Here is a 72,089-nt window from a genome sequence, read left to right on the forward strand (position 1 = left end):
TATTCTCATCTTCGTCCTTGACGTTATGCTTACAACCACGCATACGATTCGATGTTCTGTCCGTAGGTAAGGGCGCACCTTCTCGCTAGTCTTACCTGTACCTAGTAAGGTAGATATTATTTCTTGCGCAGCTCCCGATAAGTGATAAGAATCTTCTCGCAATGGTGGTGCCTTCGAAACGCGCAACATTATTTCTTCATCAGCTTCCATCAACTGGTTGCCTTTGACATGGAATTCGTCCTAATACCTAAGTTAAATCGTAGCCTCTCTTACACAAATTCTCACGAAATCAACCGCATTTCCTTCAAAACCACATGAAAAATAGGGTAACATACCCAGTCTCCGTCGATCCGTCGATTCCTTATTATTGTATGATCTAAGAACTCAATATACCTATAATGTTGTGATATTCGCCTTACATTTCTCAACGATCCTATCTTAGCAACTCCATCCCGGATCTACTATCCCTAATTCGCGCTCAACTCAATTAATCCTGAATATGCCTAGGATCTTTCCTATCTTGTACGACCTATTATTCTTATCTTACTCTCACCTATTCTTATTTCAGTGACCAATAACCTGCAGCTCTGATGCCAACTTGTAACAACCCAAATCCGGGGTCAAGATTTGGTGTCACTAAACAATCATTACATAAAATAAAGAAATAAATAAATAACCCCTTGAATCCGGATCGTATACAGGTTATGGTATGAAACAAGAATCTAACCTTCTACAACTCATCACAACTAGAATACAAGTGTAAATACCTTTAAACTAATGCTCTTGTCACATTCTTCTAACACCTTCAACCTCTCGCAGCGGAAGTTTCTCTAACTTCTGCTGTCTATCAAAGCTATTCACTTTTATCCTTATCTGTTTCTGGCAGAAATAAGAATTCACAAAGCAAGAGTGAGCCAAAATGCCCAGCAAGTATATAATTTGAGTTCAAATATTACTAGCAAATGAAAAACTTCCGGACAAAATCTTAAAACAATTTTAAACAATTCTATTTATTTTGAGTGAGTGAGCGAATAAACGTTGGCTGTCACCAGCCTTTAACTTAAATCCAAAAATGACAAGCGATTCCCCGATTCATCTCCTAAATCAGGGTTTTGTCCGGTTTTGGAATCATAAAACCATTCGAGAGAGAATGCCGTTAATGGCGATCAACAATAAATTAGAATGGACACTAGTTCGCATATATATCCTGCTGATCAGTCAGGATACAATGCAGATCTATACCTACCTGTATAGATCCAGTCGGGTCCCCAGGCACTACGGCCCATCTCAAGGCACCGGTTATGTTTCGGTCCTTAAGATTAAGTAAAACTTAATCCCCAAAATATCATTATCCAGCCCGTGGAGTATTTTGATATCAAATCTTTTTGAATTCAAAACATCCCAATTCAGGGTTCGCAAATAACCCGAAAGAATGGGTATTTGCTCAAGAGAGCAATCAAATTATAGGAACAAGAATAAAAGGAACATGCATACTATGAGTAATTGCAGCGAAATGTAAAACATTTAACTATTCTGAACTTAGAATATGAATGAATAAATATTTGCAGTAATTTAAAAGAAAATCAGAAACGCTTGCAATGTTTAAGAGAAAATCAAGAATACTTGCAGTATTTAATAGAAAGATCCAGAATACTTGCCTCAATAAGCTTTAACCGCTATTGACTTTGGTTCGACTTTGATCGTTCGGCTTTATCGTCAAACTACTATCCTATTCTGGCTACGATCCCAACATTCAGACCCTTCAGTTGAAACTTCGTTGATCTCGACGTCTAACCACTAGATCGTTCCTAGTCCGATGTCAAATCTCGGGTCTTCCGTCTAAAACCTATAGGGTTGAAATACCCTAATTCAGATAACTGCTTAAGCCTAACATCAAATCGTTATCCTATTCTACCCATACGATTTCATAACCGAATTCATATTTATATGTATTATCGAAATACACATAGCAATTATGGTTCACATCTTCGAAACTCGGTTCGGTATTTAATTTCGGAAAATACGTATATTTGTTGTTTTGAAAAAAATAGGGTAATCGATTATTCACAAAATATCTTGTCACGTCACGTAAAAAGGTTTCATAAAGTTCAATTATATCCTCGTTCGACGTTTTCGACAATTACAGGTTATGTTTCCGTATTTTCGGAATTAATGTTCCCGAAAATCGGGCAGTGTCTCCTTTGTTTATCGGCTTACCCGTTGAATCATTTTGACGTCAATCACAACAACAAACAACAACCAATCCAATTTCAAATTCGAAAGTCCCAACCACCGATACATTTTTATTATTTAAAATTATTTATTATTCATTTTTCGTTTCGAAATTTATTTCACAAACTAATTTTAATTTTTATTTATTTATAATTTAGGACTCAGAATTAATCATCATTGTCCATCTTCGGCTCGCCGAGGCTCATCGCCGACGGTGATAAAATTCACGGGTTTTCGATTATATCGAACATCCTTCGTGAATTCCATCGATTAAATATTATAATTCTCGTACAAAATTTATTTACATCACGTAACATTAATCAATTATTAATCTGAAAAGTTCAAGAATCTAAAATTAGATTATGCACAACAGTCCGGAAGAAAAACCGGAAAACAAGGCACAACCAACACCACCATACCCAGACAGGGCACACACACACCACGATCAACACACACACGCACACAATCGCATACACGCACACAATCGCACACACGCACACTGTATATTACACAAAACATACACACATATAATACTCAATCGAAACCCCACACTCACGCGCCACCATACCCGCCGGAAAGCAGGGCAGGCGGCGACGGAATACAGGGGCAGCGGCCGGAAAAACATGGCGGAAACGGGGAAACTTACCGAGACAGGGTAACGAAGGTGGGGGAAAACGAAATAGAAGAGAAGAGTGTGGGAATTGAGAGACTTCAGGGAGGAATTGAAAGGGATTCGAGAGAGAGTAAAAAAATCAGGGATACCCACGAAGAAGAAGAAGAAGAAGAAACGGGTCTGGCTGTCGGGTTTTAACAGGAATGGAGGCAGGGGCATTATCGTCCTTTTGCCTCCTCTGGATATTCTCTCCGAAATTTTTAATAATACCGCAATTACATTTATAAACTATACAATAATTAGAAAATATGGAATTTAACTACGAAATAATTTTTAAAATAAAGTTCATAAAAATATATATCTCCCGATGTTTTTAAAATAATTTTTGAGTATATGGTTTATTTTCTGCGAATTTTATGAGATAGCACACAAAATGGAAATAATTCTTGTTAAAGTCATTTTAAAATACTTAGACATCTCAATAAATCCATCTACTATTTTTACCAAGTCCTTAGAGCTATTGTAGAGATAATAAAATAATTTTCAAAACTTTAACATGCTCTAGTGGCTTTATAAAATTATATAAAATTTAAATAACCCTTATTTATTACTTAATAAATAATTTAAAGAAGAATAATTGATAAAATATTGATTTCTAATTTTTATAAACTCCTAAAAATAATAAATAACATTATAAAGCAACAAAAATAATTTTAGAAACAAATTTAGCATTTATGAAAATAAATAGTCAACAAAACCATTTTAAAAATAAAATAAATTTATACAGCTCGATAATTAATTATAAAATTAATCTTCGCGTCCCACAAATCACAAACAATTTATGATACAGCAACATAAGGCTGACGGAACCATCACATATCTTATTTATTTAATAATTTGATAATTACATTTACAAATCAGATCCGAAAATAAGTTACTTAGCCGCTAAGTAACTGAAAAGACGATACGATTTTAATATCAAATTTGAATAATTATCAAAACAGAGACTCTTATAAAATACTTTATACGAAAATGAAGTAATACTATCTCGCCTTTTGAGAATAGGGACTTTTATCGGTATATAAAATGATTTGCGTATTGAAAATTTCACACCGGGACTCGTACAGGTCAAACCGTACCCCGGATCGAAAAAGTCAAAACATGAAAAGTGTTCAGGATTATTAGATTAGGTTAGAAAGGAGTTTTCGGAAGAGTTTCGGGTTGTAAAAATGCAAAAACGATTGAAGTGGAATGATTTCTTTTTCTAAAAATTAATTTTATAATTATGTAAGAATAATCATTATTAATTCTATAAATTCTTATAAAATCATATAATAATCCAAAAATTACCAGGAAAAATACCCAAAATTATCTATATTTAATTCTGGATAATTAAAAATTAAAATATCTAAATTTTTATCATAATAAACATCCAAATATTATTATCCATCATCCAATAATTCACCAAAATTCACATAAAAATCACATAATAATTATTTATTGATAAAAATAATTACATATTATTTCCCAGACGTTACATAAACAAGAATATTGATCTCACTATCACTATACTCTAATTTTATGATAGGAGTTTGAACTAAATTACAGTCTGAAGATTTAATTACGTACGTACAAGATTGAATGTGAATGTTAGCATATTATATAAAATTAGATGCAATGTGGTAATTTGTGAGACTTAACTTTCGGAAGCAGCAAAAGACTTGGTAAAGTTTTACCCTAAAAAATGTGAGCTTCTTGTCGCGTACACCACACAAAGTTTGCTACAAGTTTCCCTATATCATGTAAAATATTGTAATAATAATCAATAGAATAAAAAATTAGCTAAACAAAGAAGATTCGAATGCGCATACTTCATCCACTTGGCACCTTTTTGAATATAAACAACTGTTGTACTAACTAACTAGTAATGAATTTTTAACTAGACAAAATGATGATCCATAAATGTCAACGGGGGTTGGTTGTTTGCCATCTTTGGAGGAGGTGATCATGATTGATTGTTAAGTGCCGATGGCTAGGTGCTATTTGTAAAGAGCTTTATCAAAATCAAATTTACTTGGACATTTGTCCATTATTTGACAATACGCGACACTCACTTTTTGTTAAAACTACACGGATCAGAAATCTAAACAAGGCTAGTTTAATTAGTTAGCAATCCTAAAATATCTAATGAAGCAATTACTGTAACTGTAACCAATAACTAGCTAGGACGACTTAATGTGCTCCATCTCTTTGCCAGCCATGCTGAAGAGGCCGCATATATATTACTCTCCTCAGCCCCCCTCAATTTTTTACATTTTTTATTTTTGGACGTCCTTCTAATTCTTTACATTTCCTAAAATATTTATTTTAATAATATAAAATTCACCTATTTTTTACTTTACTTTTAATATTGTATGATTGTAACTTTACTAACAATGTACAAGACTAATTAATCCAAAATTATGTACCTTATTAATCTCTCTCTTTCCTACTTTATTTCTGTCTTTAATTTTATGTAACCCATTTCCATAACTTTCCAACTCATCCCATCTTCTAGCTTCCACCCCTGTTCTTCTCTAACCCTAAATTTATGCCCCTTTTCTTTCTTCAGTTAAAACAAATCGAGTCATCAATGGAAATCAATTATGAAGCTCTAAATCGTGTCTCTCCTTCCTCCCCGAAATCAAATATTAATTCAACAAATATTATGCACTTTCTCTCTCATCAACTCCCTTATATAGATCTGATTATTTCCGAAGATTATGGTAATAATTCAGAAATTGTTGAATAAACCCCTCAAAAGCCGTATTTAAAGAGGGAATACACGAAGAAATCAAGTATTTTTCGATCCAAAAGGCGTAAGAAAGCAGCGTTGAAAGCAAAAAAAAATGGAATTCGAAGATCCAACCGACCTCCTTCGAATTTTTATCCCTCAAGCATTTCGTTAAATGTGGTAATGTTATTTTTCACTTCTCTGTGATTAAAGGGTATATTCATTTGATAAAATTTCTCCTTTTTCTATGATTGATTTTCTCGGTTGTGTTTTTTAAATCAAGTACCCAAATTTAAATGCATACATATAGATAAAATTAAAACTTGCATACATATTAAAATACTTGTTCAATGCATACAAATACACATACAAAAATACTTCTCTAATGCATACAAAAATATTGTTGGTTCTTCCTTCAAGTTCTTTTTCAGTTTAGTATTTCCACATTTCTTGTTCCATATAGTGCTTGTTAAACTAGATGAAGAGGGGATGTGATTTGAATTAGCAGTTGACCTAATCGTTCAAGCATTCTTTTCCTCATACGTGGCAGCTTGTATTTGTTGTTCCCATCTTGTTGTAGTATCTCGTTCGTACAATTCATTAGGGACAACCATACATAATTTAACATTGTATGAGTGACTTCTTCGTAAGCTTTAGTCACTGCATCTACAAGTTGACAAATTATTTTGGGGGCTTTCTCATGTTGTAAACCTTGAATGATTCTAAAAAAACCCCAAGTCATTGATGTTAAGGCCAGGACTATTAGGTGGTTGATTAGCCAAACTAATATGAAATCCATCGGATTGGGCAGTATTGATAAATTCCATGTCATTGTGGTTTGGCATTATCTTGTTAAATGACAATGTGTTTAGTACAATTACTTAGCCATTTAGCTGTAATAGCAGGGATTATTTTATCAACTAAACATTTCTTGATCACAAGCTTGTTTATGGTCTCTATAGGTTTAACTTACATGATCCCCTTAGCCCGAATCTTACTTGCCCTTTTAGCTGGTTCTATAATGGTAAAGGGAAAAATACCTATTTTCCCATCAAAAGTGCATATACCATATTCATTATATCTTGGCCTAACAACCGCGCTCATGAACATGATTTTTGTAATAAATCTTTTCGATATACATGTCCTTTGTGGTTCGGTCTCACCCGGAGTTAGGTAATATTTATGTGTATATCTTGTCATGTAGAACCATTTTTTTATCATTATATACCACTAAAAATATGCCTTGATATGTTGGATTTATATGTAAAGTTGAATTTTCAATGTGACTCAATACAAACCTGATCCTAGGTTCCATGTTTGGTGCGGTTAAAAAAGGTTTTATAGCATTAAAATGAGACCTTATTTTGCTTTTTTGAACAAGTCTATGCACAGTTGACTTGGAAGCACCTAATTGACAAGCATGAGTTCTGATATTACATCTGAGATGTAAGGGTATTGATTCTACCTGTTCTAAACCCAATGCGTACCTCTTGTGTTGACAATTGGTTAAGTCGAATATCAGGATCTATGTCACAATCATGATATGATCAACTGCTGTAATATGATTATCCATTGAAAGCTTCGATATCATCCGTTGATGATTGTTAGTCATCCGCTGATATACATAAATGATTATCCGTTAAAACTAAAGCATTTATCCGTTGATCAAAGCTATCCATTAAAGAATGACTTGGATGATAAGTCATGACTGCGAGAGAAATCAGGAGATGCTGATTTATAGGATCGTAGTTGATTTAGATATGTAAAGTATTAGAGTTATACTGTAACATATCTTGTAATTGATAGAGGGCTGATTTGTAGTTGTGTAGTATATAAACATAGAATATGTTATCACAATGTAAAATGCACAACTCGAGTATTCGTATAACCTAGAAGCTCTTAAGAATATTGTTTTTGAGAGAGTTTTGTAACAGTTTATTAAAGATTAATATAAAATGTTATTTGATCCATCTGTTCTTACTTTACTTTCATAATACATCGATTTGTTTAGTAATTATATCCAACCCCCTTAAATAATTACTTTATTGGGCAACAAGTGGTATCAGAGCGGTTAAATTAACCGTTAATTTGCAAAGGTCAAGATGTCTGGAAGTAAGTATGAAAGCATGAAAATTTCTATCCTGAAGAAGCTGATTACTCTACATGGAGAGTAATGTTGATGTTCCTTGAAGCCATTGATGATGCATATGTTGATATCGTCAAAACAGGACCTTCTTATCCTATGGAAACTGTGGCTATGTCTGCAGATGCTGCTGAACACTATGCCATAAAGGAAAAATCAAAGTGGTTAGATCCTGAAAAAGTTGAGATGCTTAAAGATGCTAAAGTCAGGAATATTCTGCATAATAGTTTGGACAATGTGATGTCAAACAGAGTTATTGCCTGCAAGACTGTAAAGGAGATATATGATGCCTTGGAGACACAGTGTCAAGGTACGATGGCGATAAAGAAGAACAGAAGAGTTGTTCTTGTGCAAGAACATGAGCAATTTGATGCCAAGGCTGATGAGTTAATTACTGACATATATGATAGATTTCTGACACTACTGAATGATCTATCATTCGATGGAAAAGAATATGAAAGGGAAGACTCAAACACCAAGTTTCTGAGAGCCCTTCCAGAAGATTGGGATATACAGGCCTCAATAATCAGGAATCAATATGATCTTGATTTTCTGACTCTGGATGAAGTTCAGAAGATGAAAGTTGTGGCTCTTAATGATGAGACTCACAAAGGCAAAGAAAAGATAAATGAGAGGTCAAGGAGAAGAAACATTGTGGAAAAATCAGATACTGATGATGTATCAGATCCTAACACAAATTATGACGAGGATTCTGAGATTGATATGTATGATCCTCAAGTGGTTAAATTGGCTGCAATGCTTGTGAAATATTTCAGAAAGATGAGGTTTGGAAGATCGCAGAGAAAAGGTAGTTTCAACAGAAGGTTCTCTGGTCAAGGCAAAGATAGGTTCAGAAAGAGTGATGGTCTGTACAACAAAGAAAGAAAGTTTGACAAGATCAATGTGACATGTTACAACTGTAATGAAATGGGACATCTGGCTAATGAGTGCCCCAAAATAAATGGAAAATCATTGGTCACAACAAACTCCAACAGAGACTGGATGGATTCATCATGAATTGACAATGATTATGAATGTTATGCACTCATGGAAGCTCATAGAGAGAATGCCACAGGAACTGATAAGGTACCTTCAGTTGTATTTTCTATTGATAATTTGTCTGAACTGAAAACTTTCTTATACTCTTTGCATGTTACTTTTAAAATTAAGACTATTGAATGTGATTGTTTGATTGATGGTAATAAGAGGCTTAAAAAAAGAAATGACTTATTCCAAGCTGAGCTAATTTTGCATGAATGAACATGAAAAAGCATGTAAGAAAGCACAACATAATAAAACTCAGATAAACATCAGGTATGCTAGATTAGAGAAAGTTCTAGAACAGGAAAAAGAAGTGTTTAAAACTTGGATGACCTCAGGAAAGAAAGTTCATGATTTCATCAGTGATAAGAACTTGAAAGAATGTATAGGTTATAACAAATTTGCTGATAGGAATATCAATAAATCCATTAATGACACTATTCCAGTAAAGTTTGTCGGAACTGTTAAAAAAGGAGTTGAGTCAGTCTATGAAGTTGGTTCTACCTCTAAGAACAATGATGAAGAAATAACTGAACCTAGAGTCCCTGCTAAGAAGAAAGAAGATCCTAAAATGCAAGGCAAGAAAGGTAAAAACATAGGACTTCTCTCTAAGAGTCAGTTAGACAAGAAAATTTGTGAGGTAACTTCTAAGGCTCCCAAACCTAGGTCTAAGAGAGGTAGAAATGAAAAACAAGGAATAAACAAGGCAAACAACTATAAGTACATTCCTAATGCACCTAGGAAAGCTTGTTTTAACTGTGGTAATACTAATCATATTACGATTGATTGTAGGAGGCCTAAAAAGAAAGTCTCTAAAATTCCCGAATCTGACATTAATGGTTGATCAGTATTATACAAACCACCAAATCCTTGTTCTCACTGTTGAAACAGTTGGCATTCTACTTACACTTGTAAAGATTATCATAGTTTGTATCACAACAATTATGATCATTTGCCAAAATTCAATAAAATTGATATTTTAAATAGAACTGCTAAACTGAATGTGCATACATCTTATAGAATCAAAAATGTCAAGACAAATCCTGATGGAGTAAATACTGATGGACCGGATCCTGACAAAAGGTCTTCTAATGTAAAAATGCATAAGATGTCAAAAAGAACCCAACAAGTGTGGGTTCTCAAAAATTCTGACTGATTTCCATATTTCTGATTACAGGGAAACAAGAAGAATGTGCTTGTCTTGGATAGTGGCTGTTCAGCACATACGACTGGAAATAAATCCCTGTTGTCAGAATATGAGGAGAAGGATGGCCCAATGGTTTCCTATGGAGATGGCAATGTAGGAAAAATACTGGGATATGGCAATATTATCATTGAAAATGTCATCATCTCAAACGTAGCTCTGGTAGATGGACTAAAGCATAATTTATTGAGTATTAGTCAAATCACTGACACAAGTTTCTATGTCATGTTTCATGATACGTAATGTGAAGTAGTTCATAAGATCACAAGAAAAACTGTTTTCAAAGCTTACAGACATGGAAACATTTACGAAGCCAAATTTTATGCAAAGACTGACGGTCTAGAGACTTGTCTGGTAATCAAGGCATCAGTAGATGGAAGTTGGAATTAGCACAAGAAACTTTCTCATCTCTACTTCAATAATCTCAATGAACTGGTGAAGAAAGATTTGGTAAGAAGTCTACATGTGGACAAAAGTCTCAAATCAGGAAAGCAGGCAATTCCTGGTGAAAATGCACATATTGAGGGGGATAAATGTAAAACTATCAGGAACTGACAACACAGTTACAAGGGGAGTTTTGCATGGAACTAATCCTGTAATTTTTATTGCTAATTATTTGTCAATTTTTGATAGCGTGGTCAGTGGAGATGATATTTTTTGACTTTGCTAATAAATCCAACAATGCAAATGGTGAGGGGGAGAAATCATGCTTAAATTTATGATTTTGGATTACAAATTTTATCTCAACAAGTGATGGACAAGACATGACTTTTCTTGAAAAGGACGGTAACATTATTTCTTTCGTAATTTTTAAGTGTTACAAATTTGTTTTATTCAATTTTGAATAATCATGCTACACTAGTCATCATTTTTTGTTTTATATTAGGAATTGGTGCATGAAAAGAGACTTTGTGTTATTTGCCTAGATACGCGTAAAATTGTGCATGCAATAGTTATTATTATACTGTTAATCAAAGTGTCTCTTTAGATTCCCAGTAGGTTTTGGTTATAAAATCACGTCTTTTACTTCCCATAAATCTCAATCACTCTCAATTGTCTCTCTCACAACATCAAAGCTCTAAATCTAAATTTTTTTAAAACTTCACTCTCATTTTCACAATGGCTCACTTCTACACTCGAAAATATGGCGTATACTTGCCTGTTTTTAATCCTGTAGAAGGAAGACTCTACTTTGACCCTTTCGGATCGAGAGTCCTCATCAATGGTCAAAATTTTCATCCTGCTAAAATTCCACAGACGATCCTTGATCTTTTGTGCTGGGATGATTAGCTTGAAGTGCATTTTTTTTAATCAAGAGGTTCGCTTCGAAGAGGTTCGACAAGCTGAGGAGGCAGAGGAACGTCGAATCGAACTCTTGTCACTTCAAGAGAATATTATTTCTCTTACGTATACCGAAGGCGGGAGATGAAGAAAAAAGACAACAAGAAGACTAAGGAAGAGTAGCTATATTTCTTAGGAAATAGGATTAAAAATATTGTGTGGTCTGTCTTTTAATGAATTTTAATATCATTAATGAAAGTTCTCTTCTTGTTTACTCTTTGGCTCATAACTTATGACTATTCATTATCTTTATATTTGTATGCGCGATTTTGACTTCATATATTTCAAAATTAATATTTTGCATTTGCATAACTAATCGTTCTCGAGATATCTTCAGATTAATGATATTAGAACATATCAAGAAACATATCTTTGAGCACGAATCAGATAATTTTACAAAGTGTATTCTGATAAAGAAAAATGTTATTGCATACACAATGTTTAATTTTCACTTGATCACAAATTATGTTTTCTCAGGAATTCTGGGTGTTTTTGTCTAATAAAATTCCTGACAAATATAATTTTTCAAATACTGACGCTGTGGGACAGGCACAACCAACCATGTTCCTGAATAAAGTGTCCATTTTTCTTCACTTAAATCGAAATACAGTATCACCACTGATTCTTCTAAAAAAGAATCAATTGCAAAATCAAAGACAGTAGCTAAGTCTGATTTATCTCAGAGAAAATCAGGTCTAAAGGATGTTTCCTCTCACCTATATTTTTGAAGCAACAAGGTGGGGTAAGGAAGAAAAATATTTCATCAATAACACACATCAAGGAAATTGAAGAAAGACAGAAAAGGAAAATTTGAGTTGATATGAAGCTGGTTGATGAATCATCAAACACTGAAAGTGTAACAGCCCGCACTTCCGGACTATTAATTTTAAATCGAAACTAAAACAAAAGACAATTATTAATCCAAAATTCAATTATAAGGTATGACTATTACAAAAGCGCAGCTAACAGAAGTCCAAAATCAATCTACTCCAATACTAAATCCTCGAACTTGAATGCTATCCAACTCGAACTCTTAGACGAAACCTGAAAATTATAAGAGGATGAGCTACAAAGCCCAGGCAAGTACAAATTAACTAACTATTTAATCGGATAACAATGGGTGTTTTAATAAAATATTTTTTCCTCAAAATAATAATAATTTTGTAAAACAATTTTTAAAGTAGATCCAACCCAAAGTTTTATAGTTCAAAATTCAGAATTTAAAACAGAACAGAGCATATTTTATAACAGATCAGAACATAATAAAACCATATGAAATGATAATTCTTATAAATACAACAATCTTGATCTACGGCCACAGTTTGCCAGTTGTCGGTATCTATTATTTATTTTTATTCTTTATACCACACTTTTCCAGTGATTGGCATCTAAAGTTCAATAATTATGCACCCTTGATAGGTACCTAAAGTTGCACACTCGTGCGCCTACTAAGGGTATCTAAGGCTAGTTCTGAAACTATAGCGTAAATTACGAACAGGTTCGAAAACGTAGAGACTGGGTTTCTTGAAAAGGACGATAACATTATTTCTTTCATAATTTGTAAGTGTTACAAATTTGTTTTATTCAATTTTGAATAATCATGCTACACTTGTCATCATTTTTTGTTTTATATTGGGAATTGGTGCATGAAAAGAGACTTTGTGTTATTTGCCTAGATACGCGTAAAATTATGCATGTAATATTTATTATTATACTGTTAATCAAAGTGTCTCTTTAGATTCCCAGTAGGTTTTGGTTATAAAATCACGTCTTTTACTTCCCATAAACCTCAATCACTCTCAATCGTCTCTCTCACAACATCAAAGCTCTAAATCTAAAAATTTTCAAAACTTCACTCTCATTCTCACAATGGCTCACTTCTACACTCGAAAATATGGTGTATACTTGCCTGCTTTTAATCCTGTAGAAGGAAGACTCTACTTTGACCCTTTCGGACCGAGAGTCCTCATCAATGGTCAAAATTTTCATCCTGCTAAAATTCCACAGACGATCCTTGATCTTCTGTGCTGGGATGATTAGCTTGAAGTGCATTTTTTTTAATCAAGAGGTTCGCTTTGAAGAGGTTCGACAAGCTGAGGAAGCAGAGGAACGTCGAATCGAACTCTTGTCACTTCAAGAGAATATTATTTCTCTTACGTATACCGAAGGCGGGAGATGAAGAAAAAAGACAACAAGAAGACTAAGGAAGAGTAGCTATATTTCTTAGGAAATAGGATTAAAAATATTGTGTGGTCTGTCTTTTAATGAATTTTAATATTATTAATGAAAGTTCTCTTCTTGTTTACTCTTTGGCTCATAACTTATGACTGTTCATTATCTTGATATTTGTATGCGTGATTTTGACTTCATATATTTCAAAATTAATATTTTGCATTTGCATAACTAATCGTTCTCGAGATATCTTCAGATTAGTGATATTAGAACATATCAAGAAACATATCTTTGAGCACGAATCAGATAATTTTACAAAGTGTATTCTGATAAAGAAAAATGTTATTGCATACACAATGTTTAATTTTCACTTGATCACAAATTATGTTTTCTCAGGAATTCTGGGTGTTTTTGTCTAATAAAATGCCTGACAAATATAATTTTTCAAATCCTGACGCTGTGGGACAGGTACAACCAACCATGTTCCTGAATTAAGTGTCCATTTTTCTTCACTTAAATCGAAACACAGTATCACCACTGATTCTTCTAAAAAAGAATCAATTGCAAAATCAAAGACAGTAGCTAAGTCTGATTTATCTCAGAGAAAATCAGGTCTAAAGGATGTTTCACTCTCACCTATATTTTTGAAGCAACAAGGTGGGGTAAGGAAGAAAAATATTTCATCAATAACACACATCAAGGAAATTGAAGAAAGACAGAAAAGGAAAATTTGAGTTGATATGAAGCTGGTTGATGAATCATCAAACACTGAAAGTGTAACAGCCCGCACTTCCGGACTATTAATTTTAAATCGAAACTAAAACAAAAGACAATTATTAATCCAAAATTCAATTATAAGGTATGACTATTACAAAAGCGTAGCTAACAGAAGTCCAAAATCAATCTACTCCAATACTAAATCCTCGAACTTGAATGCTATCCAACTCGAACTCTTAGATGAAACCTGAAAATTATAAGAGGATGAGCTACAAAGCCCAGGCAAGTACAAATTAACTAACTATATAATCGGATAACAATGGGTGTTTTAATAAAATATTTTTTCCTCAAAACAATAATAATTTTGTAAAACAATTTTTAAAGTAGATCCAACCCAAAGTTTTATAGTTCAAAATTCAGAATTTAAAACAGAACAGAGCATATTTTATAACAGATCAGAACATAATAAAACCATATGAAATGATAATTCTTATAAATACAACAATCTTGATCTACGGCCAGAGTTTGCCAGTTGTCGGTATCTATTATTTATTTTTATTCTTTATACCACACTTTTCCAGTGATTGGCATCTAAAGTTCAACAATTATGCACCCTTAATAGGTACCTAAAGTTGCACACTCGTGCGCCTACTAAGGGTATCTAAGGCTAGTTCTGAAACTATAGCGTAAATTACGAACAGGTTCGAAAACGTAGAGACTGGATTTCTTGAAAAGGACGATAACATTATTTCTTTCATAATTTTTAAGTGTTACAAATTTGTTTTATTCAATTTTGAATAATCATGCTACACTTGTCATCATTTTTTATTTTATATTGGGAATTGGTGCATGAAAAGAGACTTTGTGTTATTTGCCTAGATACGCGTAAAATTGTGCATGTAATATTTATTATTATACTGTTAATCAAAGTGTCTCTTTAGATTCCCAGTAGGTTTTGGTTATAAAATCACGTCTTTTACTTCCCATAAACCTCAATCACTCTCAATCGTCTCTCTCACAACATCAAAGCTCTAAATCTAAAAATTTTCAAAACTTCACTCTCATTCTCATAATGGCTCACTTCTACACTCGAAAATATGGTGTATACTTGCCTGCTTTTAATCCTGTAGAAGGAAGACTCTACTTTGACCCTTTCGGACCGAGAGTCCTCATCAATGGTCAAAATTTTCATCCAGCTAAAATTCCACAGACGATCCTTGATCTTCTGTGCTGGGATGATTAGCTTTAAGTGCATTTTTTTTAATCAAGAGGTTCGCTTTGAAGAGGTTCGATAAGCTGAGGAGGCAGAGGAACATCGAATCGAACTCTTGTCACTTCAAGAGAATATTATTTCTCTTACGTATACCGAAGGCGGGAGATGAAGAAAAAAGACAACAAGAAGACTAAGGAAGAGTAGCTATATTTCTTAGGAAATAGGATTAAAAATATTGTGTGGTCTGTCTTTTAATGAATTTTAATATTATTAATGAAAGTTCTCTTCTTGTTTACTCTTTGGCTCATAACTTATGACTGTTCATTATCTTGATATTTGTAAGCGTGATTTGACTTCATATATTTCAAAATTAATATTTTGCATTTGCATAACTAATCGTTCTCGAGATATCTTCAGATTAATGATATTAGAACATATCAAGAAACATATCTTTGAGCACGAATCAGATAATTTTACAAAGTGTATTCTCATAAAGAAAAATGTTATTGCATACACAATGTTTAATTTTCACTTGATCACAAATTATGTTTTCTCAGGAATTCTGGGTGTTTTTGTCTAATAAAATGCCTGACAAATATAATTTTTCAAATCCTGACGCTGTGGGACAGGTACAACCAACCATGTTCCTGAATTAAGTGTCCATTTTTCTTCACTTAAATCGAAACACAGTATCACCACTGATTCTTCTAAAAAAGAATCAATTGCAAAATCAAAGACAGTAGCTAAGTCTGATTTATCTCAGAGAAAATCAGGTCTAAAGGATGTTTCACTCTCACCTATATTTTTGAAGCAACAAGGTGGGGTAAGGAAGAAAAATATTTCATCAATAACACACATCAAGGAAATTGAAGAAAGACAGAAAAGGAAAATTTGAGTTGATATGAAGCTGGTTGATGAATCATCAAACACTGAAAGTGTAACAGCCCGCACTTCCGGACTATTAATTTTAAATCGAAACTAAAACAAAAGACAATTATTAATCCAAAATTCAATTATAAGGTATGACTATTACAAAAGCGTAGCTAACAGAAGTCCAAAATCAATCTACTCCAATACTAAATCCTCGAACTTGAATGCTATCCAACTCGAACTCTTAGATGAAACCTGAAAATTATAAGAGGATGAGCTACAAAGCCCAGGCAAGTACAAATTAACTAACTATATAATCGGATAACAATGGGTGTTTTAATAAAATATTTTTTCCTCAAAACAATAATAATTTTGTAAAACAATTTTTAAAGTAGATCCAACCCAAAGTTTTATAGTTCAAAATTCAGAATTTAAAACAGAACAGAGCATATTTTATAACAGATCAGAACATAATAAAACCATATGAAATGATAATTCTTATAAATACAACAATCTTGATCTACGGCCACAGTTTGCCAGTTGCCGGTATCTATTATTTATTTTTATTCTTTATACCACACTTTTCCAGTGATTGGCATCTAAAGTTCAATAATTATGCACCCTTAATAGGTACCTAAAGTTGCACACTCGTGCGCCTACTAAGGGTATCTAAGGCTAGTTCTGAAACTATAGCGTAAATTACGAACAGGTTCAAAAACATAGAAACTGGGTTTCTTGAAAAGGACGATAACATTATTTCTTTCATAATTTTTAAGTGTTACAAATTTGTTTTATTCAATTTTGAATAATCATACTACACTTGTCATCATTTTTTGTTTTATATTGGGAATTGGTGCATGAAAAGAGACTTTGTGTTATTTGCCTAGATACGCGTAAAATTGTGCATGTAATATTTATTATTATACTGTTAATCAAAGTGTCTCTTTAGATTCCCAGTAGGTTTTGGTTATAAAATCACGTCTTTTACTTCCTATAAACCTCAATCACTCTCAATCGTCTCTCTCACAACATCAAAGCTCTAAATCTAAAAATTTTCAAAACTTCACTCTCATTCTCACAATGGCTCACTTCTACACTCGAAAATATGGTGTATACTTGCCTGCTTTTAATCCTGTAGAAGGAAGACTCTACTTTGACCCTTTCGGACCGAGAGTCCTCATCAATGGTCAAAATTTTCATCCAGCTAAAATTCCACAGACGATCCTTGATCTTCTGTGCTGGGATGATTAGCTTGAAGTGCATTTTTTTTAATCAAGAGGTTCGCTTTGAAGAGGTTCGACAAGCTGAGGAGGCAGAGGAACATCGAATCGAACTCTTGTCACTTCAAGAGAATATTATTTCTCTTACGTATACCGAAGGCGGGAGATGAAGAACAAAGACAACAAGAAGACTAAGGAACAGTAGCTATATTTCTTAGGAAATAAGATTAAAAATATTGTGTGGTTTGTCTTTTAATGAATTTTAATATTATTAATGAAAGTTCTCATCTTGTTTACTCTTTGGCTCATAACTTATGGCTGTTCATTATCTTTATATTTGTATGCGTGATTTTGACTTCATATATTTCGAAATTAATATTTTGCATTTGCATAACTAATCGTTCTCGAGATATCTTCAGATTAATGATATTAGAACATATCAAGAAACATATCTTTGAGCACGAATCAGATAATTTTACAAAGTGTATTCTGATAAAGAAAAATGTTATTGCATACACAATGTTTAATTTTCACTTGATCACAAATTATGTTTTCTCAGGAATTGTGGGTGTTTTTGTCTAATAAAATGCCTGACAAATATAATTTTTCAAATCCTGACACTGTGCGACAGGCACAACCAACCATGTTCCTCACTAAAGTGTCCATTTTTTTCACTTAAATCGAAACACAGTATCACCACTGATTCTTCTAAAAAAGAATCAATTGCAAAATCAAAGACAGTAGCTAAGTCTGATTTATCTCAGAGAAAATCAGGTCTAAAGACTGTTTCACTCTCACCTATATTTTTGAAGCAACAAGGTGGGGTAAGGAAGAAAAGTATTTCATCAATAACACACATCAAGGAAATTGAAGAAAGACGAAAAGGAAAATTTGAGTTGATATAAAGCTGGTTGATGAATCATCAAACACTGAAAGTGTAACAGCCCGCACTTCCGGACTATTAATTCTAAATCGAAACTAAAACAAAAGACAATTATTAATCCAAAATTCAATTATAAAGTGTGACTATTACAAAAGCGCAGCTAACAGAAGTCCAAAATCAATCTACTCCAATACTAAATCCTCGAACTTGAATGCTATCCAACTTGAACTCTTAGATGAAACCTGAAAATTATAAGAGGATGAGCTACAAAGCCCAGGCAAGTACAAATTAACTAACTATTTAATCGGATAACAATGGGTGTTTTAATAAAAATATTTTTTCCTCAAAACAATAATAATTTTGTAAAAGAATTTTTAAAGTAGATCCAACCCAAAGTTTTATAGTTCAAAATTCAGAATTTAAAACAGAACAGAGCATATTTTATAACAGATCAGAACAGAATAAAACCATATGAAACGATAATTCTTATAAATACAACAATCTTGATCTACGGCCACAGTTTGCCAGTCGCCGGTATCTAATTCTTATTTTTATTCTTTAAACCACACTTTTCTAGTGATTGGCATCTAAAGTTCAATAATTACGCACCCTTAATAGGTACCTAAAGTTGCACACTCGTTCGCCTACTAAGGGTATCTAAGGCTAGTTCTGGAACTATAGCGTAAATTACGAACATGTTCGAAAACGTAGTGACTGGGTTTCAAAAGATTCTCGTATCTTATTTCTTATATAGTTCGAAACAGAATTTTTATATCTTATACGAAATTCAAAAATCAGAGTATCAAAACTTTTCCGAAAATAAAAGCAAGTCAATAAGTACTTACCTCAAAGCCTGATCAGATCTGAATATAGCCTTTTTGACCATCTAAACGATGTTTTCTTGAAAAATACGAAACACAAAAGTTGTAGAGAATGAAAAGTCCTCTCCGAAAAGTCCAGAATCAATGAATTCTGACTTACGATGAATTTTCTACAAATTTTAAAAAACTGCTTATTTTGAGAGAAAAAAGCCTACAAATTTTAATAATAAGGATGAGGGAGGTGAATACGATGTATTTATAACGATACAAAACCCTATTTATTAACCACCAAGTTATCCGTATTAGAATCTCATCGAAATTTTAGGCCCATTACTCTAATTCAATTTTAAATCCTAGTCATTATCTAATTTTATTCCTTTTTATTCAATTATTTTATTATTAATCAAATTCTAAAAATTACGGGATATTACATACTAACCTCCTTAAAAGGAATTTGGTCCCCAAATTTACAACAAACCTATACATCTACGTCCCCTAATATTTTATAAGTAAAACTTAAACTAGGGTCCACAAGAATGCATTATAGGGAATGTACTAGTCCCATACCTAATACCCTCCGAAGGTCAGCCTGCTCTGATACCAACTGTAACAGCCCGCACTTCCGGACTATTAATTCTAAACTGAAACTAAAATAAAAGACAATTATTAATCCAAAATTCAATCACAAAGTGTGACTATTACAAAAGCGCAGCTAACAGAAATCCAAAATCAATCTACTCCAATACTAAGTACTCAAACTTGAATGCCATCCAACTCGAACTCTTAGATGAAACCTGAAAATTGTAAGAGGATGAGCTACAAAGCCCAGCAAGTACAAATTAACTAACTATTTAACCGGAAAACAATGGGTGTTTTAATAAAATATTTTTTCCTCAAAACAATAATAATTTTGTAAATTTTTTTTTAAAGTAGATCCAACCCTAAGTTTTATAGTTCAAAATTCAGAATTTAAAACAGAATAGAGCATATTTTATAACAGATCATAGCATAATAAAACATAATGAAATGATAATTCTTATAAATACCACAATCTTGATCTACGACAACACTTTGCCAGTAGCCGACATCTAATTCTTATTCTTATTCTTTATACCACACTTTGTCATTGGTCAGCATCTAAAGTTCAATATTTACGCACCATTAATAGGTATCTAAAGTTGCACACTCGTGCGCCTACTAAGGGTATCTAAGGCTAGTTCCGGAACTATAGCGTAAATTACGAACGGGTTCGAAAACGTAGAGACTAGGTTTAAAAATTTCTCGTATCTTATTTCTTATACAGTTTGAAACAGAATTCTTATATCTTATACGAAATTCGAAAATCAGAGTATCAAAACTTTTCCAAAAATAAAAGTAAGTCAAAAAGTACTTACCTCAAACCCTAATCAAATCTGAATATAGCCTTTTTGACCATCTAAATGATGTTTTTTGAAAAATAAGAAACACAAAACTTGTAGAGAACGAAAAGTCCTCTCCGAAAAGTCCAGATGCAATGAATTCTGACTTACGATGAATTTTCTACGAATTTTATAAAACTGCTGATTTTGAGAGAAAAAGGCCTACGAATTTTAATAATAAGGATGAGGGAGATGAATAAGATGTATTTATAACGATACAAAACCCTATTTATTAACCACCAAGTTATCCGTATTAGAATCTCATCGAAATTTTAGGCCCATTACTCTAATTCAATTTTAAATCCTAGTCCTTATCTAATTTTATTCCTTTTTATTCCATTATTCTATTATTAATCGAATTTTAAAAATTACGGGATATTACAGAAAGTGACAGTGATGGTCCAATTTTGTTCAAGAAACCTGCTAGACTAGTGGATGTTACTGGTTACAGTGCAGGAGAAGACCAAAATTTAATTGTAGCTGCTAAACCTAAGAAAAGAAGATTAATGAAGTTAGCAGAAAAGGTTCATAAGAAATCAGATGGTCTTAAAGAGTTGGCTGATATTGCTCTGGATCAGGAATCTACAAATCCTGATAAATCATTGTCAAATCCTGACAGGTTTCAAGCAATTCCTGACAAGATTGTGATCATTCCTGATCATAAAATTTCTACATCTCACACAGCCAAGAAAGTTGAAATTGCTAAGGAAGTTGATCTGCGGAAGTCTATCAAGAGGAAAGCAAAGACTTCATCTATTTCACACAGCAAGAAGATCAAAATCCTATCACCACAGAAGGGTTACAGTACATAGGAACCGTCTTCTTAAAGTGAAGATGCACATTTTAAAGCCCCAGCCACAAAAGAACCACCTGCTCAAAGTGTAGGTGCAAACATGTTTTCACATCTGATGATTCCTGACATTGCTCAAGGAAGTCATATTTCTGTGGTTGATGACATTATGAAGACAGTACAAGACAAGAAAGCTCATCAAAAGCACATTGCTAAACTGGATGATGTTATTCATGATCCTATCTTTGAGGGAAGCACACAAGAACTTTCAGTTCAAAGGGTTGAAGAATCTTCTACACCTCAGGTCACACAAGAACCAACAGTTCAAAGTACTATTGCAGACTTAGTTTCAAATTTTACTAAGGGATCAATTTCAGAAAAGCAGCATATTCCTGGCACACGGATTATTTCTGATGAAGCAGTTCCTGATACTACTGTTGTAATGATAACTTCTCAAGATAAGCTTGAAGCAATCTTGGTACAACCACTCAAGGCTATACCAATGGTTGATACTCCTCAAAGTACACATCCTCTAAACTCTATTTTAACTGTTGATATGACTATGATTAGACCTTTACAAAGGAATACCTCTAGTCATATGACCATAGACAACTCTTCTCAGCCACCTCTTATTTTTGTAGGACAAACTTTTCTGATCTTTTCATGTGAGACTGGGAGAAAAGATTTAGTGAAAAGCAAAATTCAAGAGAGGCCTGATCCTTACCTGGAAAAAGGAGAGGTAGATGAGAAACAATATTTAATTAATCCTAGAGAGGAAACTCTGACTATTAAAAGTCATGAGATGAGTGGAGTGACAAGTGATGAGATCACTTTAAAAGAACAAAGAGATTTAGGTACTCATGGTTCTTTTCATACAGGATCTACATAAGTAACTAAGCCTTCTAAGTCAAATCTTGATTTAAAGCTCAAAGGCATAGTTCCTGATTCTGATATTGATTATGATATTCCTAAGAGATATTATGATGATCAAGATAATTCTGATGACTCTGATGATGATAATCCTGATGATGCTATTTTGAAAGTTGGTATTGAAGCATCTAAATTCTTTATTTTTGGTTCATCATCTTGTCATGCTGCAATTCTACATCCTCATAGGGCTTATGAATGAAATCATTCTTGGAGATTACCAAGTGAAAAGATATATATGGAATCTGCTCAAACTTTAGTTGATCATGCTGTTCAATTGGTTTCACATACGGATATGAAAGCATCTATCAAATCCACTATAGTTTTAGTCAAAGGACTGCATTCTTTTGTCTCTGCATTCAAAGAAGATATTATTAAATTCACAGAAGAGCTTGCTGATCTATCTGTGACTATCAAAGGTATAACCAAACAAAGTAATTTTCTAAAGAGAATGTTTCACTTGGAAGCACAACAAGATCGAACGTCTAAAAAAATGACAGCTTTGGAAGCTGGTCAGATTGCTAAAAATTCCAAGTTGGATGCTATTTTATCTCTTGTACAGAGTCTAGATGCCAAAAAGGGGGAGATAGTATCAAAGACAAAATGTCAAACTTAATCAATTTTGAGGAAAAATACCAATTCTGATGATGATGGTGATAAAGAAGAAAAGGAGACATCTGATGCTGTAAAAGTTGATGTTGTGAAAGTTCAATCTGGAACTGGAATTCAAAGTCAAAAGAAGACACAGTCAACTCAAGTCTCTAAGGATAGATCACATAGATCTAACATGGAAGCTGCTTTTGTTACTTCTAGTTCAATTCCTGATTACAAAGTTACAAGTTCTGATGATTTTCTTGACACTGGAAGAGTGATAGTGATTCCTGATTCTGTGAAGACTGAAGAAGAGGAAATTTTATTTCGAATGGACTTACAGATTCTATCTACTTATGTTGAAGCGGTTAATGCTGAAAACTTCAAGGAAGAAGAATGGTTTTTGACAAAGAAGAAAGGGAACATGAAGGAAAAATCAGAATAACGGCTGATAAAGCAGATCAAGAATACAAGAATATGCTTAAAAGACCTGAGAGGAATAGTTGGAGGAGTACAAATAAGAAGATATTGCAAGATAAAGCAGAAAGGAGAGCTCAAGTATTAAAGATCAATAACAAATGTAAATGGAGAAAGGTTGTTGATCTTAATTATAATGATAAATTGAGTTTTACTCCTGGAGGAATAAGGTTGGATGGTTTACTTAGTTCTAATACCATGGGAGATAAGAAGTCTTGGTTAGAACAAGCTAAGAAGCTTAAGTTGGCCCGCAAGGGTTGGCTCAGCTGGTTAAAGAGGGGATAACCATCCTCTTGATCACAGGTTCGAATCCCACGAGAGGAGAGTTTATGATTATGCATCCTGAGCCAGAGTCTGTCGCTTAAATATGGTTTATCTTGGTTCACGTGGTTTGCAGTCTATTGCGTGAGCCCGTAGGGTTTACCCAGTGCGCACCCGAAGGATAGCGGCAGCGGGTTACCTACGATAAAAAAGAATCTTAAGTTGAATAAACCATTCACAAGAGCTGGAATAGGACATCATGAAGCTAAACTTGTCAGCTTAAAGTTTTTGAACTTCACACTTGCTGATAGTCCAGATCAGGAAATAACTGCTGATCATCTGGATAGATTTGAAGCTGTGAATATTATTCTTGACAAACATGATGGTTCTGAATCTAAACAAAAGATCTTACTCTTATTGTAAAATGATCAAGTTCAAGTTCTTTCACTTGACGAACTGATGATCATGTCTACAAAAGAATTGAAGTATATTCACTATTTTCTAAGAGTTGAAGATGAAACTTCTAGGTTATGGTCAAACATGATTCTTGCCAATATCAGAAGAAGGATACTGGATGATGGTCAATATTATTTCGGATCATATGTTCCTAAATACATAAATTTCAGAGGGCAAGAAATCAACATGAAGAAAGGTGAAGTTATCATTGAAAATGTTCTTACTCAGAGACATATAACTATGAATCCCGATGAAAGAAAAACTTGCTATGTTTCACTGGAAGACATGATGACAGAAAGAGCATAAATCAAAAGTCTGAGGGCTGCTATCTATCAATTATCTAAAAAAACAGAGTATGAAAAGAATTTGAAGATCAACTTAGAAGATATTCTGTTGAAAAAGATTGATGACAGAGTGAAAGCTTTTATTCAGAGATACTACAAAGTTTATCAAGAAATATGAAGATCTACATGTGAAATAAAGTAAGCTTTAAACTACTTATTTTGTCTATCTGGTTTTTGGCACTAGATAATTTTATTGGAATTCATGCTTATTCTGCAAAGCATAAATTGGGGGAGATTGTTGAGAATTGGCTAAGTCGAAGATCATGATATGATCAACTGTTGTAATATGATTATCCTTTAAAAGCTTCGATATCATCCGTTGACGATTGTTAGTCATCCGTTGATATACATAAATGATTATCCGTTGAACTTAAATCATTTATCCGTTGATCAAAGCTATTCGTTGAAGAATGACTTGGATGATAAGTCATGACTATAAGAATAATCAGAAGGTGCTGATTTATAGGATCGTAGTTGATTTAGATATGTAAAGTATTAGAGTTATATTGTAACATATCTTGTAATTGATAGAGGACTGATTTGTAGCTCTGTAGTATATAAACACAGAATAGGTTAACACAATGTGTAGTGCACAACTCAAGTATTCGTATAACCTAGAAGCTCTTATGAATATTGTTCTTGAGAGAGTTCTGTAATAATTAATTAAAAATCAATATAAACTATTATTTGATTCATCTGTTCTTACTTTACTTTCATAATACATCGATTTATTTGGTAATTATATCCAACCCCCTTAAAAAATTACTTTACAGGGCAACATCTTGTTAGCACCTTTGTATTTTCTATCCATATTTGGTAACACACCAGCTTTAATTGACTTTAGAACATTCGTCCATACAGTGCATATTGTTATCCCGTTCACATCATAATCCATGGTCAATTTTTTTATGGTCCCATACTTGAGCTTGTTATCATTGTAACTTAATGATAATAGATGAGCAATCTGCCTCTTTTGAATATTTGACAATCTTCTATTCTTGGTAGTAAATACTCTTGCTGATGAACTAAAAGTGGTTACTGAAGATGCAATAAATATGGTTGTTGCAGTTGTAGTTTCCATTTTGATGTCATCTGACCCTTAAAGAAAAAGAAAAATATATTTTGATGGAGCCAAGATTTAAGATCTTGTCATGGAGCCAAGATTTTTGTTAACTAGATTCTCTAAATATTCAATATATGTAAATTAGAAAGACTTGAATTTTATGTAGAAAGTTGTTTGGCTACTATCTATATACGTGGTTTGTTAGCTGGAGCTTTAAAAAAGCACATGATTTGATTTGGAGGTAAATCTCCACTCCAAAATTTAAGCTTGGCGGGTGTAATTAACTTTCCCCCGCCTTTTTTAATCCTCAGTATTTTAAGAATCAAATCAATTATTTATTCATTTGTATAACTATCATTGGTCTTTGTACCCACCCAAATTGTAAAGTATTGGGGGGACAGAAGGTATAGAAATCAAACACCAAATACTTGTAACTAAGGACATACCATGTTTTAAATCAGTTGCAGATAATAGCTGATGTATGTTATGTGTCATCCCACACTCATGTATTTTCAACATATATATCCTCCAAATCCAATACATAAACTGCTTACTACAGAGCACATTATTATCTCAAACCAATTAGCCAATAAGGAGGTTGTTTTCGTGTTAATAGCTCGAAATTAAATAACAACATTTTTAGCTATCATTAACTCATAATAATATTATATTGTCTTAATCAAATTAGTAGCCTTGTCGATATATTATGTTTTGCTATGTGTTACGAGTTGGTAGCCCGCAACCTACAAGAAAAACCCAGAAATGACATAGTACATACTTAAATATTTTTCAGAGTGCGAGATGTGTATCTGAGGTTTCAAAATTGTGCAAATTTTGTACCTTTAGTTTGAAAATAGCAAAATGTATATCTAAAATTGACAAGAGGCGTGTATCTTTTTGTACAACCGTTAACTTTATTTAACACCGTTAGTGGAGACTATTTTTGAAATGCAAGATGTATACCCAAAGATTTGAAATGGTGTAAATTGTGTACCTGAAGTTTGAAGTAAAAATAAAAAATTTGTAACTTCAAAATGCACTCCTTTAAAATTATTTATTAATTTGAATGGTTAAAAAAATCAATTTGAAGTTGAAACCCAAAATAAAAATAAATTTAATGGGTTTAGTTTTATTTTATTTTCAATCTATCTTGAATAATGTTTAATTCAATGATGGTTTTAAAGGAATCGTACAACTAAAATTATTTAGAAACTAGAGAAAAAAGCCGTTTCGAATTATGTATATTGTTTCATCTATTTCTTTTAATATCTAACATTCTTTATTACATTGATCGTTAAGTACAATGATTATCAAAATTCGGATAAAATCTCTCTTGTGCCTATTATATATAAGATATGATATATAAAATTCGAAAATTAATTAAACGACATGAAATACGCGACACGGAAAGACACGAAATTTTTTTATTTTTATTTATATTTCGGGTCACAATACGAAAGTAAATGAACACAAAACTACACAATCGAGATTTTGTGTTTTTTCTACGAGTACACGACTTACGACATATATAAATTGTTAATTAAATATTAATATATTTAATGAATATATGTAAAGGTGAGCAAAAAATTAAATTAAAATCACAATCGGGCCGAAAGCGTCAAAAATTGGTCTAAATCAAACTGAGCCAGTTATTAATATAAATATAATTTATAATTTATATAAATGTTAGATCACACAATACTGTAGAAGGGGGTTGAATACAGTGTTTATACAATCAAATCGATTTAACACAAGTATGTAACAAAGATCAAGTATATTCAATAAACTCTGTTACAATATGAAATACTGTTCTCTCTCAGTGATGAGCAAATATCACTAAGAGCTGCTAGGTTACAATGTATAATCTTTTCGATAATGATAACACATATAGTGTAAACCCTAAGTCTGTGTTTATATAGTACACAATTACAAGATAACTTCTAATTGATATGGAATATAATTTTGTCTCCTAAAATATATCAATCAGATATCTTTTACAAGTCTTCCAGTCTTTTAACTCTTTCCATGCAGATCTTCTTTTGTTTTAGTCTCGATCTTCTCTTGCAAATCAGCTTCATTCCTTAGCTGGAAGTCTTCCCGCACTTAAGTTCTGATATGACCTTAAGTTCTGATATTAAGCTATGACTTCAGTAAGTCCTGATTTCAGTAAGTCCTGATTTGTCCTGTTGTTAAGTTCTGAAAATTAAACACAAATCATATTAGACTTGACATCTCAAATATATCTAACAATCTCCCCCAACTTGTAAATTATATAAAAATATACAAGTTAATAGATATGATGATGTCAAAAACATTTAAGTACAAATGCAATAAGAGTTTAACTAGATAACTAACTATAACTTACAGTCCTTGTAGCTTTTACCAATCTCACAGAGTCAATCTGAATCCAAAATGATTCTTGACAAAGCTTGATATCAGCTTTTCCTCTTTATTCCTCAGGACTTGAGATAATGTAGTTTTGACTTGCGTCATCTCTTCATTCTGACTTCCAATCTGATAGATTGCAGTCATTAAAGCAGGGATATGGCTTCTTTCTAATCCATCACCCAGTCTTATTACCTTTGGATGAGAAGAATCTTCATTGTAGCATAGACATTTCTCATTCAGTAACACTTCAAGCTTAGCAAAATCCTTCTTCATTGGAATTTCACTTCCATCATCTTCAACAATATTAGGAATGAATTATGTAACCCTTCAACCAGTAATTCTAGCTTTATCTCTTATGGTCTTCAATATGAAATTTGACCATCTCCTGTAATATCAGACTTTACCTCTAAAAGGTAATGAAAGAATTGAAGTTCTTTCAGTGATTTATTTAGCACATCTGATTCTGACATTTGATAGGTCCTTCCATCTTCAAGAAATAGAATCAGATTTTCCTTGAAATTATGCTTGTCATGAGCATTCGGTACCACTTGAACAGAGATAACCTTATCAAGGTGTTTCTGTGTAACATCTTCAAGAGGTCTATCAGTCAACATAAATGGATCTCTAGTAGCAACTTCAACTCTAGTCTTGATCTTAGCTTCATCATAACCTGGCCCAGCCCTGTCTCTTGGTTCTCTAGCATTTAACCCAATAGTCATGAAAGTAGACAGCAATTGGCTTTTTTTTGGATCTGATGGTTTGACATTTTTCCACAGAAGTTTCTTTTTATCAGCTACTTCCATCTTGTCTAAATCAACTTGAGCACTGTCAGAGGTTGATGTCTTGATGACTTTATCAGAACTTGTTGTTTCTGTTGTAGCTTGCAGTTCTTCACTCTGAACAACTTGAGCTCTGTCAGAGGTTGTCTTTGATTCTTCATAAATCTTCCTTCTTTTCATAGTTTGAACATCTTTATCTTCAGCAAGAGTATCATCAATGACTTGAACCATTTTTACCACTGGTTTCATCAGGATTTGAGGAATTTTCATCTCCAGTGGCTTGGTTGGTTCATCAACTTTTCCCTTTCCTTTTTCTTTGGGATCAATCTCAATCTGTGATCTAGTCTTGGGCTTTGATGTCTCAGTATTTGACTTCTCCTTGATCACAATGCCTTTTACCTTAGGCCTTGAAGGTTTCTTTGCAATGGAATCTATAGACTTTAGATTTGTCTTTTCAGCCTTAAATCTAGCTTCTTCCTTCTTGAGATTTTCTAAATCCATTTGTTAGGGCGAAAACACGCGCTAATATTCACGCAGCTATACGCATTCGCAAGTAGTATAAGATATAAATCAGATTCGTTCCCACAGAGACTGGTTTAGGTTAAGTTCAATCTATGCACCTATGCAACAATGTATGGTTATCGCTCAATGCTAAGACAAATAACAAATTGGGTTTTTATTAAACTAAGAGATTATACTAAATAACATTAACTAAGAGAATTGAGGTTGAATTACTATATATGACAAACATGAGATTCTAACTTCATTACTACTTCATTCAATAGCCTTATTGTTCTTAACCTTAGCATGCGATGGTGATGACACTAATCAGATAACACGAAACTGATAAACGCCAACTTTCGTTGCACGAGTATCATTCTACCAAACATCCACAAAAGAGATAGAAGCTGAATAGGCACCAATTATATTGAGACCCTATATGTCTATAGAATTTGACAACATAACGGTTTAAGCATAAGTTATCCATCTTGATTACATAGGGCAAGTAAAACGGTTAGAGTTACCCACTAATCATGCATACACATACATGAACCTATGCTAGCATGGCAAGTTCTAAACCTCTATATTCACTGTCGCTTCAATAGAGATTAACACATTATCTTATATGTTAGCTACGTACATAAGATGAATAAGCACAACCAATACTAGGATATCAATCAATCACCACACACCAAGATATCGAAACAATTTACTATTGAAATCCATAAGAAAATCCGCTAGAACCCCATGATAACGATTAGCCCATAATTGAACTCATCGTCACTATGGGTTCCAATGAAAGCATGGTATAAAATAAGGTCTTAATAAACTGAATAATAATTAAAGTACGAATAAACGAGATCTAGGTTCAACAAGAACGAAAATGAGCATCCAAAGTTACAACTAATTCAAAGAATCACAAGTTGAAAACAAGATCTTTTTTTCAGAGTTGTTTTGTGCTTCTAGGTCTTCTTCTTGGTATCCCAATCTTCGCGGATGACGAAAACCCTTTTTTTTAAGTATATATACGCCCCTGGTGGACCTGGACCCTTAAAATCGTCAAATTCCACTCAAAAAAGGCTTTTTCAGCGAAATCAGCGACCAGTCGCGCCCTGAGCGGCCGCTCAGCTCTCCTAAGCGGGCGCTCAGCTCTCTGGGCGGCCGCTCAGCTCTCCTGGGCGGGCGCCCAAACAGCTTCTGGAAAAAATTCTGATGAATCTTGTTTTGGCCATAACTTGAGTTCTACTCATCAGAATTAGGCGATTCAACTGCCCACGCGAAGCTATTGAGATTCTCTACAACTTGAAAATGGCCTTGGATTCCAATTCTGATCACTTTTCATCATATTTCCTTTAAAAGCTCATTTCTTCATATAACTGATACCTGAAATGCAATAACATAAAAATACATCAAAATACCTACAACTTGAGTCCAAAATACCAATTTAAGATTGTAATAAAGCATTCCAAGTGGATATAAAATCCACTTATCACACCCCCAAACTTGAATCGATTCTTATCCTCAAGCATGAACAGACTCAAAACTACCAAACAAACCTAATGCATGAATGCAACTACGTGAATGCAACTAAATGATAATGCAATCGATCCCCTCAGAATAACCATAACCAAATGAATAAGTCAATGCCTCTAAGAATGCAATAACTTGAAACAGAGTTCGAATAAATCCCACAAACCAACTCACAAACCAGAAACGTACGTGTGTGGATGCTTAATAGATATACTCTCGATACTAGATCAATAACCATAACTTATCTATCATCGAAACAATCAAAAGTTTATAAACAGAATAGACAATAAACGCATTATGACTCACAACACCTCCTTTCTACTAGAGTTATACAAGGATTCACACTATTATTGAACATATAGCAAAGATGCTTATTTGACCGTGCAATGAATGAGGTCCCAAAAGACTTATACAATAATACCCATGTAGCGAGCGTTAGGTTAGTGGATCCCAGACTATAAAAGCCTTAGGTCACTAGGCACAAAGTCCCCTAAAACTTAATAACTCGAGTATTAAAGAGCTCACTCTTGATCAATTATGCATAAACACATACTTTTTTCTTTTTTTTTTCTCTTTTTTCTTTTTTTTTCTTTCTTTTTCAACAATTTCTGAATGAATGCGTTTCGCTCCATCTCATTCAACCCTAGACTACTCATAAAAATATGAGCCGGCTACTAGCCATTTGACGCCTAGCCTTACAACAACTAGCAATGAAATCCAAGTTTTTCTCCAGATAAAAAAATTAGTGTTTTTACGTCATTACGAGAATATCACAAATTCTAAATATAACCAAGTGATTAAATCTCAACAACAAACAAGTATGATCATGATCTAGATCAAAAGCAACCCTATAAGACTTGTGAAAATATTTGTTTCTGGCATGCAAATCAATTCATTAGGACTTAAACATCCCTCTATTCGTCATCACCACACTCAAATCAACATCAACTTATCAAATATCATAGTTCATCTTAAGGGATCATGCTAAATATGCATGCAAATGCAACTTATATGAAATCACATAAAAACAAACAAATATGTCCTAAATGAGCAATCATGCAAAAATATGAATGAACTACAACTAAACATGCAATATGAATCTATATGAATCTATATGGACACACACTACTAATTCTTACATTATCACCCCCAAACTTAAAATTTTCAATGTCCTCATTGAAGGTAATAATAAGGATTTCAGGCATACCTAATTAGCGGGAGAGTCACCCTCGTCAGGTGGAGGATCAGGTGGCCAATCAACCTCGCCACCAGTGTCTCGGACAACAGTACCCAAAGCCTGTGTCAAATCTGCAGCAAAACGATGGTGAATGTCATGCATGGCCTCCATACGCCTAGTCAATCTTCTATACTGCGCATCCCCAACACCAGTCCTATCAACTGTCTGTGGCGCATGAGAAGAACCCTCTATAGGCACTGGAAGATCCGTCCAGCCACTCTCTACATCATCAAAAATATATCCCAATCCCTTATCATGTGGTGCACCTAAAAATGCATAACTCAAGTGATCGGGTAGTGGGTTGAGCTCAAGTGTAGGAGCATCTTTAATAGACGGCTCGAGACGCTCCTGAGAAATTTTCAGCTCTGCTAACCCAAGAGAATCGAATGGCATATCCAACTTCTTCTCCCACGGAGGTGCATTCAAAACCTGCAGTTGCTCTACTCTTCCTTCATCTTCAAAAACTGAGTCGACCCGCTCTATTTTAAAGCACTCTTCTTTTTCTGTGGGTAACTTTATTGCCTTGAACACATTAAAAGTGACCTTCTGATCATAAACCTTCATCGAAAGCTCTCATTTTTGCACATCGATCATAGTTCGGCCTGTAGCCAGGAATGGTCTTCCCAAGATGATGGGAATCTTCTTATCTTTCATGAAATCAAGAATTACAAAGTCAGCAGGGAAGAAGAGTTTATCCACCTTGACCAAGACATCCTCCACTATACCTCGTGGATAGGCGATGGAACGATTAGCTAGTTGCAATGACATATATGTTGGTTTTGGATCAGGCAGACCAAGCTTCTTGAAGATAGATAAGGGCATCAGATTGATGCTAGCTTCTAAATCACATAAACACTTGTCGAATGATAAGTTTTCCATGGTGCAAGGAATAGTGAAGCTTCCAGGATCTTTAAGCTTCGAAGGCAACTTTTTTTGCAGCACAACACTGCATTCCTCTGTTAGAGCAATGGTCTTTAAGTCATCGAGCTTCACTTTCTGAGAGAGAATATCTTTCATAAACCTCGCATAGCTAGGCATCTGTTCAAGAGCTTCAGCGAAAGGTATGTTGATATGAAGTTTCTTGAACATCTCCAAAAACTTCTCAAACTGCTTATCCAGCTTTTTCTTCTGCAACCTCTTAGGAAAAGGAGGTGGATGATAGATCTGTTTCTCCCCTATATTACCCTCAGGAGGAGTGTGTTCTACAGTAGTCTTCCTTGGTTCCACCTCTACTTCCTTCTGCACATCTTCTTCAGCCAAAACTTCAGATTCTGGAACTTGAGACTTTTCAGGCTCTTTGTCTTGCTGAATTTGGGGGCTTGTAACCTTTCCAGACCTTAAGGTGATGGAATTCACCTGTTCTTCAACTTCTCTCTTGCCTGGATTGGCTTCTGTATCATTAGGAAGCGTTCCTGGTGGTCGATTCAATAAGGCATTAGCAATCTGCTCTATTTGGTTCTCCAGAGTCTTGATAAAAATAGCCTAGCTTTGGCATATAAAAACCTGGTTTTTGCACATAAGCCGCAAATCCTCTAATTCAGATTTTTCATTCGAAGATAGTCCTGCATCATGATTTTGTTGTTGAATTTGGAGTTGTTGTTTTGGTGCAATTTGTTGCTGAAAACCAGGAGAGTTGAATAGCTTATTTCTAAACTTCTCGAACGGCTGTTGCATCGCATTCTGATTGTTGCTCCAGCTGAAGTTAGGATGATTCCAGTTGTCAGGATGATAAGTGGCAGGAACTGGCTACTACGATCTCTGAAAGTTGCTCACAAACTGAGCTGAGTCACTAGATATAGCGCATTGCTCTGTCATATGCGGACCTGCACATAACTCACAAACACTAATTATCTGTTTAACACCATAGTTAGCCAGAGAATCGATCTTCATAGATAACGCCTTTAGTTGAGCAGTGATAGCCGTAGCTGTATCCACTTCAAGAACTCCTGCTACCTTTCCCTGTGGACATCTCTGGGTTGGATACTGATATTCATTAGCAGCCACCAATTTAATTAGATCATAAGCTTCCTTATAGCTCTTTGCCCATAATGCTCCACCTGCTGCTGCATCGAGCATGGGTCTGGACTGTGCTCCTAACCCATTGTAAAAACAATTGATGATCATCCAATCAGGCATTCCATGATGAGGACATTTCCTAAGCATCTCCTTGTAGCGCTCCCAATCTTTATATAAAGATTCTCCTGATTGCTGCGCAAATTGAGTAAGAGCATTCCTGATTGCAGCTGTCTTCGCCACAGGGAAGAATTTAGTAAGAAACTTCTGAGCAAGATTTTCCCAAGTAGTAACCGAACCAGCTGGTAGAGAGTGTAACCAGCTCTTAGCCTTGTCCCTCAGAGAGAATGGGAACAGTCTCAGCTTCACAGCATCTTCAGAAACACCATTGAACTTGAAGGTGTCGCAGATCTCAATGAAATCCCTAATGTGTGTATTGGGATCTTCCGTTGGGGAACCCGAAACTGGATTGAATTCTGCACCCATTAAATTATGCCAGGCTTGATCTCAAAGGTATTAGCTGTGATAGCTAGCCGAACAATGCTAGATTGAATGTTATTGATCTTGGGTTGAGAAAAATCCATCAAAGCTTTCGTTCGTGCTGCTGGATCTCCCATTGTAATGAGTACCTGAAACATAAACAAATAAACCGTGAAAGTAAAAGAATCCGAGTCAGTGAACTTTAACGACCACTGATGACAAGCACATAAACTAAAAATTAACACCGAGTCCCCGGCAGCGGCGCCAAAAACTTGTTAGGGAAGAAATACGCGTTAATATTCATGCAAGTATACGCGTTCGCAAGTAGTATAAGATATAAATCAGATTTGTTCCCATAGAGACTGGTTTAGGTTAAGTTCAATTTATGCACCTATGCAATAATGTATGGTTATCGCTCAATGCTAAGACAAATAACAAATTGGGTTTTTATTAAACTAAGAGATTATACTAAATAACATTAACTAAGAGAATTGAGGTTGAATTACTATATATGACAAACATGGGATTCTAACTTCATTACTACTTTATTTAATAGCCTTATTGTTCTTAACATTAGCATGCGATGGTGATGACACTAATCAGATAACACGAAACTGATAAACGCCAACTTTCGTTGCACGAGTACCATTCTACCAGACATCCACAAAAGAGATAGAAGCTGAATATGCACCAATTATATTGAGACCCTATATGTCTATAGAATTTGACAACATAACGGTTTAAGCATAAGTTATCCATCTTGATTACATAGGGCAAGTAAAACGGTTAGAGTTACCCACTAATCATGCATACACATACATGAACCTATGCTAGCATGGCAAGTTCTAAACCTCTATATTCATTGTCACTTTAATAGAGATTAGCATGCTAAATTATATGTTAGCTACGCACATAAGACGAATAAGCACAACCAATACTAGGATATCAATCAATCACCACACACCAAGATATCGAAACAATTAACTATTGAAATCCATAAGTAAATCTGCTAGAACCCCATGATAACGATTAGCCCATAATTAAACTCATCATCACCATGGTTTCCAATGAAAGCATGGTATAAAATAAGGTCTTAATAAACTGAATAATAATTAAAGTACGAATAAACGAGATCTAGGTTCAACAAGAACGAAAATGAGCATCCAAAGTTACAACTCATTCAAAGAATCACAAGTTAAAAACAAGATCTTCTTTTTCGGAGTTGTTCTGTGCTTCTAGGTCTTCTCCTTGGTATCCCAATCTTCCCGGATGATGAAAACCCTTTTTTAAGTATATATACGCCCCTAGTGGACCTGGACCCTTAAAATCGTCAAATTCCACTCAAAAAAGGTTTTTTCAGCGAAATCAGCGACCAGCCGCGCCCTGAGCGGCCACTCAGCTCTCCTGAGCGGGCGCTCAGCTCTCTGGGCGGCCACTCAGCTCTCCTGGGCGGGCGCTCAGATAGCTTCTGGAAAAAATTATGATGAATCTTGTTTTGACCATAACTTGAGTCTTACTCATCAGAATTAGGCGATTCAACTGCCCACGCGAAGCTATTGAGATTCTCTAAAACTTGACAATGGCCTTGGCTTCCAATTTTGATCACTTTTCATCATATTTCCTTTAAAAGCTCATTTCTTCATATAACTGATACCTGAAATGCAATAACACAAAAACACATCAAAATACCAACAACTTGAGTCCAAAACACCAATTTAAGCTTGTAATAAAGTATTCCAAATGGATATAAAATCTACTTATCACCATTCCAGGATTATGCTTCAGAAATAATCTTCTAGCAATTTCCTCATCAAGTGTCTGAATCTTGGGATCCTTGTAGTAGACTATAGTCTGCTTTTCCTTTAGCTTCAGAGTTTGCATAAACTTTTGGGAGTCTTGACTTCCACCTTGAATCAGAACATCAGGCTTTGTCATCAGACTTTGCTCATCAAAACTTGATATCAGATTTTGATTATCAGCACTTGCTATCAGATTTTGAGTTTGAGCAGCTTCAGAACTTGTCTTCTTTTGAATAGAAGATTTGCTTGCATCAGTAATTAGTTTCTTAGAAGAAACCTTGATGCTCTGCCCTTGACCTTGAACTTGACCTCTACCCTTTCTAGGGTTTTTCTGGTCATCAGCTTCATCATCTTTCTTCTTCAGTACTTGATCATTAGAGCATTTGGACTTAACTATCTTCTCCCCCTTGGCATCATCAGGTAGTAGGAGAGAGAGAAGAAGTTCAACTGAAGATTGGATTTCATCCAATTGAGCCTTTTGAGAAGCTTGATTTTGTAGGACCTCAGTAATTTGGGCATGTTACTTCTCTTGTATCTTCTCAATGGCTTCAACCTTTTCAGAAATAGGTCTGATAAACCTCTTTTTATCAAGCTTGGTCTCCATATCTAGCTTTTCAGCTTTTTCAAGAAGTTTGTCAACCTTTTCTTGAGTAGCAGAGTGTAGACCTTGAAGATGTTTGATAGACAGAGCTGTGACTTTGAGTTGTGTCTTTGAGTTATGTCTTGAAATCAGAATTTGTAAGCAACTCATTAGCTTTTCCAATATGGCCTGTCAGTACTTTGGAGCTTGGAATGAAATCAGTTTCATTCCACTTCTTGGTCCACTCCACACCTCTGTGAGTATCTTCCCAAGGAATAGGAGCATCTTGCTCAACAAACTTCTCAATAAGTGCCTCCTTTCCTAGAATGGGAGCTGGAGTATGAATAGAAACACTGTCTTCAGAACTTGAAGAAGACTCATCATTCTCTAATAAGACAAGTGTATGTGAGGCAATGGGAGATTCTGGAACTGCCTCATCTGAATTCTGATCTTCAGGTTCCTGATCAAGAATTGGTGTGGATGGTATCTCAGCATTTAAGATTGGAGAATGAGTTGGAGATGTCTGAGCTGCTGTAGGAGCTTCTAGATAAAGAACAGTTGGTATATTCAGATTGTGAATATCTATTTCAGAATTTGTGCCTTGTTCTTCAGCATTATCTGTAGCTTTAATAGGAGAGACAAGAGGTGTTAGCATAGTATCTTGAGCTTGATTAGGGGATGGCAGAGCTTCAATTACAATAGGTTCCGATGAGATCAGAGATTCCTGATCCCCTTCCTCAGCTTCAGTAGTATCCTCAGATGGAGACTTAGCCATGTGCCTTTTTGCTCTCATTTTCTTTAATTTCTTTGACAGTGAAGGAGTTGCTTTATTATCAGAACTTACAGGTCTTTTCCTCTTCAAAGTATAAGAACTTTGAGCTTCAGTATTTATCTGATGGGTTGACCCTTCAGCTTCTACTTCTTTCTGAAAAATCACATTTTCAGTTTCCATAGTCACATGTTCTGATGCATGAACCTGTGCTTCCTCATCATTTGACTCATCCCTTAGAATCATCTTTCTTCTTTTTGGTTGAGGTTGAGGAATATATTTTGCCCTTTTTGGCCTGGAAAATGAATGTCTGATGGTAGGTGTTCATGGTTGTTATTGTGAAGACTGAGCTGATGGTTGGAAGTAAGTTATGATGGTAGGTTGAGTTGGTTGAGGTTGATAGGTGGTTGGTTGTGTAGTTGTTGGAGGTGCTGATGGAGGTTGGGTTGGTTGGACATCAGGATATAAGGCAGCATAGGTGGTTGGATCAGAATTTACCAAGACCTGTTTGACAGATGTAGGAATTTGGAGGGGTCTCAAAACAGTCTTCTTATTATCAGTAGATAATAAGTCAGTTTAGGCTCTCTTAGCAAGTTTAAATGGTTCAATTAACTCACTTGCTAGTTGGGGTGCATCAGAGCAACAAAAACTATAAATAAGCTGACATAATCTAGCAAAGTAAACTGTATTTCTATCTTCTGTCATCCTATCCCCAATAAATCCTAAAATAGCACTTGTATAATCAAAATGAGTTTGATTAATTAGAGCATACCCGATTTGTTGACTGAGAATTGAGATTGCAACAAAGTTTGAACATTTGTTTGCAAAAGTTCTGGTGATGCAGTCAAAGAAGAAACTCCATTCCCTCCTTATGTTGGGTCTCTTCAACTGTCCCAGCTTTGCCAAAGTTTTCTCATAGCCCAGATTGGCCAATAGCTGTTAAAGAGCTGGCTCCTCAACTGTTGAATATGTGCATTTTTCGGGCAGATGGAGTGCTTGTTGAACTGTGGCCAAAGTCACCACATGGGCATCCTCCCCTGTTGAAAAGATAATACTTGGGGACCCATGAGCACCACCATCATCATACATGCCACTTCTCCAAAAATCCAGTACTTGAGTTCCAGAGATTGCTTCTGGTTGGGTCAAAGCATACCCAATCTCAGAGTTAGCAAGGAAGTCCTGAATGAAGTGAAGTTCTGATGGAGCTTCACCCTTGCTAAGAATAGCCAAGTAGTTGTTGGGAACAAACTTAGCTCTATTAAAAATAATGTCTCTTGGTGCCATTTCTGTGAAAAATCAAATGAGAAAAAGAGTGTTTGCAAGGTGTTTGATAAAATGTTTGTATGACAAATAGCTTCAGAGAATATTAGTGGGTGAGAGAAAATAAGAGAGATGAGAGAATAAGAAAAGTAGGTAAAAGATTAGAAAATCTTTTAACTCTCTTATTTATACAGCCCAAGTGATAACAACTATATTTTTGAAGAATGGCAGATAATTTACACTTGGTAACATGTGAACAGTCAGTAAAAAGTTAAAGCAGGAGTTAGTGGGCACGAGAACTAAGCATTAATTAATGTGCACATACAGCAAACACGTTTCCCACTTAACCAAATAATTATGACTGTTTTTATCTCGCCTAATTATATTCTGATTAAATATGACCGTTTCAGTATTTACCACAAATAAGTTAAGTAAATAAATAATGCCACGTAAGCATCAGAGTTTGCATCAGGATTTAATATCACAACTTAACTATTATCAGATTTGAACAGTCATCAGAACATGGCTTCTGTACTCAAAAAGTGAATGTTTGTATCTGTGATTTTTCATACAAATACTAACTTGTTTCTTCAGAGTTTAATCATCAGAACTTCCATCAGAACTTGTCCTCATAATTTATGCATATGACACTTATTGTTTATCTAAAACAACTTAATCACCACAATAATTTTCATCATTCATATGGAGTGAGAGTGTGTGCATTTAGCAAAATATCAGATAAAGAATAAAGTATGATAAACTTCAGTACATCTTAGAAATAAGGCATAACTAACAAAAGTGCTTAAAATATGTCATTAATAATGAAGTCTACTATAGAATGAGTTTATGCAAAAGTCCACCTCAACTGTTTGTGCTCATTTAATAGATCTTTTGAAATTCCTTTTTATAGTGGCTTCTCAGTGTAAGTGAGTCACAACTGCTATCAGAATTTATGCTATTATCAGAATTTTCTCCAATAATCAGAGAATGTGAAAAATCACCAAGAAAAATTTATTTGCTTTTCTAATGCATATAACTTAATACCAGCAATGCACTTGGGTCTTCCCTTCCACATATTTACTCTAGATCTCAAAGGAGTACCTGAATTCAATTTTCTTTTCTTTTCTTTAGATAAGTGAGGCTTATCAAGCATGTGGTTCATCCTTAAGATTTACTGACATCAGAATTTGACAGATGAGAAGTAAGAATCTAGTTTGTGACTTAGTAATAAGATATACAAAGTAAATTTGACTAAGCTCAAAATCAGAATTTGCTTGTGTTAATGAGTTTCCACATAAACAACTAATTCAAACATGGGATTTCTAGTATGTTAAAGACTACTAGGTCAGCATCTAGCACAAGTATCCTCATTGGATTGAATAGTCACAGAACATTCAAAACACTATCAGAGTATAAAGATCCACATCAGATAACAATCAGTATTAAATGTATTACAATTTAAGCACAGATTACATGAAGATAAGACAATCTGTAAACACTGATCATAAAGTATGATACATGAGAACAAAAACTAAGCAGATTTAGAGAAAGAACCTGAAACCATTCCAAGTTCATTTACCAATATGGTAAAAGTAGCTTCACATAGTGGTTTTGTGAAGATATCTGCTAGTTATTGATCTGTTGGAACAAAATGCATTTCCACTGTACCTTCCATCACATGTTCCCTTATGAATTGGTACCTAATGCTGATGTGCTTTATCATTGAGTGTTGTACTGGATTACCTGTCATAGCAACAGCACTTTGATTATCACTGTATATAGGTATTTTAGAAAATTCTAACCAATAGTTTAGTAACTGATTCTTCATCCAAAGAATCTGTGCACAACAGCTTCCTGCAGCAATATATTCTGCTTCTGCAGTTGATGTGGAAATTGATTTTTGTTTCTTGCTAAACCAAGAAACCAATCTGCTTCCAAGAAATTGGCAACTTCCACTAGTGCATTTCCTGTCTATTTTGCATCCTGCAAAATTTCTGCATCTGAGTAATCAATTAGCTTAAAATCTGATTCCCTAGGATACCACAATCCTAGATCAGCTGTACCCTTGAGGTACTTGAAAATTCTTTTCACAGCTATTAGATGAGGTTCTCTTGGAGCAGCCTGAAATCTTGCACAAAGATAGGTAGCATACATGATACCAGGTCTACTTGCAGTTAAATAGAGTAAAGAGCCAATCATACCTCTGTAGATATTAATATCTACTGTTGAACCAGTATCTTTATCTAACTTGGTTGCAGTGGCCATGGGAGTGGATGCAGTTGAACAATCTTGCATTCCAAATTTCTTCAGTAAATTTCTGGTGTACTTGGATTGACATATAAAAGTACCTTCTTCATTTTTCTTGACTTGAAGTCCCAGAAAATAGCTAAGTTCTCCCATCATACTTATTTGATATCTTGACTGCATTAGCTTTGCAAACCTTTCACATAGTTTGGCATTTGTAGAACCAAATATGATATCATCAACATATATCTGTACCAAAAGTAAGTCCTTGCCATGGTTGAGGTAGAACAGTGTTTTATCAATTGTACCTCTGTGAAATCCACTTTCCAGAAGGAATTGAGCTAAATTCTCATACCATGCTCTAGGAGCTTGCTTAAGGCCATAAAGTGCTTTATCAAGCCTGTAGACATGATTTGGAAATTTTGAATCTACAAAGCCTGGAGGTTGTTCAACATATACCTCTTCTTCCAATTCTCCATTGAGAAAAGCACTTTTCACATCCATTTGAAAGACTTTAAACTTTTTGTGAGCAGCATAAGCCAAAAAGATTCTTATGGCTTCCAATCTAGCAACTGGTGCAAATGTTTCATCATAATCAATACCCTCCTGTTGAGAGTAGCCTTTAGCAACCAGCCTTGCTTTGTTTCTTGTAATTATGCCATCACTGTCAGTTTTGTTTCTGAACACCCATTTTGTGCCAACAATGGATCTGTTCTTTGGTCTTGGCACTAGGGTCCAGACTTTATTTCTTTCAAATTCATTTAACTCTTCCTGCATTGCTTGCACCCAATCAGCATCTTGAAGAGCTTCTTCCACTTTCTTTGGTTCAGTCTGAGATAGAAAAGAATGATAGAGACATTCATTTGATGTTGTTGTTCTAGTTCTGACACCTGCTTTAGGATCTCCAATTATTAATGTTAGATATATTTGATAATGTCATGGCTAATATGATTTATGTTTAGTTTTCAGATCTTACTTAACAGGACAAATCAGTACTTAACTGGGAATCAGTACTTATACTGGAAGTCAGGACTTAAGGATATCAGTACTTATATTATCAGGAGATAATCATCAGAAGTTGGATATCAGAACTTAAGTGCTGAAGGACGATTAGATAAGGAAAGTAGCTGATTAAAGAAAAGAAGATCGAGATAAACATAAGAAGAGATATGCATGAAGAAGGAGTTCCGTGAAGAATGGAATACTTGGAAGAAAAGATATCTGATTGATATATTTTAGGAAGTAGAATTATATTCCATATCAATTAGCGATTATCTTGTAACCGTGTAGTATATAAACACAGGCATAGGGTTTACACTATAAGTGTTATCATATTTGAGAAGATTATTCATTATAACCCTAGCAGCTCTCGTGATATTTGTTCATCACTGAGAGGTAATAGTTCCATACTGTAACAGAGTTTATTGTTTCAATAAAGTTTGTTTTCTGTTACTTAAAGATATTAAAGTTCGATTTGATTGTATTATACACTGTATTCACCCCCTCTACAGTGTGTGTGTGACCTAACAAGTGGTATCAGAGCCTATCTGTTAACACACATACAGTTAAAGATCCAAACACAATCATGTCTGACACAGAAACTCCCACTAAGCCTACCAAAACTGAAGAACCTCCAAAGACACAAATTCAAAGTCGGTATGAAACCATTAGAGTTCCCATACTGAGACCATCTGAATATGCCATATGGAAGGTGAGGATGACCATGTTTCTGGAAGCTACAAATCCAGAATATCTTGATAGAATCAAGATAGGGCCTCACAAACCAACCAAGCTCGTTGTTGCAGTGGCAGGTGAAGCAGCAAAAACCGTACCAAAGGAAAAGAGTGATTATACTGCTGAAGATATCGCATCAATTGCTAAGGATGCTAAGGTACGACACTTACTGCATAGTGCCATTGATAATGTAATGTCAAATAGGGTAATTAACTGCAAGACTGCTAAAGAGATATGGGATGCTCTAGAAACAAGGTGTCAGAGAACTGATACGATTAAAAAGAACAGGAAGACAATACTCACTCAAGAATATGAACACTTTGATTTAAAGGCTAATGAATCATTGACTGATTTATATGATAGATTTGTCAAACTCTTGAATGATCTGTCACTGGCTAATAAGGAGTATGATCTTGAAGATTCAAACCTTAAATTCCTGTTAGCTCTTCCTGAATGTTGGGATTTGAAGGCAACAACAATAAGAGACAATTACAATCTTGATGAAACAACTCTTTATGAAATTTATGGAATGCTCAAGACTCATGAACTTGAGATGGAACAAAGAAGCAAGAGAAAAGGAGGAAAGTCAAGAACAGTTGCTCTTAAGGCTGAAGAAGAATCCCCCAAGGCAGCTACCTCAAGGAAGGACAAGGGTAAAGCTCTTTTCACAAAGTCTGATACTGAGTCATCAAGTTCTGAAAGTGATGATGACTCAGATTCTGAAAGCCTGCCTGAGGCTGATGCTGATGAGGAGATGATGAAGCTGTGTGCTCTTATGATGAAAGGGATCACAAAGATTGCATACAGGAAGTTCAGGAAGGGAAAGAAGTTTTCCAGGAAAGGCATAAGTTTTGATAAGAAGAATTTCAGAAGATCTGAAGGCAGAGGAGGAAAGTCTGATAGAGGAGATTATACCAATGTCAAATGCTATAACTGTGGTGAGAAAGCCCACATATCTCCTGATTGCAAGAAGGTAAAGGGTGACAAAGGCAAGGCTCTTGTCACAAAGCAGAAAAGCTGGACAGACACCTCAGACTCTGAAAGTGAGGAGAACTATGCATTGATGGCAAATGCTGATAAAGAAAGTGCTGAGAGCAGTTCTGAAGCTGCTGAAACAAAGGTACCTCAGACTACTTATGCTTTTCATACTGATGATATTAATGAGTTGAGAAGATATCTTAAAAACATGTTTGTTAGTTATAGAGATCAAACTTTAACATGTGAAAGATTAACTTCTGAAAATCTTGCTTTTAAGAAAAGAAATGATTTCTTAGAAAAAGAGTTAGTTATGTTCCATCAAACTCAGAAGGATAGAGATGATGCTCTTATATGTTAGGGATGAAGTGCTAAAAATGAATGAATCTCTAAAAACTGAGTTAGAAAAGGAAAGAGAGATAATCAGGACTTGGACTAACTCTGGCAGAACAACTCAAAATTTGCTAATTAGTAAAAATTGGAAATAGGGCTTAGGTTATGGAGAGGATAAGAATGATAAAGGAACTGTAGAAATTAAGCCTGTTGTTAAGCAAAAGCTAAAGTTAAAACCTGTTAAGTTTGTAACTGTAAAGTCTGATAATGATAAATCAGAAGTTAGAAAGGGATTAACTTCTGACAAACTAAAACAGGAAAAGACAGTTGAAATAAACATAGGCTTAATGACTAAGAAGCAGCTTAAGCATAAGCTGAAAGATGTTAAGAATGCAAACAAGGTAAAATCACCTAGGAAAAATAGGAGTGGAAAGGAAGGTGTGAATAAAAGCAATGATTATAAACCTGTTCCTGATGCTCCTAGGAAAACATGTCATAACTGTGGAAGTTCTAACCATCTAGCTTCTTTTTGCAGGAAGAATAAGAACATTAACTCCTTACCTTCAAAATCAGGAGTTAAGAGTCAGTCTGTTAGATATAAACCACAAAATCCTTGTTTTCATTGTGGTAGTTTATGGCATTCCATTTATACTTGTAAGGAATATCATAGTTTGTACTATGATTATTATCAAATAAAACCTTCTTTGAAGAAAGTTTCCATTGTTCCTTCTAGTGAAAATTCTGATACAAAGTCTGATAGTGTAAATTCTGATAAGAAAAATGTTAACATAAACTCTGATGCTAAATCCGCTGCAAATGTTAACAAACTTGATAAGGCCAAATGATCCAAGCAAGTCTGGGTCCTTAAAACTAATCATTAGTGGTCTTTGCGATTGCAGGGCAACGGGAAAAATATTCTAGTTCTGGACAGTGGGTGCTCAGGACATATGACTGGAAATAAGCCCCTGCTATCAGACTTTGTGGAGAAAACTGGCCCAAGTGTTTCTTATGGAGATGGCAACATTGGAAAAACATTGGGATATGGCAATATCAATCTTGGGAATGTCATCATTAAAGAAGTAGCTCTGGTCTCAGGACTTAAACACAATCTGCTGAGTATAAGTCAAATCTGTGACAGAGGTTATCATGTTGATTTCTTGAAGAACACTGTGAAGTTGTGAGTAAATCTAAAGGCAAAGTTGTTCTGAAAGGATACAGGCGTGGTAACATTTATGAAGCTAAGATTTCAACAAGTACTGATGGTTCTGCAATCTGTCTTATGAGTAGAGCATCAATTGAAGAAAGCTGGAATTGGCACAAGAAACTTTCTCATTTAAATTTCAACAATATAAATGAACTGGTCAAGAAAGATCTTGTGAGAGGACTACCAAAGTCAGTATTTGCTCCTGATGGCCTTTGTGATTCTTGTCAGAAGGCCAAACAAAGAAAATCTTCATTCAAGAGCAAGACTGAATCATCAATTCTTGAGCCTTATCATCTACTACATGTTGATCTATTTGGTCCAGTAAATGTCATGTCTATTGCAAAGAAGAAATATGCATTGGTCATAGTGGATGAGTTCACTAGATACACATGGGTGTATTTCTTGCACACAAAAAGTGAAACTGCATCTATCTTGATTGATCATGTCAAACATCTGGATAAATTGGTCAAAGATTCTGTGAAAACCTTAAGGAGTGATAATGGCACTGAGTTCAAGAATTTGATAATGGAAGAGTTCTGCAAAAACCATGGAATAAAGAAGGAATTTTCTGCTCCTGGAACTTCACAGCAAAATGGAGTTGTTGAAAGAAAGAATAGAACTCTCATTGAAGCTGTACGTACAATGCTTGAAGAAGCAAAGCTTCCAACCTATTTCTGGGTTGAAGCTGTGCAGACTGCTTGTTTTACTCAAAATGCAACACTCATTAACAAGCAAGGAAAAACACCATATGAGATGGTGAAGAAAAAGAAGCCAAATCTGAAGTACTTTCATGTATTTGGATGCAAGTGTTTTGTTCTCAAGACTCATCCTGAACAGCTATCCAAGTTTGATCTAAAAGCTGATGAAGGAATCTTTGTTGGATATCCACTTTCCACAAAAGCCTTCAGAGTCTATAATTTGAGAACAAAAGTGGTCATGGAATCTATCAATGTCTCCTTTGATGACAAGAAGATTACTAGTCTTGAAGATTTTATTGACCATGATCAGCTGAGATTTGAAAATGAAGACTCAAATTCTGATGCTGAAAATCCTGACGGTCTAAGTCCTGATATTGTAAATTCTGATGGATTAAACTCTGATGTTATTGAAACTGTGGTGACTACGCCAAAGGAAGATGCACCTGTGCAGGGGGAGCATACTCAAGATCTTACCACATCTCAAGAAACATCAGAACATATGTCTGGATCTTCAAGTTCTGATTCGTCAAGTTCTGATAAGCCAAGTTTTGATAGTGCTGAAAATCTAAATTCTGAAGAATCCAACTCAGAGAGCATAGTTTCAGGGGGAGCATTAGAAAATGAAAATGAAGACAGCATGGATCATGGGGGAGCATCCAGTTCTAGAGAAAACCTTCCATCTGCAAGGAAGTGGACAAAATCACATACACCTGATTTGATAATTGGAAATCCTGATGCAGGTGTCAGAACTAGAACAGGTACTTCAAACGAATGTCTTTACAATTCTTTTCTCTCTCAGATTGAGCCAAAGAAAGTGGAAGAAGCTCTTCAAGATGCTGATTGGGTGCAAGCAATGCAGGAAGAGTTAAATGAATTTGAAAGAAATAAAGTCTGGACCCTAGTGCCAAGACCAAAGAATAGATCTGTTGTTGGTACAAAGTGGGTATTCAGAAATAAAACTGACAGTGATGGCATAATTACAAGGAATAAGGCAAGGCTGGTTGCAAAAGGATATTCTCAACAGGAGGGAATTTATCATTATGATGAAACATTTGCACCAGTTTTAGGTTAGAAGCCATAAGGATATTTTTGGCTTATGCTGCTCACAAAAAGTTTACTGTCTTTCAAATGGATGTGAAAAGTGCTTTTCTCAATGGAGAATTGGAGGAGGAAGTATATGTTGAACAACCTCTAGGCTTTGTAGACTCTAAACATCCAGATTATGTCTACAGGCTTGATAAAGCACTTTATGGACTTAAGCAAGCTCCTAGAGCATGGTATGAGACTTTAGCTCAGTTTCTTCTAGAAAGTGGATTCAACAGAGGAACAATAGACAAAACATTGTTCTACCTCAACCATGGAAAGGACTTACTTCTGGTCCAGATTTATGTTGATGATATCATTTTTGGGTCTACAAATGACAGACTTTGCAAGAAGTTTGCCAAACTGATGCAGTCAAGGTATCAGATGAGTATGATGGGGGAACTTAGCTATTTTCTGGTCCTTCAAGTCAAGCAGAATGAAGAAGGCACTTTTATTGGTCAAACTAAGTACACCAGAAATTTGCTGAAAAAATTTGGAATGCAAGATTGTTCAAGTGCATCCACTCCCATGGCCACTGCAACAAAACTGGATAAGGATACTGGTAAATCAGTAGATATTACTGATTACAGAGGTATGATTGGCTCTCTAATCTATCTAACTGCTAGTAGACCTGATATCATGTATGCTACCTGTCTTTGTGCAAGATTTTAAGCAGATCCAAGAGAACCTCACTTAACAGCTGTGAAAAGAATTTTTAAGTATCTTAAAGGAACAGCTAATCTGGGATTGTGGTATCCTAGAGAATCAGATTTTAAACTAATAGGTTACTCAGATGCAGATTTTGCAGGTTGCAAAATTGACAGGAAAAGCACAAGTGGAAGCTGCCAATTTCTTGGAGGCAGATTGGTTTCTTGGTTCAGCAAGAAACAAAAGTCAATTTCCACATCAGCTGCAGAAGCAAAGTATATTGCTGCAGGAAGCTGTTGTGCATAGATTCTTTGGATGAAGAATCAGTTACTGGATTATGGGTTAACATATTTCAAAATCCCTATTTACTGTGATAATCAAAGTGCTATTGCTATGACAGGTAATCCAGTTCAACACTCTATGACAAAGCACATCAGCATAAGGTACCACTTTATAAGGGAACATGTGGATGAAGGTACAGTGGAATTGCACTTTGTTTCAACAGATCAACAACTAGCAGATATCTTCACAAAACCATTGTGTGAAACCACTTTTACAAGATTGTTAAATGAACTTGGAATGGTTTCAGGTTCTTTCTCTAAATCTGCTTAGTCTTGTTCTGTTATATCAGACTTTATGATCAGTATTTACAGAAATTAATCTCTTTGTGTATTCTGTGCTTAATTGACAAATGTGTTTAAGTACTGACTATTGTCTGATATATGTTTATAAACTCTGAAAAGTGATATGTCTGTTTAAGTAACTATTCAATCCTATGAGGATAACTGTGCTAGATGCTGACCTAGTAGTCTTCAATAAACAAATGATCCCATGTAAGAAGTAATTATTTCTGTGGAAATCTATTGACACAAGCAAAATTCTGATAATTGAGCTTAGTTGAGTTTACTTTGTTTATCTTATTACTAAGTCACAAATTAGAATAATGCTACTCATCTGTTAAGTTTTGATACTAGTAAATCTGCTGAATGCACTAAGTGCTGATAAACCTCACTTATCAAAAGAAAAAAAAACAAAAGGATCAAAGAATAAAATCAGGTACTCCTTTGAGATCTAGAGTAAAAATGTGGAAGGGACGACCCAAGTGCATTGCTGGTATTAAGTAAATATGCATTAGAAAAGCAAAATATTTTCTTGGTGACTTTTCACACTCTATGATTACTGGAGAAATACTCTTATAATAGCATAAATTCTGATAAGCAGTCGTGACTCACTTACACTAAGAAGCCACTGTGAAATGGAATTTAAAAAGATGCATAAAATTAGCACAAAATAGTTGAGGTGGACTCAAGCATGAACTTATTCAACAGTAGGTTTCAGAATAATGACAGCTCTTTAGCAAAGTTTTAGTTATGCCTTATTTCTAAGATGTACTGAAGTGAATTAGACTTTACTCTTTGTCTGACATTTAGCTTAATGCACACACTAATCACTCCATATGAATGATGAAAATTACTGTGGTGGTCTATGTTATTTTAGATAAACAGTCATTGTGTCACTTTGCACAAATTCTGAGGACAAGTTCTGATTGCATGTTCTGATGATTAAGTTCTAAAAAATATAACTCAGAACTTGTATGAGGACTTACTAAGATAGGCATTCCTTTTTCGAGTTAAGAAATTATGTTCTGATGACTGTTAAGTTCTAATATAAGTCTAAGTTCTGATATTACAGTCTAATTCTTTACTTGACTTATCTGTGGATAAAATTTGATAACAGTCTCGGTTCAAACTAGAATATGTTGAAGTGGAAGATTAATAGTCACTATGGTTAGGGTTAATGGTATTCGTACTTGAACAGTCAACTTTTACTTGCTTCTTGTGCGCATTAAACCATGTTTTCTCTTTCCAATAAATGTTTTTCTTTTTCCAAGTCTGGAGAGACGAGGTAGAATTAATTCTACCTGTCAGCATTAAATTCCTTTGCATCTCCTGACATTCTCTTGCCTATATAAGCAACCACTTTATATCAGCCTTCCCATCAAATTTTTTCTCCCAACCTCACCTTACCTTCATACTTTTTCTTTCAAAAACACCATGGTCAGATACAACATGTTTTTGAATTACGAAACCTTCAATATGGAGCTAAGCTGTGCCGATTGGCAGCAGGAATGGCACATCACTGCCATTCCTGATGAGATATGGGACTCTGTCCCACAGGAGGTACTCACCCACCTCCTGTTCTTCTATATGGATTACCATCGCCATCTGGAGCGATTGGAGGAGGAAAGGCTGGAAGCTCTCCGCCAGCAAGAGCGAATCATTCGACTCGCCATTCTGTTTGTCGAGAGTAGGAAGAAGAAATGACTTATTTTCTTCTTCCTGTTTTTCTTCATCATCAGCCTTGCCCTGCTTCTTGAGCTAGGACTAAGGCTGTTGATGTTAGGTTTAGCAGCTTAGGGAAATCTTGTATAAATTTTGATGTAATTTCAATTTCATGAATGTATTCTCTTGATATATTAATGAAATTTGTTTTTATTTCAAGATTTTATCTCTGAGATATTTTGTAATGCATTGATAAATCCTGATAAATATTCATATTCTGATGACCATATAAATTCTGTTTTAATTTAAGTTCTGATTTTCCTTTATCAGTACTTACTCATCTGATTTATCTTGGTCATTTTCACTTGATTTATTTTCAGAATATTAATGTTGCAGTGAAAAATAATTAAATAAGTGGGAACGGTTTCAATTTTGAATTAAAACTGTTTCACCTTGATTAATGGAATATCTGGGTAAGTGGAACGGTTTTTCCTTGAAAAAAGGCAAGTGGGTAAGTAATGATTACTGTTTTCTCGAGCTTAGTAACTATCCGTTATTACTGCATGTCTGACAGGTGTCCAACAGTAACATTTTTTTTCAGGGTATAAGTAAGACAGAGAGAAGATTTGTTTTTAATCTTTTATTTCCTTTCATACTTTTTCTCTACTTGCTTTTACTCTCTTTCTTCTTCTCACGTTGGTTTTTCATACAGACATTTTATCAAACACCTAACAGGCACTCTTACATCTCAATTTTTCACATGGCACCTAAGGATTTAATCATTGATGGAGCTAAATTTATTCCAAACAACTATGCTGCAATTCTTGATCATGCTGAAGCTCCATCTGAATTGCATTTTGTGCAAGATCTTCTTGCACACAGTGAGATTGGGTATGCATTGACCCAGCCTTCAGTCTTTTCGAGCCAACAAGTTCTGACATTTTGGCGGACTGGGCACTTTGATAATGGTGGTACACATGGCACTCCTAGTATTGTTTTCAAAGTGGGTGATTCTTCATATGCAGTTACTCCTGGTACAATACGCAGGGCTCTACATCTCCCAGAAGGATGTACCTTTTCAATTCCAGAGGAATCAGCTCTTCGGGAGTTAATGGCCAATTTGGGGTATGAACAGAGTTTGACAAAACTTGGGCAGTTGAAACGGGCTCATATCAGAAGAGAATGGAGCTTCTTCTTCGACTGCATCACTAAAGCTTTTGGAAACAAGTGTTCGAATTTTGATGTTATCCCAATTACGAGTCAGCACATCGGGTATGCTGTTATAAACCAAACTCATTTTGATTTTGCAACTGCTATAATTGGTTTTATTGGGGATAGGATGACAGAGGATAGGAATGTTGTTTACTTTGCTAGATTCTGTCAACTTATATATACTTTTTGTACTGATGAACCTCAATTAGTCAGTTCCTCAACTCCACCTTTTAAGGTTGCAAAACGCTACTTTAATGATCTGATAAATGCTGACACTAAGAAATCAGTGGTTAGACCTTTACAGATTCCTCAGTCTGTAAAACAGATCTTAGTAAATGCTGATCCTGATACTTATAGATCTGTTTATTCTGATGTCCAACCAACAACAACCACCCAACCACCACAACAACTATCAGCACCTATCACTCATTCTACTCAACCAACCCTCAAGAAATATATCAAATCCTATCTCTCCACTTCACAGACTGTTCAACCCTCATCCTCAGCACCTACAGTGAAGCCTTCCTCTTCCAAACCTAAGAGGACAAAGACTGTTCCTCAAACACCTCAAAAGAGAAGGAGGATTGCTTTGAGAGATGAATCTGATACTGAGGAACAGGTTCCTTCTTCAGAACCTGTTGTTAATGAAGCTGAGAAAGAGACTTCTCAGAAGGATTCTGGAATTGGGGGATCTAGGCTTCTCAAGAGGCTTAGAAGAATGACAGTTCCTGAAACTCCCAAGGAATCCAAATCTACAAAGAGATACAAGAAATAGAGGGCAAATAGGCCAGTTTCAGATGATGAAGAGGAAGCAGCTAAGGAAGGGGATCAGCAATCTCTTATCTCACAAGAAAAGGAATTTGCTAAAGTTACTTCTTCTCCATCAACTCCATCTAAGGAAGCTGTTTCTGAAAAGGCCAACACACCATCTGTATCTCCTGTTGATCCAGGCACAAGTGTTGATATTGATGTTCAACACTTGGTTGTGCCTGAAGTAATTCTCTTAGAAGCTCCAACAGCAACTAATCCTTCAACAACACCTGTTACTGATGCTGTTCAAACTCCAGAGTTATCTACAACACCTTCTTTGCATCTAGATGCTGATGATCAGACTTTAGGTGAGCATCAGGATATGGCTGTTGATCAGAACTTAGAACCAGATCAGCAATTAGAGGATACTGAAGCCTCCATTGCTACTCACACTGTTGTTTTATCAGAGGATACTGATTCTGTAAGTTCTGATGCTACAAATGTTGGAGATACTGGTGATGCTGCTCCAACTGTAGATACTGATGAAGCAGGTCCTTCAGGACATGCTCTTCAACAAACTATTCTTAAGTCTGAACTTGTTAAGAAGTTTGTTACCGGAGAAGCACCAGTGCCTTGGAGTGAAACTCCTGCAGGACAGGAGTGGACTAAGGAATGGAATTCAGTTTCTTGTGTTCCAACTGAAAAGCATCTTGCTGAGCACTTGACTAAAGCTGATGAAATGTTAAATTCTGATGATTTCAAAACCCAGCTTAGAGTCACTGCATTGAGTACTAAACATCTACAAGGTCTTCATTCAACTACTCATGCAGAGCTACACAAGATTCGGGAAGAATTTATCAAACAAGATCAAGTTCACAAGATTGATAAGAAACAATTCTTCAAGCCTACCTTTGACAGGATTGCTTTTATTGAGAAGACTCAAGAGAAACAACAAGCTCAGATTGATGATATTCTGAAAAATCAAGCTTCTCAGCAATCACAACTTAATGAAATCCAAGCCTCAGTGGAATTGCTTGTCTCTCTTCTACTACCTGCTGATGCCAAAAAGGGGGAGAAAGTAATTAAGTCCAAATGCAAGACTGACAAGACACTGAAAGGGAAGGATGATGAAAAGGATGATCAAGGAAACTCTGGAATGGGTAGAGGTCATAGTCAAGGTAGAGGTTTCACATCAAGAAAAGCTGAAGTTACAAGTCACAGGACAAGTTCTGATACTGGGAAAAGAATAAGTTCTGCTACTGGTAAAAGGATAAGTTCTGATGAACTTTTAGATCTTGATCAGGAAATGTCAAGAAAGTTATTTCTTCAGGAAAATCCAGGAATGGACTTGGAGAGTTTAATGGAAGAAGAAGCCAGACTTAAATCAGAGAAAGTCACATCTAAATCTGAAGCTTCTGGTAAAAAGTCACTTCCAAAACTCAAAGGCATTGTGATCAAAGAAAGGACACATACTGAAGCAACATTGGCTAAATCACAACCGCAGATAGATCCAAGATCCAAGGGTAAAGAAAAGGTTGGTGAACCTATCAAGGTTTATGTGCCTCCTGAGGATGAAGAAATTACTGATGAAAAGGATGATCTTGCTCTGACTTCAAGAAAAGTTCTTAAAACAACCTCTGGCATGGCTCAAGTTGTTCAGAGTCAAGAAACTGTAAGTTCTGATATTCAGAAGAAGCAAGTAACCTCTGACATAACTCAAGTTAACTTGATATCAGAAGATAGACCAAAGACACTCCTACCAGGATTCACTAAAGCAAAACAGACTCAACCTTTGAAGACTAATGCAAGTGCTTTTGAAGCTAGAGTAGTTACTGGAAAGGAAGCAAGAGATAAAACTGGATTGGGAAGTGCTGATGAAAGAAGAATACATAACACTACCAATGATCCAACTTCCTTGAGTGAACCAGGTATTGGAGCAACTCCTGAGAGATTGAATCAACTGGAATACGTACAAATGGTTTATCATACCTACTTGAAAGAATACATCTTGTTGTATTTCATGACAGATGGTAGGGTTTATCATATAAGGCAAAATGCCATTCCATTGAAGTATTTTGAAGAATTGGAGCATGTATTATTCTTACTTCAAGTGGATAACAGATTGACAGGAACTGCTGCAAACTATTTGAATGATCAGATTCAGAGACAGAAAAGACTTTATTCAGTTAAGTATGACAACACATATGTTCCAAACTACAGAGATCACAAGGGTGATATAGTTGAAATGAAGCCCAATTCTGCTCAAATTATAACTACCTTTCTAGGGTACAGGGCTGTGGAATTCAATCTTGAGTCTGATAAAGCTTATTTGATCAGACTGGATCAGGATATAAGAAAAGCAAAGATTAATGATCTCAGGGCTGCAATCTTTCAAATTGGTGAACATACTGCAGAGCTTAAAGATGTCAAAAGGAGAATGATTGATGAACTTAGATATGCTGAGAGATGTTTGTTGAAGAACTATCTCAGAACAACTCCTGACATCAGAGAGATCAGAAGATGAAGCCAAGTCAAAGATCTACAACTGCTTAAATTCTGATATTTGTACAGACTGAAGTTGTTATCAGAAGTTAAATATTGGTAAAGCTTTAAGGATTGTAAGTTGTAGTTATCTAGTCTAATTCTCATGCATTTGTACTTAATGTTTTTGACATCATCAAATATCTGTTAAACTTGTATATTATGCTAATTTACAAGTTGGGGGAGATTGTTAGATATATTTGATAATGTCATGGCTAATATGATTTATGTTTAGTTTTCAGATCTTACTTAACAGGACAAATCAGTACTTAACTGGGAATCAGTATTTATACTGGAAGTCAGGACTTAAGGATATCGGTACTTATATTATCAGGAGATAATCATCAGAAGTTGGATATCAGAACTTAAGTGCTGAAGGACGATTAGATAAGGAAAGTAGTTGATTAAAGGAAAGAAGATCGAGATAAAACATAAGAAGAGATATGCATGAAGAAGGAGTTCCGTGAAGAATGGAATACTTGGAAGAAAAGATATCTGATTGATATATTTTAGGAAGCAGAATTATATTCCATATCAATTAGCGATTATCTTGTAACTGTGTAGTATATAAACACAGACATAGGGTTTATAATATAAGTGTTATCATATTTGAGAAGATTATTCATTGTAACCCTAGCAGCTCTCGTGATATTTGTTCATCACTGAGAGGTAACAGTTCCATACTGTAACAGAGTTTATTGTTTCAATAAAGTTTGTTTTCTGTTACTTAAAGATATTAAAGTTCGATTTGATTGTATTATACACTGTATTCACCCCCTCTACAGTGTGTGTATGACCTAACAATTAAGTCAGGTGTATGTGCTTTAGTCCACTTTCTTGTAGATGGAAGTTGTTCTCTAGAACTGGATCCTCCCCCATGATCCATGTTGTCTCCATCAGCATTTTCTGATCCTCCCCCTGTAGTTATGCTCTCTGAGACTTTAGAATATGAGTTGGATCCTTCAGAAATGGAAGAATTAGAGTTTCCAAAATTATCAGAATTTGGCTCATCAGAACTTAAAGAGCCAGTGACAGGTTCTGATGCTTCTTGAGAGTCTTGAGTTGTGGTAGGATCTTCAGCTTGCTCCCCCTGAATAGGTGCATTTTCCCTTGGAGTAGTTACCACAGTTTCAATGACATCAGAACTTAACCCGTCGGAACTTACAGGATCAGGATTTAAGTCATCAGAATTTACGGAATCAGAATTTAAATCTTCATTTTCAAATCTCAGCTGATCATGGTCATTGAAATCTTCAAGTCCAGTAATCTTCTTTTCATCAAAAGATACATTGATAGATTCCATGACAACCCTTGTTTTTAAATTATAGACTTTGAAGGCTTTTGTGGAAAGTGGATATCCAACAAAAATTCCTTCATCAGCTTTTAAATCAAATTTTGACAGTTGTTCAGGATGAGTCTAAAGAACAAAACACTTGCATCCAAATACATGAAAATATTTCAGATTTGGCTTCTTTTTCTTCACCATCTCATATGGTGTTTTTCCATGCTTGTTGATCAGAGTTAAATTCTGAGTAAAACAAGCAGTCTACACAGCTTCAACCCAGAAATAGGTTGGAAGCTTTGCTTCATCAAGCATAGTTCATGCAGGTTCAATGAGAGTCCTGTTCTTTCTTTTTACAACTCCATTTTGTTGTGGAGTTCCAGGTGCAGAAAATTCCTGCTTAATTCCATGCTCTTTACAAAACTCTTCCATTATTGAATTCTTGAACTCAGTGCCATTATCACTTCTTATAATTTTAACAGAATCTTTGACCAACTTATCCAGCTGTCTGACATGATCAGTTAGAGTAGATGTAGTTTCATTCTTCTTGTGCAAGAAATACACCCATGTGTATCTTGTGAACTCATCCACTATAACCATAACATATTTCTTCTTTGCAATTTACATGACATTGCTGGACGAAATAGATCAATATGTAGTAGGTGATAAGGCTCAAGAATTGAGGATTCAGTTTTGCTCTTGAATGAAGATTTTCTTTTTTTGCCTTTTGACATGAATCACAGAGGCCATCAGGATCAAATACTGATTTTGGCAGTCCTCTCACAAGATCTTTTTTACTAGCTCATTTATATTGTTGAAATTTAAATGAGAGAGTTTCTTGTGCCAATTCCAGATTTCTTCAATTGATGCTCTACTCAACAGACAGATTGCAGAACCATCAGAACTTGTTGGAAGTCTGGCTTCATAAATGTTACCATGCCTGTAACCTTTTTGAACCACTTTGCCTGTAGAATTGCTTACAACTTCACAATGTTCTTCAAAGAAATCCACATGATAACCTCTGTCACAGATTTGACTTACACTTAGCAAATTGTGTTTAAGTCCTGAGACAAGAGCTACTGATTCAATGATGACATTCCCAAGATTGATATTGCCATATCCCAGAGTTTTTCCCATGTTGCCATCTCCATAAGAAACTCCTGGACCAGCTTTCTCCACAAAGTCTGATAGCAGGGCTTTATTTCCAGTCATATGTCCTGAACATCCACTTTCCAATACTAGGATATTTTTCTTGTTGCCCTGCAATCACAAAGACCACTATTGGTTAGTTTTAAGGACCCAGGCTTACTTGGATCCTTTGGCCTTTTTAAGTTTTTTAGCATTTGCAGCGGATTTAATTTCAGAGTTTATGCTAACATCCTGTTTATCAGAGTTTATATCAGACTTTGCATCAGACTTTACACTAGAAGGAATTAAAGTAACCTTTTTTAAAGAGGGTTTTATTTGATAATAATCATAGTACAAACTATGATATTCCTTACAAGTATAAATGGAATGCCATAAACTACCACAATGAAAACAAGGATTTTGTCGTTTAAACCTAACAGACTGACTCTTAACTCCTGATCTAGGAGGTAAAGAGTTTATATCTTTATTTTTCCTGCAAAAAGAAGCAAGATGGTTAGAGTTTTCACAGTTATAACATTTCTTTCTAGGAGCATTAGGAACAGGCATATAATTATTGCTTTTATTCACACCTTCCTTTCCATTCCTATTTTTCCTAGCTTCCTTTACCTTGTTGACATTTTTAATCTCTTTCAGCTTATGCTTAAGCTGCTTCTTTGTCATTAAGCCTATGTTAACTTCAGCTGGTTTATCCTGTTTTAATTTATCAGAAGTTGACTTTTCTTTGACTTCTGTCCTAGACTCTTTCATCTTTTCAGAATCAGACTTTACAGTTTTTGCTACAAACTTAACAGGATTTACCTTTGTCTTAACAGTCTGTTTAACAACAATTGGCTCAATTTGAACAGTTTTTTTCTCACTTTTATCATCTCCATAACCTAAGCCCTCTTTCCAGTTTCCACTACTTAGTAAATTCTGAGTTGTTCTACCAGAGTTAGTCCAAGTTCTGATAATCTCTTTTCCTTTTCTAAGTCAGCTTTCAGAGATTCATTCAATTTTAACACTTCATCTCTAACATACAAATCATCATCTCTTTCTTTCTTAGTTTGATGAAGAAAAACTAACTCCTTTTCTAAATAGTCATTTCTCTTTTAAAAAGCAAAATTTTCAGATGTTAATCTTTCACATGTTAAAGTCTGATCTCTATAATTAATAAATATGGTTTTAAGATATAATCTCAACTCAGTAATATCATCAGTATAAAAAGCATAAGTTGTTTGAGGTACCTTCAATTCAGCAGTTTCAGGGCTGCTATCAGCATTTGCCATCAAGGCATAGTTCACCTCATCTTCAGAATCTGAAGTATTTGTCCAGCTTTTCTTCTTTGTGACAAGTGCCTTGCCTTTGTCACTTTTTCCTTTATTGCAGTTAGGAGATATGTGGCCTCTTTCACCACAATTGTAGCATTTGACATTTGAGTTGTCTCCTCTGTCAGACTTTCATCCTTTGCCTTCAGACTTTCTGAAACCTTTCTTATCAGAACTTACACCTTTCTTGAAAAACTTCTTGCCCTTTCTGAATTTCCTGTAGGCTATCTTTGTGATACCCTTCACCATAAGAGCACATAGTTGCATCATCTCTGCATCAGCATCCATTTCAGGTAAACTTTCAGTTTCTGAATCATCATCAGAATATGATGACTCTGAATCAGACTTTATGATGAGAGCCTTTCCTTTGCCCCTTTTTGAGGCAGCCACTTTAGGAGATTCCTCCTCAGCTTTAAGAGCAACTGTCCTTAACTTTCTTCCATGCCTCTTACTCCTTTGATCCATCTCAAGTTCATAAGTTTTGAGCATACCATAAATTTCATCAAGAGTAGTTTCAATAAGGTTATAGTTGTCTCTTATGGTAGTAGACTTCAAATCCCAATTTTCAGGAAGAGCTAAAAGGAATTTTAGATTTGAATCTTCAAGATCATATTCCTTGTCCACCAGTGACAGATCATCCAAGAGTTTGACAAACCTGTCATATAAGTCAGTTAATGACTCATCAGCTTTTGAGCCAAAGTGCCCATACTCTTGATTGAGTATAATCCTCATGTTCTTTTTGAGTGCATCGGTTCCCTGGCATTTAGTCTCCAAAGCATCCCATATCTCCTTTGCAGTCTTGCAATTAATTACCATGTTTGCATGACATTATCAATGGCACTATGCAGCAAATGCCTTACCCTTGCATCCTTAGCAATTGATGAGATGTCTTCAGCTGTGTACTCACTTTTCTCCTTTGGTATGGTCTTTGCTGGTTGATCAGAAACTACAACAGAGAGTTTGGTAGGCTTATGTGGTCCTTCATTAATTCTGTCAAGGTATTCTGGATCTGGAGCTTCCAGAAACATAGCCATCTTCACTTTCCATATGGGATACTCAGAAGGTCTCAGTATGGGAACCCTAATAGTCTCATATCGACTGTGGGTTTGAGTGTTTTGAGTTTCTTGAGTTTTGATGGGCTTAGTTGGGGTTTGTGCTTCTTCATACATGATTGTTTGGATCTTTACTGTATGTGTGTTAACAGATAAGTTCTGATACCACTTGTTAGGTCACACAACACTGTAGAAGGGGGTTGAATACAGTGTTTTTACAATCAAATCGATTTAACACAAGTATGTAACAAAGATCAAGTATATTCAATAAACTTTGTTACAATATGAACTACTGTTCTCTCTCAGTGATGAACAAATATCACTAAGAGCTGCTAGGTTACAATGTATAATCTTCTCGATAATGATAACACATATAGTGTAAACCCTAAGTCTGTGTTTATATAGTACACAGTTACAAGATAACTTCTAATTGATATGGAATACAATTTTGTCTACTAAAATATATCAATCATATATCTTCTACAAGTCTTCCAGTCTTCTAACTCTTTCTATGCATATCTTCTTTTTTTTAGTCTCGATCTTCTCCTGTAAATCAGCTTCATTCCTTAACTGAAAGTCTTCTCGCACTTAAGTTCTGATATGACCTTAAGTTCTGATATTAAGCTCTGACTTCAGTAAGTCCTGATTTGTCCTATTGTTAAGTTCTGAAAACTAAACACAAATCATATTAAACATGACATCTCAAATATATCTAACAATAAATTTTAGAACTAAAAAATATTTTAAAATAATAAAAGAAGTAACATGCAACTGTCTTGAAATTAGGTTATACTCACCGGACTTACTTTTAAGTCATACATTTTTAAAAAAGAATTCTTCTACTTCGGGAACTTGTAAAAATTGCGGTAGTGTACTAATTTTATTGTACCCAATAATTTGTAGCATAAAATTATTTTTTATTAAATTTTATTTACTTAACTTGTATCATTTTTATTTTTTTTATTTTTTCCAATTTTAAAATCGAAATCGAGCCAATAAAAACTGAATCGAGGTTTTGAAATCGAAACTGAATCGATAGCTTGGTTGCAATTGCGGTTTTCAATTTTTAAAACTAAAGATCTATGGTTAGTTATACCCAAAAACCGAGTAAAACCGGTCCATACTTTCCTTAATATAAGTAATTTTATTAAAAATATGTGCATATTTATTTTAAAAATAATACTTGATATTATAATATTGTATATAAAAGTAATATAAATATTATATATATATATATTATTTATCTAAAAATATTATATTATATTTTTTTTATTTTAGTTTATACAAATATTCAATTTTGCATGAAAGTAAGACACAAAATATTTTGAGATTTCTTTGGTACACATTTTGCTATTCTCAAACTTCATGTACACAATTTGCACCATTTCAAATCCTCGGGCACACATCTTGCATTCCGGAAAAGAAATTTTCACTAACACTCTTAAAAAAGTTAACGATTGTACACAAATACACAATGTGCACAATTTGCAAAATATAGGTACTCATCTTGCATTTTACTCTATTTTTCGGCCCATATAGCTTTATCCTCATAATGCATCTGTATCTTTTTATTTTTTAAGAAAACACGAACTTTGCAATTTATTATCCAAGTCACCAAACTTCCAACTTTATTTTGTTGTACATGCTCAAGTAACCGAGCATAGGATAATTATGTTCGATTATCTTTTAAAAAATTATTTATAATTCGAAGTTTGTTAAAGTAATTAATTACGTATTTTAATTTTAACTTGGCATATATCTGAATAATATGTTGTTATTTGTAACTGATTAGTTATTAAAAATGCAATTTATTTCAGTAACTTCCTTCACCGATTACAACGCCATAGATTGCTTTAAGCAATCCCCTAGCTATGTTGCTATAAAACCAAAAAAATGTTACTAAGACTCGAAAAGGGCTAAGACAACATCATAGTTATGATGACTCGTAGCAAGTTAATATAGATATTAATAGCAATATACCAACTACTCTATTGCAATATAGCATATCTTATCTCGATTTTAGAGAACTTTTGATACTAGAATGTATTTTTACAGAATTTGATTCATTTTTATAATAATTTATGAGTTCATATTTATTAAATTTGATTGTGTTATTTATGTAATTATTTTTGGAATATCTCAATTATTTTTTGTATTTATATATTTGACTACAAAAACAAATATGGGACCCTCCATTGGGGCCCAGTGAAGTCCACCATTTTGAAAGAAATTTTAAGATGTATTACAACACAAAAATATATGTTATTATGGAATTCAAGAGATATTGTTATTGATATTCATAGTAACAAAATTAAAATTTTAATTCTATAAACATGCGATCAAAATTACCTTTTTCTCATAGGAATTGCATGTAGTGAACATAATTGGAGTAATCAATGTTTCTACCTACTTTTTTCTCGGTGATTAAATTACATTCGCTTCTGAAGCTATCTATATCTCATTATAATTGTTAGTTTTTTCATGAGTAAATTGCAGTTTGCACCCCGTATCTTTGGGTGTTTTCTCACTATGGTCCCAAACTACGTTTATTGACAATTTGCACCCCAAGATTTAAGTATCCGTTCAGTTTGCACCCCTTCAGCCATTTTCCATCCAAAAGCATCGTTAACGTTAGTACTGACAGGGGTAAAATTGGTAATTAAACTAAATACATAGTATTTAGTGGTAATAAATACTTGCGATTTCATTTATAATATGGAAATGACTAACCTGCCTTTCCTAAGACAACAGTACTGTATTGACCATACTATTACTATACTATCTAGGCTATAATCAGCTATCCTGACAATTTCACAAAAGGAAGAAAATAAAACTAGTTCATGACGATCTCCGGATACAGTGGCTTTCAGTTAAATTGCAATAGGAAAATTTCACACATCTTCGACATTGTAGGTTCAACTCCTAAACCTTAAGCAGTGTGGACCACATACTACAATTATGCATCAGATATTTAACATGTGATATACTTACCTGCAAGTCAATCCGCACCGGCACCAACAAGGACAGAGAACCCTAGAAGAACCTGCAGCAAAGAGCGTATGTATAATGGCTTTTCAAAGCTTAGTCAGGAGAAAAATCCTGATTATAGTTAAATAGCTTATTGAGAACCAATTAATGTTGAGCAAAAAATTCTAGCTAACACCATTATCGTTATGGAGCATCTCGATAAGTATTTCAAACAGGAAACAGGGAGTTTTCTGTTTACTGAACTCCTAAAGAAAAACAGAAAGCAAGCTTATTTGTCTAATACTCTACGTTGCGCGAATAGAGAGAAGGATTAGTTTTTCTACCTAGTCAACATGTGCTAAAACCCCCAATCTAAGTCACAATGTTTATTGCCCAGGACCTGTTGTCTAGTACTTTATGCAACTTTTAAGACACAATTTCTTCATCAATCGATAAACGTCTGACAGTCACAATATATGAACCATTTGACAAAGCATCACTACTTTGAAAAGGAAATACAAAAATGATGCATCGTCTATTTTGGAACAAAATAATTGACGGCCTTGGGTAATTTATTGACCTAAAAACCTTTTGATTGGGGGAAATACACAACTTGTTTAAAACTGCCAAAGGAATATAAGCTACATAATTGGTTATGAAAAAAAGACTACAAAAAAAAAAGCATGGAAAAAAAATCCGCAGTCCTTCCCCTAAAAGAGTTCTCTTCAAGAAGTTTGCAATATCGAGCAAGAAAGAACATGTGGAATAGAAAGGCCAGATCTGATCATATGAAATCAAACATGATATAAATAGTCAGTGAGTAATAATAAGCCATAAAGTTGTTACACACAAGGCATAACTTGAAAGATACATCTAGTAGATGTATTTAGTTTAATTACCAATTTTACCCCTGTCAGTACTAACGTTAACGGTAATTTTGGATGGCAAATGGCTGAAGGGGTGCAAACTGAACGGATACTTAAAATTTGGGATGCAAATTGTCAACAAACGTAGTTTGGGACCATAGTGAGAAAACACCCAAAGATACTGGGTGCAAACTGTAATTTACTCTTTTTTCATCACCCTGTGTCTATTGCTCTTTCGCAATTCTGGTCTCTTCTCTTCCCAATGATATAATAGTATGATACTTCCTTTGTCCCATTGAATTCTATACGTTACTTTTCGGCACGTTTTCTAATGCTCCTTTAAAACATAATTACATTATTTTTTTAAATTTTTTTTTTTCTGAATAAAAGTTTTATGTTTAAACTTTTATTCAAGAAAAATATTTTAAAAAAAAATTATGAAACTATACTTACCTCGAAATTTGCGCAAATAGTAAATATATAGAATCCGGTGGGACGGAGGTAGTATAGATTTTTGGATGGAATATAAATAAAGTCAAGTTCCTTGCAGTCTAACAGACATCACAGACTTGTGCAGTTGCAGCCTGTATAACCAAACTGCAGCTTCTAAACAGATCACCAAGTCCAAAAATAGAACCAAGAAACTAATATAAGAGGCTCAACAGTCTGAAACTATGGACCATGGTAAACTGGAAGGTCTCATGGTAAAAAGTATTAAACACAATTGTTTCACCATGGTTAGCTGACAAAAGATAATGCATCTTGGAGGAAGAACAAGATAACTAAACACTTTTCCATGATTTTTGTTAAGAAAATTTACTTTTAAATTGACTATGAATGTCCTTCATATATCAGTTTATCAATGCACCTACTAATTTCATGTGCCTGAAGCAAAATCAAATAAATGACCAACTATGTTTGGATCAATTATAGTGAATATCATATGAATCGCAATATACATTTTCCCTCTCATCGGTCGAGTGGTGTACATTGCGTGAGCTCATTGCAAGGCCATCCTTCTCTCGCGTTATTCTGAACCAATTATTCTTATGGAAAAATCAGGATCTCTAACCTGAAAGAATATATTTGACAGCCCATAATTTTTTTTAATAAAGTAGTGCAAATAATTAAAAAGAGAATTTGAGTAAACTGCATTAGTGCGGACTGATGATACTCAAGATTGATAAGATATAAACTCAATCTAGCAGCGTACACTAGATAACACCAACCCAAAATAAGAAACTAACTGAATCATATTTCCCACCATGCCACTGGAATACCACTCTGATATGGAAACGCAAATCAGAGAGCAAGAATCACAATAAAAAGCTCTAACAATACCTGGACAACTAGATCATAATCATGCACTTCACTTTCATATAATATTAATAGTAAACAATGTACTGAATGATTATGGTATAACTGCAACTGAGAAAACTTTAAAGTCGGTTATGTTTTAGATGAAAATTTCAATAGCAAAAAGCATGCATCTCTGTTGGAAGCAGTCATAAGCAAGTTCATATATTGATGTCTCAGCTTCATTTCATCTCAGTATAATAATAAAATACAGAGAGGTATAAAATTTGTATACCCATCCAAAACATCTAGAGACATTATTCCGAATCGTTCAAGGAATTCATCAAATGATCACTTTGTTGGATACCCTGCATAGCTGATTCTAATTGCCTCTAAGACACCCTGCCACCAAAAGCAGTTATTTTCCAATATATGGATGAAAAGATATATAAAAAATCCTGAACTGGTAATTACCTGAATTGTTGTTGCAGCCCAGTTTCTTCTTCTGCGTCTGAATTCATTTCTGGCAGCAATAGATCGCAATCCGGTTTGGATAACTATTGTTGCTTCCTGTAGTTTCTTATATGATTTTCTTTCCGCACAAACTCATGCATGCTTCTGTATATGTATTGAAGCAGATTCCTCCCTCATATGTTCATACAGCTTACGTGCAATTTGAGCTGTAATAAGTTGCGTAAAAAATTATTGTTTGCTCAATTCGAACTTTTTGGTATTCTCCGTTTCTTCGGATGATATGACTTCAAATTCTTAGTATTAGAAAGATATTTATGTTGAGCTAGGGATCAAAAGAAACGTGCTTGGCTAGTTGTGATATTTTTTGACACAAGATCACCTATACTGAAAACTAATATTATTGCAACCACTTAAGGAGAGAGGCCAGGTATGCCTCTTTAAAAAGTTCAATATAGGATCTCTGACGTTTGTTCTTAAATTCCTGTAATTAGAGTATAGAATAATAGTAGGTCAAAAAAAGAAGAAAAAAGACGCAAGGAAATTTACCTCTCCAGTGTTTTTGCATTTAAATTGTAGCCCTTTTAATGGTAATGATCTCCTTTCTGGTGAGATATGTTTGGATTTGTCTCTGTATGCGCCTTGCAGCATAAGCTAGAACTTCAGCTCTTCGTGCATCTAATCAGCCATTTGCCCAGCTCTAAGAAACACCTTTGTTTTCCAAATCTGGAGTTAAAATCATTGATGAGAAGTCTCAGTGTTACTATACAAAAATAAACCACATTGATGCTGCAATATATTTAATTCAAAACTACTTTTCTATACCTGATATCTCTTTAACCCCATCCTGTCACAGATAGCAACACATGAAAAAATTTTCATCTGATCTGCATGAGAAAAAGTGGATAAGCACCTTGTGATGATAATAAGTAAATGGTATAACTCTAACTGAGAAAACTTTAAAGTCGGTTATGTTTTAGATGAAAATTATTGGAAGCAGTCAGAAGCAAGTTCATATATTGATGTCTCAGCTTTATTTCATCTCAGTACAATAATAAAATACAGAGAGGTATAAAATTTGTATACCCATCCAAAACATCTGGAGACAACATTCTGAATCGTTCAAGAAATTCATCAAATGATCGCTTTGTTGGATACCCTGCATAGCTGATTCTAATTGCCTCTAAGACACCCTACCACCAAAAGCAGTTATTTCCAATGCAAGGTGAACTGTTAACCTTACTAATTCCATAAATGAACATAGAAAGATTTACTTACCCCATATCTTAATTGGTTAATGACACTAAAGTTCTCAAATATTCTTGGCTTCAAAACTGAATTAGGCTTTACACATCTGATGTAATGTGGTTCTGTTGTGCTGAGAGTTTCCATTAAACTTTGTAATTTGTTGCTGGATTTGAAGTATAATGTTGAACACAGATCAGTTTTCTTAGATACTCATACCCAAGGCCTCTTAATAACAAAAAAACTAGCTTACCTTGAATTGGGTTTAAATGGATGAGAATTTTGACTGTTTAGATGTTTCGTCGGCTAATGTATACCAACAAAATTGCATTTTGAAGCATCTAGTAGAGCTTGATGCTCTGCTATCACATAATCCTTATTCTTGTCCAAAGACTGATCAGCTACATAAGTAACCTGTTTCACCAAAGCATATCAGTGAAAAAATTGGTTTCTTTATTTTTCTGACAAAAAATAGACCAATGACTGTACTTACATCTCCAACATAATGGTTGATTGTAAAATCAGTTCGTGCCAGTTTTGGCTTGGTAAAGCGTTTATGGTTCTTATATGTCTGGTACATCTTTTGTGCAAACATCTCATAGGTGGCCTTTGGAAACATACTGTAGACGATTAAACTTTAGTATTAACTGCAAATATAGCCATACACACCAAAACAATATAGCCATACACAAATTTCCAGCAATTCCAATTTCAGCCACACATAACAAGAATCACAAATACATCCATTAACAATCACAAATACAAACTATCAACACATAACAAACTATAAAAAAAACAAATAGGAAAAGAGATTCCGAAAGAAAAAAAGGGCAGAGAGAGAGACTGAGAGAGATACATCCACTAACAACAATGATGCATTACTGGGTATGAAAATGTCCAGAATGGAGGTTAAACAGTTGGAGTGACTCCAGAACAAGACAAAAAGAAGTTGATCCCTGATTTTGATTGCAAAGAAAATGAGGAGAGGAGCCCAACTGAGGAAACCTATCGTCAATGCTTTTCCCTCTACTGTTCTCTATATTATTCTTGGTTGTTTTTATCAGAGTTGCTCTTCATAAGTGGCTGACTCTCTAAAAACATTCACTCAACCTTCATTTCATTTGAGATCTGGTTGATATTGTCTATTTAGTTATCAAATTTATAAAATAGCATCACTGGTATCAGAGCCTTCGAACCTTCGAAAATGACACTCAGGAAGAAGCAATAGGACCGGAGATGGGTCAGATGGTGAGGGAGAACACCCGGATCTTAATCGGATGGAGGTAAGTCTTCGAGCTTTACTGAAAACTCAACACGTCTTATTCAAGCTTGTAATACCAGTAATGTCAATATAGAACAGAATGCCAAAAATATCGCTGAGATTAATGAATTATTGTTGGGTTCATCAGTGCAAGTAGCTAAGTTAGTTAATAATGGTGAGAAGGATTATGCGAGTGGTAGTCAAAATACAAGTATGGATAGGGATAACACCACAAATAATACGAGTAACTGGTTCCAGACCTTTGAAGCTAGAATGACTAAGGTTGAATTTCCCAAATTTGATGGGACATACTTACGATCTTGGTTTTACAAATGTAACCAGTTTTTTCAATTGGATGAGGTTGCAGATCCACAAAAGGTGAGATTAGCTGTCATTCACCTTGAGGGTAAAGCCTTGTTATGGCATCAAACCTATATGCATAGGTGTAAACATATTATACCTTCTTGGACTAAGTATACTGAGGATATTACTGTGAGATTTAGAGACCTCTATGATGATCCCATGACAGAGCTCAAAGCTTTGCGACAACAAGGGTCTGTTCAAGACTACCATGATGCTTTTGATGCTCTCACTAGTAGACACACCATGTCTGAAGAATATCTTCTCAGTTGCTACTTGGGAGGGTTAGATGATGAAATCCAGTTGGCAGTGAGGATGTTCACCCCTAAATCTATACAGCAAGCTCTGTGTTTAGCCAAATTGCAAGAAACTTCTTCTAAAGCACAGAGAAGCAAATCCTCCACGAAACCATTGTTACCCAACCCCACTTCATCCAAAGCCTACACACCATCACCTATAACCCATATTAAACCATAATCTGTCCTAGTTACCAAACCACCCTACACAAAACCTAACCCTCAGACTACTTTCACCCTCAATCCCAGTAGGAGAACATTGACTCCTGCTGAGCTCAGTGAAAAAAGAGCCAAAAATTTATGTTTTTGGTGTGATAAGAAATTTGTACCAGGTCACAAATGTAAAGGGAAAAAGCCATAGTTCTTTCATTTAGAAATGGAAGTTGAAGAGGAAGAATTTGAGCAATCGGAAGAACCAGTAGAAGATCAGCCAACAGAAGTAAAGGAGTGTGCACAAATATCATTGGAAGCTATTGAAGGAGTGTCTGCGTTTCAAACTATGAGATTAACAGGGCTTCATGGTAAGAAGAGTTTGCAGCTACTGTTAGACACGGGTAGCACGCACAACTTCATAGACACCATCAAGGCTTTGAAGATGGATTGTAAAATTGAAGGCATCAATCCTATGGGCGTAAGGGTAACTGATGGAGGGAAACTGTTATGTGATAAGATCGTTAGAGGATTTACTTGGAAAATGGAGGGTGTGGAATTCAACGCAGATGTGTTGCTCCTGCCCCTCAGTGGTAGTGATTTAGTACTTTGAGTTCATTGGTTCTCACAACTAGGACCCGTTATATGGGACTTCTCTAAACTGACAATGCGGTTTAACTATAATGGAACCAAGGTGAGTTTAAGAGGTGTGAAAACAATCTGCGATTAATACAAATAATCAAATAAGTGTGTGCGTGAGTAAACGAAATCAAACGGAGGAAGAAAAGATATAAACAGAAGAGAGATCCTCGAGTCCAGTTGAAACTGTCTCCTTAAAGCTATTTCGCCTCTCACCGTATGTGCGAGTCGATAGCCTCCCAGGATAAAACGAGGTAGCGGCAGCGTTACGGATAACGAGCACCTTCAGCGAGCTTGAACGGGCACGAAACTATCACCGAGAGAGAGAGATTTGTGTTTAGAGGCGAATATGTTTTTGGTGTGTCTAACCCTAACGCCTTAGAGGTGTTTATATAGGTGTAGATAGACTTGTGCGCTACTCTTTTACATAATTAAATATCATTAATTATGGAATCGGTGTAATACTTGCAAGCTACTCTATTCCATAAATAATCTGAAACAGAATCAGATTAAATATATCAAGACATACACCATATCAATTAATCTGAAACAAAATCAAATTAATTTATGCCATAATATTTGAGCCAAATTCTAATGGAAAATAATAATTTCCATTATTAAGAGAATATCATCATATCTCACACATCTTTTAGTCATAATGCTCAAAAATATGACTTACCAATATGGGACTTATACCCATATTTTCCAACAATCCCCCACATGGGTGAGATTGGTGATCTTAGTAGCACACACCAGACAGACAGACAGACAGACACGGAGTTTGACTTGGTGATAGTTTCTTCGATCAGATATAGCATACGATAGGTAGAGAATGCTCCTTGAACCTTCGCTCGAGTAAGCATACCGACTTTACTGGTAGACAGTAGACGTGTGTTATTCCTAGTGGACTAGCAATGAGATTTACAGAAGGGGGGTTGAATGTAAATCTCAAAACTTTTTCAAGTTTTGAGCAGTTTATGAAAGTTGTGTGTTCAAGAAGAACAAGTGTGTGAATTGCTTTAAGCTAATACAGACAGATATATATTCAAGCACAAATGTAAAGAACACAACAGACCTTAAAAACTTTTCTGGTGGATTTGTTGTTCCACCAGAGATGGTATTTTAGAAAATCTGTGATTAAACAATGTTGATCACAGCTGCATCCTAGTACAAACTAGATGAATTTTCTCTCAATATTTTTCTAAACAGCTCTGGAAAATCTCACATCTAATTACTAGCTTCTACTTGGTTTATATATTACCAAGTGTACAAGTGAAGAACAATATAAAATACAGTAATAAAATAAGATCTTCACTTGCTTCTTTTCCTGTTCACTCCAGTACTTTGTTGACTATTGCATCTTTGTACTAGAGAAGAACGGCTGCTTTTTCTGTTGTTCCTGAAATTCGGCTACCACATCTCAGTTGTCTCTATCAACCCATGTGCCTCTGTTTGTAGGTACAACTACCCCTTATCAACGGCTAATCATCAGAACATCCGTTGAAGCTTTCATCCGTTGATGCACTCATCCGTTGAAGGATGTTATCCGTTGAAGCTTTCATCCGTTGATGCACTCATCCGTTGAAGGATGTTATCCGTTGATGACTTTATCCGTTGAAGCTTTAGAGACATCCGTTGAAGCTTAGCTTCTCATCCGTTGAAGGTCTTTAAGTCATCCGTTGATACCACTTCACTTATACAAAATTACAAGGCATGAAGTATTTACAATTGGCCTTCCTATCTACATATCATCTAGTAGTCAACATGACTCATAGTTTCTCTCAACTTCCAAGAATTACATTTTAAATACAGAGACTGAAATATGCTACAACACTAGACTTATTTCTAAGTAAAGCTACACCATCAACGGATAGCCAAAGTGGTCTTATCCGTTGAGGCTACAGACACTAAATTTCTACTTAAGTATTTTGTTAAACATATCATCAAACTAATGCATATACATTCCTAACAATCTCCCCCTATTTATGTCTATAAGAATTGTAGGCATAAATTCAGGGTTAACTTGATGATAACAAAACACTTAACAGATATATGAATTGAAACTAAGTAGAAATTTAAAAATGCTGCAAAAGTGTATGTACTAGGAGATAATTGAAGATTTACAGTGTTTCCAAGGACACTCCTTTAGTCTGAGCAAATCATCTTTTTCTTCTTTGTTCCCTGGTTTTCTTTCCTAGCCTTTTGTCATTTTCCTCAATTTGGAGTTGGGGTTGTCTGAAGAATTCAGCTTCATCTTCAACACTGACATCCAACTTAGATTGCATTTCTTTGAGAGTTTCATTGCTGGCAATCTTGAGTTGGTCTTCAAGTCTGAAAAATCTTCTGACTCCTTTATCATCTCTAAATTCCATCAACCAATGAGGTGATTTGAGAATTTTCATTTCCCTTTCTTGAATGAGTAAAGTCCTGGGTAAAGCATTGGGCTCCCTCCAAGTTTTCCTTATATTGGCTATCTTGTTGAGAATTTCAGTCTTGGCAGTTCTGGTAAAGCCAGAATCCTTTTGTATAGCTGAATAGACTCTAATCAAGGTAGAGTAGCCTTCATCCAGAATCCTGTGGAGAGGCCATGTTCTTTCCCCAGCTCCTTTATATCTGAACACTAATCTCTCTGGTAACTGTCTGTAGGCAGCTATTCCCCTTACATCCTCCAGCTCATCCAGATAGAGTTCAATGTCTGAAATTTCTTTTATGTCACAGATGTGAACATAATCATCTTTAGAAATGGGTGACTTAGGCTTAGGTTTTTGTTTTTGAGTGAATTTCTTAGAGGTTATGGGAGGTGTAGATTTTGGTTTTCTTTTCTGTTTCTTTGGTAGTGGAAGAGTGGTTAGAAAGGTAGGCAATTTGATAGTGTCCCAATCAATAGGTTCCTCTTTTGGAATGATTGGTTCACCATGGATGTTTATTGTGGGATCAGCAACAAGGGGTTCAGGTATGGAAGGTAGTGGTTTAGATATAGATTTGGTTACTTCAGTGTTATCTCCACTCCTTTTATGTGCCTTGGCCTTTCTTCTGTTTCCCTTCTGCCATTCCTCTCTTTCTTCCACACTCTCACCAAATATACTCCCTAAAACCTCATCTAGGTTTGTAGTCTTGTCTTCACCCCTGACTTCAATCCCT

General features: G+C 34.9%; 1 protein-coding gene and 1 non-coding gene across 9 annotated transcripts; one reads left to right on the forward strand and one right to left on the reverse strand.

Moving 5' to 3' along the window:
• Positions 1-34,139: 34,139 nt before the first annotated feature.
• LOC141700260 (small nucleolar RNA R71) lies at positions 34,140-34,246 on the forward strand. The gene has a single exon (XR_012566268.1). It is a non-coding gene; the product is annotated as a small nucleolar RNA R71 (small nucleolar RNA).
• A 30,492-nt stretch (positions 34,247-64,738) lies between these two features.
• LOC141700259 (myosin-12-like) lies at positions 64,739-68,959 on the reverse strand. 8 transcript variants are annotated; one of them, XM_074504061.1, is made up of 9 exons: positions 67,964-68,959; positions 66,736-66,862; positions 66,496-66,656; positions 66,276-66,408; positions 66,084-66,190; positions 65,823-65,884; positions 65,547-65,723; positions 65,001-65,206; positions 64,739-64,928 (listed from the first exon to the last, which is right to left on the reverse strand). In XM_074504061.1, the coding sequence occupies exons 1-3, from the start codon at positions 68,074-68,076 to the stop codon at positions 66,549-66,551; spliced, it is 348 nt and encodes a 115-aa protein (XP_074360162.1). In that variant the 5' UTR covers positions 68,077-68,959; the 3' UTR covers positions 64,739-64,928; positions 65,001-65,206; positions 65,547-65,723; positions 65,823-65,884; positions 66,084-66,190; positions 66,276-66,408; positions 66,496-66,548. The 8 variants fall into 8 exon arrangements, with proteins under 8 accessions (XP_074360162.1, XP_074360168.1, XP_074360163.1 ...); XM_074504067.1 differs by having other exon boundaries at positions 64,739-65,206; positions 66,084-66,180; positions 68,011-68,959; XM_074504062.1 differs by having other exon boundaries at positions 64,739-65,206; positions 66,084-66,180.
• Positions 68,960-72,089: the final 3,130 nt, after the last annotated feature.

The sequence above is a fragment of the Apium graveolens genome, unplaced genomic scaffold (genome assembly GCF_009905375.1).
Source record: "Apium graveolens cultivar Ventura unplaced genomic scaffold, ASM990537v1 ctg1999, whole genome shotgun sequence".
Taxonomy (NCBI): domain Eukaryota; kingdom Viridiplantae; phylum Streptophyta; class Magnoliopsida; order Apiales; family Apiaceae; genus Apium; species Apium graveolens.

Bases quoted from the DNA above. Each gene is read 5' to 3' on its own strand.
- LOC141700259 (XM_074504062.1), bottom strand. From the start codon at position 68,076: ATGGTAGTCTTGAACAGACCCTTGTTGTCGCAAAGCTTTGAGCTCTGT. The intron at 66,863-67,963 runs GTATAATATGTT...AATCGTCTACAG, and splicing joins AGTATACTTAGTCCAAGAAG to TATGTTTCCAAAGGCCACCT. The intron at 66,657-66,735 runs GTAAGTACAGTC...TTGGTGAAACAG, and splicing joins TCAACCATTATGTTGGAGAT to GTTACTTATGTAGCTGATCA.